Source organism: Lygodium microphyllum, chromosome 13, assembly GCF_053477565.2.
Source record: "Lygodium microphyllum isolate KBCC chromosome 13, Lygodium_microphyllum_v1.1.10, whole genome shotgun sequence".
Taxonomy (NCBI): Eukaryota; Viridiplantae; Streptophyta; class Polypodiopsida; order Schizaeales; family Lygodiaceae; genus Lygodium; species Lygodium microphyllum.
The window spans coordinates 121,059,472-121,131,560 of NC_141147.1; the positions used below are offsets into that span (position 1 = coordinate 121,059,472).

Sequence of the window (72,089 nt, forward strand, 5' to 3'; positions counted from 1 at the left end):
TGTGGAGCTGATACATATCTCTCTTGTCCCCCTTGGATGATGATTAGGTTGTGCCCATCTTCCTCTACAAGGCTGATTCAACTTGAACCATTGTCCCAAGCTTCTCTATGTTTTCTGAAGTTGTTTCTAAGAAATGAGAATGTATCAAAGAGTAACTTGTCAAAACATAGCTCCAACCTTGGCATGGTATTTTGGCTCAAGTCTTGATAAAAAGGAAGCATGCCATTAATTCAAATTGTCTAGATATGAACTATCAAGTTCCAAGTATTAACTAGTCTATTTTGGGTAATGAGCTTAAAACTCTTAATTAAGGGTAATTGACAACTTAAAAGCTTCTCCATAAATATATACATGTTAGAAAAAGAGAAAATTTTAATTAAATTATGAGGTGGAATTTCTTACAAGGCCCAAACTTGACTCCTAGTTTTCCCTAATGGTAGCCTCTCATATAATGTTCCAAATGTGCACAACAATTGCAATACACTGTGAAAAAGGACACATAATGTGTAGATAAGGAATTGTGCACTATTTAAGAAAGGAACAACATCGAGGCACATCTCTCAACCCTGCCTTTGTGATATTGCATATCTAAGGGTTCAACACCACAATGACATGGAGGTCACACTTAGATTAACTCACTTGAGCTCAATACTACCTCTGTATTAGTCCATCAAGAACAAATGGAGTACAAAGCCCTAACTACAGAGGGGGTCCTCACACTTACCTCTACATAATGCATCGATACAAGGTTTCCTATCTTTAAAATCATCAAAGGGTCTCAATAGATGAATGCGGTCAATCTCTTGCTACTATGAATTGACACCACATATCCTCTCAATCTAGCGCAATGCTCATCTATACTCTTTATTTCATCACAATCCACCCTTAACTTTGTACATTTTAGAAATAGAGGCTTCACACTCTAGCATATTTAGCATGGGTTGAAGATGTTGATTCATTCTAAGCTTTGTTAGTATGATCTTGAAATTGACATGCCACTAGGAGCAAGGTGTAGTGGGATATTTGCAATCCTATGATCCACCTTAGAGGGATGTAGTCCATTATTTCTCTCCTTGCATGGTTTCCTATAGCCTTCATGTTCTTGACTTGTAATTGTTTGGATGACTATTCCATGGCATAGTTTCCATGTCTCTTCATTATCGTTGCTTGGTCAAGTATTAGCATTGTTTTCCTTTCCCTTCTAATAGATCATATTTGTCACCATTGCCTTAAATAAATTATTTGGAGAAACTTCCCTCTTTGCATGCAAGGTGTGTTCCCATTGTAGGGCATCTTTTGTTGGGTTCTTTGTAACTTCCTTGGAGGATGGACTCCTTGGAGAGGAGTAAACATAGTCATCACACTTAGACTACATTATTGACATAAAAAATAGAGGCACTATTTTGATAGTTGGGGTGATATTCATTCCTATCGTGTCTTCAGTGTCAAAGATCTGTTAGATGGAGGTGACATTACTTTGGCATGGTTGACTACATGAATACACAGATGTCAATCATTTACAATATTTAGAATGGTCCCAATGGGTTCCAAATCCCATACGAGTTGAAGAGTGCTCCATGGCTCAACAAGTTTAGTTTTATTCCATGAGATGAATTCACTTTGGTGAGATTGACTTATGGGCATGCTTTCATCCTTCATTTGATTTGTGGAGGCATCTTATCTCTCTTGCTTCATCTTGGTTTGCCCTTGCCATTTCTTCATCTTTCTTTTCATTATGTTTGGCCTTCCTTTCCTAATTTTACATTGTGTTCTTGTTTTATTCTTTAATTCTATGTTTTCATCATCCTTATGTTTAATAATCTCACTATCTTCATCTTCTTTTCATCTCTTATTATTTCCTCTATACTAGCAACGGCACCATATACCAAGGCTTTTTCTTTTTCTTCTTATCATTTTTCTTTATGTATTTTCATATTCAAAGGATCCTACTCTTAAAATTTTTCATTCTACCTTTTGCAGTCAATTTTCTTGGGTAGCATGGTTGGTTGTTGAGGGAGCATTTATTATCAATTGTCTTCTTTCTTCACTTCTAAGTCTACTTTGGGTTCATTATGTTTTAGTTGTGCCTCTACTTTGGTTTCTTCTTCTAGCAAATATTCTACCTTGATTTCATCCACTAATTGTATTTCCTTATTAGGTTCCAAACCTATTCTCATATTTAGCTCCCACTCAAGGATTCCCAATGCCTTAAAGAAGGACTTCCTTACCATCTATCACTTCCTTCATGGCCACACCATTTAAGGCATCCCCTAACTTAAAGTAGGGTACCATCGTTGCCTCAATGCTTAACTCTTCATCTCTGGTCCTGGGCGCAAACCATGCCTATTATTGCATTCACAAGCAACCATCCCTACCCAAGGTTGCCTCTAGTTCCTCTATCTTCACTTGATGCATTCTTGGGTCTTCTTCTAGTTTGGGAAAGGGCTCACTCTTCATACTTGTCCATTGGCATATCTTGTCTTCGATTCCTTCATCTTCAAGTACCCTACATCTTCATGATTGATTCTTCTTGTGGGAATATCTCCTCCTATCGGTAGTGGTTGATCTTGTTTTAAGATCATTTTTTCATATTGCTAGTAATAACCTTTAGGTTGGTAGGTTGGTGTTTTATTCTCCTTCACGGGTGTTGAGATTCTAGTCAATGGCATCCATGCTTCCCTTACTTGCCATACTTTGCTTTCTCTTGCACTATGTTCAATTTATTGTCAATGTCATCCAAATTTCTTCTAATTCTTTGATCCTTATCTTCAATTCCTTGAAGATTTTTAGTACTTCAATACCTTTGTCTTGCATTTTCTGATCCTTCAATATCTTCTTTGCTTTTTTTCTTTGGTTGAGTAGTTACTTTCTTCTTGTTGACATTTTCCATTGAGTGATATAAATCACCCTCCACTTCAAGTGGTGTATCCTTCCACAAGCCTAGGTCCCTCCAAGTGGTTGGCATTTTTTGGTTTAGCTTGGCTCCCCTATCAAGCATTAAATTATTGACGTCTTTGGTACTCTAGGGTCAACATGCATTCTTCAAGAGCTCCTTTGCTACTATGAGCTTCTATACTCTTATTGAGGTTACATTTTTGAGATTGTGTTGCTCTTGGACCAAGTGCTATGCTACCAGGCCAAGTTCATAATATTATCTCTCCCTTTGCACATTATGTTTTGTGATACATGTTATGAACTTGCACAATGATCACAAAACATAATGTGCAAAGGAGAGAGAATATTTCAATAGAGAACCTTGCATTATTCAAAGAATGGTATAGCATTGAGTCGATCTTTGGACTACATTATCATGACATTACATATATGAGGGTCCACCATGGAGCATCAAGATGACACTAAGAATGATGTGCTTAAGCTCACCATATTGCCTCCATGTTAGTCCTTTTGCACCCTACAAGGACCCACCATTGTTAGATACTAATGTAGCTTACAAAACAAGGATGGACTGAATGATGGATAGCTTGTCTATTTATATATATAGGAGTATCTACCCAAATTAGGGTTTTACTTATGTGAACAAAAACTCTCTACGAACACATTCTTTTAAAATGAAAGTTTGGTACCATTTGAGGTTTTGGGCTGTTTAATAGAGCTAATCAGTTTGTGCTACATTTTTAGCTTAACACCCTTAATGATATTTATTTAACTTGCATTGCGATTGGATGAAGTACAGTAAGATTGGTTCAATCTCCTTTGCTTTCCAATGCCTCCTACTATCAAAAATAAGCATCAAGTATTAAAATCAATTCGCCCCTTGGTTTGCTTGGCAATTGGATTTTAATTTGCTCTTTGGAAGACAAGATTTGCCCAATTTTAATGTGCAAATGCACTCGTACTTTCATACTTGTGAGGTAGGTACCCCCTTAAGGAGAACACTATTTTGATTATAGATACCAATGACATTGCCACACCACCAACTCTCGCATGTATCCTGCTCTCCAATGAACGAGCTCCTTGAAGACCCATTCAACTCTTCAATGGGTGCCAACAAACTAGCACAATCTAGAAAGGGAGTAATGTTACCCCTTTAATCCTTCCACCAGTGGTGTTGGGGGATCGGTACAATCTAGCAAGGGGGGTAATGTTACCATGATTATTGGAAATGGCACACACTAAGCAAGAAAATAGGAAAGGAGTATAAATACCAAAGATAAAGAAGATAAAAGCTAGCAAAGTGGTGGAAGCACTAATGGTAATATGTTCAAAAAAAGATATAAGGCCATGCTTGAGAAAAGAGCTAAAAAATATGGTGAGCATTGTTTGAAAACTTAGAATTTCAAAAGCATGTATATGCAACCAAAATCCATAGTAAAATCTAAGCACTCTATTCAATATCCACCATTGAGTACATTATGAAGTCCTACGGGCACAGGAGAATGGATAGGATTGGTAAGAAGGGTTCAATGTGGATGGTCAAAAAACACTCTGTATTGAATAGTATAAGTCATTCATATAGGTGCAATCTAAGCTTCTCTCTATTCTCTTCTCCTTTATTCTCTACCATTGCTTGAGCTTGGAAGTGAGAGTATGTGAGTGAGAGCAAGGGATGAGCATTAGAGATGAGAGAGTATCATCTTCCATCTTCTTAGCTTGAGCTTGTTTCCAACAAATGGTATCTTTTTTATGTCTTAAACTTTCTTGATTTGCATCTTATGCTCAAACTAGATGGAGTGGGATGGTTGGGAGAGATTGAGTGAAATGTATGCATCTATTTGCATTAACTCGGTGTATATCAGCAATGTAGATGGGATTGGTCTTTAAGATTTAACATGGATATTCTACAAGGACTAGGGTACACTTCAGCCATAGTAACTAACAAATAACTCACTAATGACTATAGCCTTGCATAGATGAGTATTTGCATTGTATGTGCTAATGATGCATGTCTAGGTCTCGTTATTGTACATTAGAGATACTTTGAATCCAAGTATCCTTGTTCCTCCCATTGACAAGCTCTAAAATGGTTGAAACACATGATATTTCTAATTAGAGAAAGAACAAGAGTGATATATTATACTTCTCACCCTTTTCTTAGGAGTTCTTAGCTTGATGTATATAAATAAGCCTTGGGAAAACACCACTCAATCAAGGTTGAGAGAGATTAGCTTGTGTTTTGAGAGGGTTGTCACTCATTCTGGGTTGTTTTCACCACTTTGTCAACATTTTAATATAGTAATTTCATTAGCAACATTGCATATATCCAAATAAAACCTTGTCAATCTTATTAGTGGAGATGTGTGTGTACCTACGTTCAAACCTTTGATATTGTTTGCTCATAAAAATTCCATCCTCGAATATTTATGTATATATGCAAAATCAATAGATTTTTTTCTAGAATAGTGGAAGATATATTTTGGAAAATGAAAATCTTTAATAAAATATTTTAAAGGGTGAGATGGTGCACAATGATCAAGGGTCTATCATTAAGACTAATCAAAGGTACCAAAGACATTTGGTATACCATTAAAAAAATATATAGCCTTGGATGTTTTGGATATTTTATTCAACTCCTAAACTCAATACATATTGAATAGAGGGTTCATAACAAGTAACAAAGTAGACTAACAATGTACCAAAAGCTTAGCCACTCAATATGTAGTGAAAACCTACTAAAAGCTTAGTTACATAAGTACAAAGAACACTACAACACGAGCTTGTCATGATTGTGAATGTTAAGTGATTGGTGCCCATAGATTAAGAATTAGAAAAAGGATAAGATATCCTTTCACATCACACATACAATGGGAAAACCCGATGGAAAAAGATGATCTACAAGTAGCACTACATAGCACCCACAAGATGCAAAGACCAATGATGAAACTTACAATAGTGCTACCTTAGGTTACACATGTATAATCCATAAGAAACACCGCTCCCTAGGAGGATTTGCTTTGCAAATATGATAATAATGTTATAACTACATCTCACTTAAAACATTATTTATGTATATGATATCCACTCATTATATCCTTTGAGGTGTCACAAGATCTCTCTATCTATATGTTTTTAAAATGACAAACATCAAACACAAATTATGCAAGTCACTCAATGGCAATCTTCCAAGAAAGAGGAATATTGATTGGCGCATTGTGAAATTTCAAATGCTAGTGGAGTTAAAAAGAGAGCTAAAATGTAACATTCATTGAATGGCATTCTTCACCATTATCATTCTCTACAAAGATTATCAACAAGTCGATATTTTGTACACGATAATATTGTCTTGTCTATACCTTGATGTGAGAAGGAAGAATGAAAGAGACTTATCATTTGAGAAAAAATAATCTTTAGTAGTATATATCTATTAGAGCCACAACATGTCAAATTAAATAGATAAAATTGCCCTCTCCATGATTTGTTGCACGATTGTGCACATCCTATCCTTTAATTCACTCGTATATTGACACCTTTTATGTAGCAATGCATTGACACGCACAAAAAGCTTGAGAGGTCTACTTTTCAACACAAGCCTATGGGAATGAGACTTTTTCTCACCTCAAAATTATGAGAAGTATAAGTGAGCACACATTTGCATCGATTGTAGAAGTGGATCCTCCTACCTTGAATGTTGGTCTTAGTCTCAATCAAGGATAAGCATTCAATAAAATCTCACATCGATTTCTAATCTACGAGGCAAGAAACAAATCCAACTCCTAGCAAGAGCAATCATCAGTGTTCCTTCAATTGAGATGGACCTCTATAAATTGAGTGAAATAAAGAACTTACAACTATGGAAGAGAGATGGCACTACTTAGATGCCAAAATAATGATTATATCCGATGGTGTGGCCATGAGACTCGACAATAAACACAATGTTGAATCCTCCTTGTCCATCAAAGAGAGGTAACAATGAGTTGATAAAAATGGCCTTTTAGCCGTAATCTCCTTGGACTCTATCAATAATCTACACAAAATTGTCATAAAGACGAGTGCTTTCCCTAGTGGGCAAGTGAGTATACAAAGAAAAGGTTCCACAACCACCATCAAAACATAAATGACATTTTGGAATCCACATTGATACCACAATAAGACTCATTGAGATGTTACATTCGTTAAGTAAATCAAAGTGCTTATCACCACTGCATAACTTGCTATAAGTCCAAGTAATCTCATGAAGCCAATGGTGATGCTTGTACATGTACCATGCAACATTGATGTACACCCCCATTCATCCTCTATAAAGTGTGGATGCTCCATAGACCTAGTATAACATTGCCCTTTCAACGAGTGGGTAATAAAAGGCTGCGTCTGAATCAAGCTTGATGATCCTAAGAAAGGCATGTTATATAGAGATGTGTAAACCTCGGCCTAATAGCCAACAATATCGTTACCATCTGCAAGTAGCAATCTCAGTAGTCTCCAACCACAATAATTGCACAAGGGTCCCCCTCTACACTACTGGTGGTGGTAGGTGCCCACACCTCCATTACTGACATTGAATGCATCCCTAACATCTCTCATTGTGTACAATACCCACCTTTTTAATATAGTACACTACTTTCAACATTTGGTAGTCTTGACATCTCTCATCGTGTAATATAACTGCCTTTTTAATATAGTGCACTACTTTCAACCTTCAGTTGTACTATTAAAATTTCAAAGGTTTCAGACACAAAATAATCGAGTCCTATTAATGTATCCATAAAAAACGTTAAGCGTGTGGAACCTCCTTATGACATCTGTACACATCACCACGTGTCATGCTAAAATGATGAGCAATAATTGAAGCATGGATGCGCATGCAAAATCCCCTTTTAACCACCTTTGAATCATATCTCTACAAGGGTGCATGGAAACCCCTCCTTAAAAAGGATTTTAACCAGACTTTTGTTGGTAAGGGAGAGGATACAAAATATTAAATCTCTCTCTTTCTATCTTCATGATTGCACAGGTAATTAAAGTACTTCCCAATCAGTACTATTGATTCCTATGAAAGATGTTACACACCATGGTCAAAAAGGAAAGCAAATTCCTGCTGTTTCTAAACACTTACTAGATACTCTAATCTGCAATACTTGTTACAGCACATATCCCAGCAGATAATGCTATGGCAAAAATTGACATAGATAAAATAGGAACCTGAAGCACCATACAGATCAAGTCCTAGAATGAACAGAAACAAAAATATTATCCAAACAAAAGCAGACCTGACATGCAGATTCTTGAAATAACATGTAAACAAATTTTTAGTTGATATAAAAAACCAACACATGCATTTAATATACAAGAGGTCTTACATTTGTGAATTGACTTTTAGCCATAACAGTAGCATCAAATCCCATGCCACCTTCACCAATTGGTCAACGCAAGTACAGAGATGACAGCCACAGAGAGACTAGCACAAACTCACTAACCACAATTGCTGGTGAGCTGATTCCAAGAACAGGGATTAGGTCTACTCGCAACCATGACTCCACACCTCCACCAAAGACTGCTCCAACTACCAGGCTAGCGACCGTCAAGGCAGCAGCTTTTCCTGCAAACATCGTAAGCAATGCATATAACATCAGATGAAAGCCTTCACTGGAAAAAGGTCTTAAAATGCTTTTTGCTAATTTAGAAAACCTAGCGTACATGAAGCAAGCTTCATAGATAAAGTAATACTTGCCTAATTGCACATTTTGTTTTCTTAGAAAATATAATGAAGCACCAAAACCAATGGCCATGATCAACCCTGGCACATCTGCATTTGCATTCGGAGATGTCTGAGACGATACTCCACTTGCAAAGGTCCAAACCATTAAACCTGCATAGACAGCGGTTTGAGTTCCAAGGCTCGTGGTTGATGGAGTCTCAAGAGCAACAGGAGATTTGCTTAGGGCATCTCTGAACCACTGTGGTCCTCCTGTATTAGAGATATTCTTGGCCTTTTGCACATCAGCATATAGAACACTGTTGTCCACAACCTTTCCCGCTCTGCGCTGCATCAAACTTTGCATAAGTAGCACATCATAAGCAGCCTCCACCTGCACTCAAGCAAAAAGATCACCATGAGGTATTAATCCTCAAGGAAGAAAAACTTTGTAGACTTGAAGCTAGAAAGCTGTAAACTACCAAAAAACAAGCAATCTGTAGAACATGTGACCCAATAAACTTATCAATATGGCAAGGTGACGCTTGACACACTCTTTAATTTAATAAAAATCAAAGAAATCCAGAGCTAACAAACTCAAGCGATTGTAATGGTGAGACTGAAGAGTGAAATAAAATGGCAGCCTTGAAACAGAGACTGAACTGTGTTATTTTAGAAATTCGCCAATGGGCAATAGTGACAATCTATACTCTCAGATTGAAGAAATGGGAAATCTCCAAACACTGAACTTGAATCTAATGAACAACGAAACTGAAATGAACAACAAAGAACTAAGAAAGAGAATGAATACTGGCACTGGAGTAAAAAACTGTGAACAAACTCTAGAATTCCTACCTAATGTAATGTCCCCATCCTCCATCCTTTGCAATATCATTCTCATTCAAAATTTTTATCCGATCCCGGAAAATTGCCAGCTTCAAAAAGATTGCATTCACCTTAGTTTAATGTTCCCACTCTAGTTTCAGAAAGTGCTATGAACTGTTGAACACAAGACAAAAGAGAGAAAGAGAGAACACAGAAGAACACTGCAAAAGAAGATAATTCAAAAGAATGCTAGGGAAATGGAATCCATATACTAAACACGAGATAGTTATGTATAACAATGAGTCAATGGCTGTGTGGGAATTGGCACCAGCTCCTCACAGAAGAACACTGCAAAAGAAGAGAATTCAAAAGAATGCTCGGGAAATGGAATTCATATACTAAACACGAGATAGTTGTGTATATAACAATGAGTCAATGGCTGTGTGGGAATTGGCACCAGCTCCTCCCTCCACCAAGTCATGCACTGGATCTGCAAGTGATGAATAACTAAATGTGGAGGAGAAGCCCAAATAAATAGGCTAAAAGAATGCAAATAATGCATCAGGTCGACCAGCAATAAACGCCCAAATATGCATCATACAAGCCACAATAAAATGCCTAAAATAGCTAGTAATACTAGGCAACAGCAACAAACATAGATCGAGAGAGTCTAGATCAGTGCCAAACAAAGCTGGACAGCTCAAAAGAGTGGGCAAAAGATTGGAAACAATCAGAATGATGAAGCTGACAGCTGTTGCAGTCAAAACAGAGTTATCTTGATGATGTGGCAAGCTGTGTGGACTGTCTGGTCAGTAAGCGCAGCAGTAAATACTGACATCAGCAGCACGTGACAGCAGCTGATGATCAAACACAGGCAAGTGCCAAATGGTGGACAGCAGCTCGAACTGAGATATCCTCTAGAAGACAGGTGTGCACAGCCAAGACAAGGCACTAACAATCTACAAAACAAGATGGGCTAGCTGGTGGGCAGCCTATCTATTCATAGATGCATACATCTTTCACAAATAAAGGGTTTGGCTTGTGCGACACGAACACTTTCTAGGAAGGTGCACCATTTACTACAACTTCAGTAATGACTGTTAATCAATGTATAATGCATTTTTTAGCTCAACACCCCCTCTCAAGCCCAAAATTGGAACCAAGAAGGGACTATCAAGATAGCTCAAGCCCATCATTTCCCTAAGGTGTCCCATCCCAAAGCAGCCAGGGTATCGAGCAAAGGGTACACATTGGCCATCCAATGACCTACCAAGACTAGAGAGACAATGGTTATCCTACCAAGGGAGCCAAAAGGGTCAACCCAAAGAAGCAACATATCAGACAACGAGTTGTGTCCTATCAAGTATCAAAGTTGCCAAAAACATTGCCTAGGGGGGGGTTGCCATGTGAGCTGCCACAATACGGTGGATCCAAAGGGGCGACTACTCTCTAATAGAAAAATGATAAATGCGCACATATGCATAGCAACCAAAAAAGTTTAGAAACGAAATGTCAAAAACGTGTTTCGTAAGTTTCTTTCAAGAGGGATGAGTCTTATCTATAAATGCATCCTTAGCTGATACATATGGATAGATGGCTTGATGAGAAGAGGGATAGGTGGGTGGCATAGGATAGAAAGGGGGTTAACTAGGTACTACATGACATATCAAAGTGTCTAGCATGATGACTCTAAAGGTGTGCCCCAAAGGAGGTAACTAACTTATGGATGGTCCACATGCCGAAAAGGTGTAGGAAATTCCAATAGATATTGTTATGTTGGCAAACTCTATGGCCACCTGGGACATGGGAGAATAGAGTGGGGTTTGAGACACATGGATGGGATACCCGTTCATATAAGCCCCTATGGATGGTTGGGTTGGGGGATGAACTCCCACCAACAATACACCTCCACCACTCGGATGTGCAAAAGCAGAGGAGTTAAAAGGATAGGATGCATCTATGTTTGACGATTTCCCAATGTGGTGTGTGTTTAGATGGATGGAATGGTAAAGAGTACTCTAGAAAATAGTGAAAATGGGATGTAAGTGGAGCAAAAGATAATGTTGAGATAGGTGGGATTTGAAATTGTAAGATAAAGATGAAAAGAAAGTGAATGGAAATTCATTTTTAGAAAACTGAAAATTAGATTATGTATGAAATGATGATGCATCAACTTCATCCTGACTATGAGATCCAAAATTTAAAAAAGGAAAGCTAGAATAAGAAATACTTGACTGTTTCTTAAAGCCACCTCTATGTGTGTTTACATACAGATATCGGTTCTCTTCAAGGCTTATTCCAAGGTCAACAAAGTCTATATTTCTCATAGTCTCTTCCAGAAACTTGAATGGGTATAGAAGCAAAAGAAGAAGGGTTAGAAGTAGAAACTTGTGTACCTTGCACCAGAGTAGATGTATTAGGTTGAAAGAATGCAACATACTTAAGATCTCTTTCTCCAATAAGATGGCCCATCCCTAATGGAGGCTCCGGCAATCATGCAACATCTTCAAATTTATGGGTAACATCTGAAGGAGAAGAATCATCTTTATCTTCAATGGCTTGTTGGGCTCGATACATGAGAATTAAGTTGTGCTCAACCCATGAAATCTCAAAGGATATGTGAACTCCATGATAATTAGAAGTCTCTCCACCACTGTCAATACCTTCGTTGGTTAAGCTGTGAAGCCCACTCCTACTCTGGTCTTGGCATAGGGCATTCTGGAGACGAAAGTGGTGTTGAAGTGTTCAAAGTCATTTTCCCTCGTATAGTTTCTATTTCTAATCATGAGCTTCCTAATCGAAGACCTACGTTTCTTCAAAGAGTGCCTGGCTCTGATACCATGTAAAGAAATATTCGGCTACAAATAACAAATACAATCATACAACAAAGCACAAACTGTTAAAACTAACTCAAAGATAACAAACACTAAAGATAAATGAATGAATAATAAATAAATAATGCTCAATGCAACAAACACACTATGCAAAGTGAATACTAAACCACAAACTCTCGTGTCTCTAGGACCACACAAAGAGTATGAGCTAGAGAGGTATGTCATACACTAGCAAATCTCAAAACGCAACAAACACCCTCTAGATGTGCACACCAGCAGCAAATATAAAACTGGAGAGTCCAGATCAATGCTGCAAACAAAACTACACAGCTCGGAAGAGTCGAACAAAAGACTCGAAACAATCGGAATGATGAAGGCAACAACTGCTGAAGCAAAACACAGCTGTCCTGATGATGTGGCAAGCTGTACTGGCTGTCTGATCAATAAACACAACAGTAGATGCTGACATCAGCAGCAGACGCAACAGCCAATGATCAAACACATGCAACAAGTGATGGAAAGCAGCAAAACGCAGCCTATAGATAATGCCTAACATTGTAAACTGGTTGGAAGCAATCGCCAACAATAGGAGGGCTAGAAGCAGGCGCGAGCTAGTGGACAGCAACTCAAACTGAGATATCCTCTAGAAGATGGGGTGTGGACAACAGAGACATGGCACCAACAATCTACAAAACAAGATGGGCCGAGTGGTGGATAGAAAGTCTATTTATAGATAAGTGGATCCTCCCAAATTAGGGTTTGGCTTATGGGACACAAACACTCTCTAGGAACACGCACTATTTAATGGAACTTTGGTAATAATTGAGTTTTGGAGCTGTAATAAAGAGCTGATTAGTGTATAATGCATTTTTTAGCTCAACTCACCCCTCCCCCCAAATTAACTATAAGCATCCCTCTAAATTGAATTATAATCCCCCCTCCCTTTTTTTTCCGTGCAACTATAAAAGGGTGCTCTCAATTAAAACCCCTCTCAAAAAAGAAAGTATATCTAGTACGCGGGGGGGGGGGGGGGAGAGAGAGAGGACCTTCTAGCCTTTGGACCGAGGAACCCCCAATATCTATCTAGCCCAAAAGGCCCACCCTATGATGACGGTCTCGGGATCTCTCACACAAGACAATAGACTCCAACCAATGAAGGTGCATATTCCACTTTGCCATGGGTGCCGATCGAGTACTCCCACTATGTAAAGAAGCCTTCTAGGAGAACCTTCCCAACTTTGTTGGCTTGAGAGAAGAGCTTAAGCTCAATACCGATGCATTCAACAAGGGCTGGTTGTAGCTCCTACCAAGCAATCAATTCACATTTCAATATGCTAGATGTATACTTGTAAGGAACTCTTGTTAGCACTGTATATCTCCTAGGTGACAAGGCTCATAGCCAAGGCACATTGTAGTTCTGAGAGGGTGCATTTAATATTGCCCGCAACCAGAATTTATGGCCACATTTAATGTAGATTGACCTGCTACTTTTGGTGTATTTACACAACCTATTTATCGGCTACCACTCCTTCATTGAGCATTCATTCATTCATACATACAAGCACATTGCATCCTACTGGAGAGAGGGAGACCGAGTGTGCCCTATTGGTTACCCACAGCCCGTGCCTTTGTACACACTCTTGAGCCTTTGCATATGGATTGCATTTCCTAAGTTCCAAGTGTTCTTGTTCTTATTTTCAATTCTTTGTGTTTACAGCAGTAATATCAGTTGTATCTCTTTTGCTTTCATTGTGCCACATTATTTTGGCAACTCTAGGGTAGGATCAAGTGCCATGAAGTGACACTTGGTGGTTGGTCTAGAAGCCAAGCTCCACTCCCACATACTAGCCCGTGGGCATAGTAGGGGTGTGACATCTACCACCTAAGCTATAGAGCGAGTCTCCATTAGCCAAGTTATCAGCCAAGCCTCCATCAACATGTAATAGCGAGCTGTCTAAGCAAGAAGCCATTGGATCTTATCTTTGATCTTCCTAAGAGACTTATAGGAATGCTAGGATTCAAACTACCAAATGCAAGTTTAACAAGCAAGTCCATTTTATTCTGGTGAGAAGGAAGATAAAAGCAGACCATATAGCAAAGTTGTTTTTGTACAACATCTTCAAGTATCATGGATCTCACAATCTATCATCAGTGATAGAGATCCAAGAATAACCAATTTGTTTTGGAGGGGTATATTTGTGAATATGGATACTTCTTTTGAAATTTTCAACTTCATCTCATCTTGACAGATGGATAGTCAAAAGACAAAAACTCTATTGCTCTAGATCTGCTAAAGTCTTGTGTCTCAGAGCATAAACCCATGTGGAAACAATAGCTTCCATTGGTGAAGTTTACATATAACAATACCATTCATAGTTCCACTAGCAAGGCTCTATATGAGATAGTTGAAGGTGGTAAGAAGGTTCCACCTATTCGTATACAAAGAGAACAACTTAGAGGCAAATGAGTATGTTGAAAGTATAAATAAAGTATACAAAAAGTTATAGTTGACTCTTCAAGATTCATAAGAAAAGAAAATGAAGGGAAATGAGTGCTTGTTCCCTAAGTCATGTATGAGATACTACAAGCCTTTTCAAGTGAAAGAAACATATAATGTGGTTTACAAGTTAAAGCCATCAAATCATTGAAACATTCAGAATGGATTTCATGTGAGCCTTCTTTGAGCTTTTCATGGGAGATATGCCAAAGGATATGCTTAATGAGATTCAGCCAAAGGTTGCGGAACTTAATTAGGTCTTGTTTCTTAACAAATTAGGCACATAAGGAAAGAAAAGAGAGAAAAGTTTCATATTGCTATCTGGTGAAGTTTTAGAATTATTCACTGGGCCAAACCAATGGATGCAATGTGGATGAAGGTGACTTAGCATATTTACCTCATTTGTTGCAATTTTACCTAGAGCATTCCACCTAGAGCCAACCTTGGTCGGGGCTAAGACAAGTCTAGTGTTAGAGGGGTTTTTGTCGAAAGGTCGAATCCACCGGGGATCTGAGGTAGAAGGAAGTAGAGATAGGAGATAGAAGAGAAGAAAAAGAATAGACAAGAGATAAACACAACAAAGACAAAGCACAATGAATTGAATCAATATGTATTGATAGAACCTGAAATCCTTTGTCTGGCACTACTCAGAAGCAATCTCCAGGCATTAGATCTCCTAAAGCTCATTCATAGACCAAAAACGTGCATCAAAATTACCGCTTCTTTTCTGCTGCTTGAAACCCAAATCTGATGGCTCCGTTGGCTTCGGAAGGGGAGTAAAACGCCAGGACACCTGCTCAGGGATCTCCCAAATCACTTCTTCTTCTTCTTCCAATTCAAAGTGCAGTTTTCAGCCTATCAACAGCAATCGCGACGCGCGTGATTTCGCCAATCTGTCTCTTTTATGAAAAATCCCATAACTAGCTGAAAAAACAACTTGCTTTTTGCATGCCATCCTAATCTAGAAGCTTTTTCTAACTTTTTCGGATTTTTACAATAAATAATATCAAAATTCAACTAAAATTATCCAAAAATCTAGTATTTTTGGACCATTCATGCCACTCACACTAGTACTAATGACTGAGATCACATTGACTCTCTTGATCAATAAGAAAGTTGGATAATGATGCATTTCATGCTTTTTCACACTGTGTCCGCATAGCATCACGACATCCACCCCCTCTGAACTTGCACATCCTCCGGTATGTGCCAAAAAACCTAATTGTCACTAGATTCTGAGTCCTCCTCATCCTCTACAACCATATCCTTTGCTTCTTCATCTTTCATATCTTCCTGGCTAGCCCCTATATCATGGCCACTATTTTCTTCCAATTCTCACAACTCTTAGGCATTAGATTCCCACCTCTTGAATAATTTGATTCTTTTCCCTGCTACCGAAAGTTTTATGGCTATTTCATCCAGCTCATTTAATGCATAAGTAGCATTATCAAACACCTATCTTATCACATAGGGTCCAAACCATCTTTTGAAAACTTTACACATGGCACTATGCTGGTTGTCTAAACTGCTATCATAAACCAATACCCAATCCCCATCTTGTATGGTTCTTGGCCTCAATCTATGTCTTTTATCAAACCATTTCTTGTTTTGTATCCTTGCTGCCCTTAACTTTGCAATTGCTGCCTCTATGTCTTCTGACTTTCTTTCCAACTGTCTAATGTGTAAGACCAACAACTCCTCTCGATTCAACTCTTCTTCCCAAGGTAGCACACTCCATGTGACTGTCATCTCTTCTATCGACATGATAGGTTTTTGACCATACATCAATTCTACAGGCATATATCCTGTAATAGCACTAGGAGTTGTTCTGTCAGCCCACAAGGCATAAGGGAGCAATCGTTGCCACTCTTTTACCTTCTCTCAATATGCTGTTGTCAATGTCTTCACAATAGGTGAATGACCTCTTTCACTTTTTCCATTTCCTTCAGGGCTATAGGCTAAAGTTAAAGCAAGCTTTATCCCCAACCGTGAAAAGAAATCATGAGCCTCGTCTGCATCTAGCTCATCCCTATCTGCTGTAATTTTTCCCATGCAACCATACTGACAAAATATCTCTTCTAAGATAAAAGTACACACTGAATTTGTTGTCTTAGTATAAAGAGCTCTCCCTTCTAATTGATTAGTCAAGTCTTCACGACCAAGTATAAGATATCTCATTTGCCAAAGACCTGTAGACATTGTGACCAAATCCACCACCAACTTAAAATGAAGAGACAATGGATATGTGGACTGCAATCCATCCCGATGTCTCACAAATGAATACATTTGACATATCGTACATGTTTCCACAAAGTGAGCAACATCCTTATACATACCCTACCACCACCAATATCTTTCTTTAATCTTTACAAAAGTACCCCAAACACCTTTATGACCAGTCCATAACCTTTCATGAAATTCTTGTATGACATTTACTTGTGAAGCTTCTATCACCCAAAACTCGCAATGGCATGCCCTGTTTCTTTTTGGCATGTTTCCATAAGTATCCATCTTTTAAGAAAGATCAATTTTCCTCTTGATCTTTTTAAACTCCTCATCTGACCATTCATCTCTCTTTGTTAATGTATTGAGGTATTGACTGATTCTCAGCCACTCTCCTACATATTTGTCTTCCAAAAACACTTCTACACAAGATGCGAAACATCTAAAGTGTCTTCTCTTTGTCGTCCAAGCTTCTGTTAATGCTGTAGCAACACCTTGCATTGCTAAATTCACTCTTACAACATCATTTTCAGCCGCAAGTCATCTTCTTCCTCCTCGTCCATCATCCCTTCTTCATTCTCATAGCGTACTCGAGATAACATGTTTGCCACTAGGTTATCTCTTCTTGCAATATGCTAAAATTCAGGGTTCAAAGATTTGATGTATGCAATCCACCGGAGCATAGCATGTCCGGGGTAGAACAACTAGTAATCATACCCAATACCGGTAAACAATTGGTCTCAATGACTACGCAAGCACCCATAAAATACTCCTTATCACATTTAAGGGCTGTCACAATTCCCCATAATTCTATTTTTACCTGTGGATACCTTCTCTACCGTTCAGTCAATACTTTAGCACCAAAGTGTCTTGCATATCTTTGTCCTTCCTCATCATCTTGCCCAATTGCCCATCCAATCCCTATTGGACTTGTATCAACAGTAATAATGATAGGCTTTCCATGTGTATAATCAGCCTTTCTCAATGTAGGAGCTAATTTCAAGAGTTGCTTCAATTTCTTCATTGCTTTTTTATGCTTCCTTTCCCAATGTGAAATCTCTGACCTTTCCTCAGAAGTTGATATAAAGCATCAGCTACATGTGCAAAGTGAGGAATCCATACCAAATAGAACACACATGCACCCAAGAATCTACGCACCTCTGATACATTCGTGCATACATCTTGCATTCTATCAATCCCATCTATTTTTACTGGTGATGGTCTTTGCCCATAGGGCCCACACATATGCCCAACAATCAAAACCTCTTCAACTCCAAAGACAGACTTTTGTCCAAAAAGAGTTAAATGCACCTCTTCTAGACGCGTCAAAATCCTCTCACAATCCAAAATATGGTCTACAACAAACTATCTGCACCCATGAGCATCCATCTCTTTATTCTTTTTATCCATTGCACACCCTTTGATTGGAACATCATCCAAGAATGGCATAGTTAATTGTGGTATAAAATCCCGAAGTACCCTATTCATAGCATTTGTCATATGTGCCACTGAGTTTGTTGCACCCTGCGAGAGAGTACACATCCGTACTAACCCCAAGGGAGTCTTCATGGTTGTGATATCCCTGCTTTCAACTGCAAGCTAAAACTGATCATACCCCGAGTAAAGATCACCCAAAGAATAGATCGCTCTACCTACAAAAGCCTCTACAAATTCATCAACCACAAGACTTGCACCCACATTTCTTATGGTCACTTTATTGACCGGTTACATGTCTTGAATAAATCTCAAAGCCCCATTCTTTTTGGGCACAATAAACCAACAATTTGAGTACGGGACTGAAGAGGGCTTCAAGATCTTCATGTGAATCTTTTCATTTAGCAAATCCATTAGCTTTGGCAAGTAAGATTTAGGCACTGGAATAGGCCTCAAGTTCCATGGTACATGTGGCACAGTAAATATTACCATAGGAGAGAGAACATTTGGATCCACACAACCTATTTCAGTTGGCTAAAATGCAAATGCCTTTCCATGCCTAGCCAACATCCGCATAAAACAGTCTCTTTTAGCAAGCAAAAGAAACCATTCTGCTTCAACTTTCAATTCCTGTAATGTTTCAGATGTAAACTGATGACCTATATCTTTAGGATCCCATAAGCTTGGCTGCCTTGACACTTTTTTATACAAACCCTCACTTTCTGGTGAAAGTGGCAAAGCAATTAGTTTCACCTTTTTGTTAATTGTCTTATACTTTGTCTCCACAAGTGCTTGGACCCATTGTAATCCTTCCTGCTGAGTAAACAATACTATGACATCATACATGTCCAAAGAATATATTGACAACACTTTGTTTTCAGCCTCATTTTCTACATGTATATTTGCTGAAATTTCAACCATAGTGTCGTTAATATTCAGCCCATAAAAGATGCATGAAATGCCTTCATTTTCAGCTAACAGTCCCAATACTTTCAGTTCCTTAGTAACCCGTTTCGTAGATATGCATTCAACCTTGCACATAGCTTCCATACACTTAAAACAACATGAACTGTTTGCTGTAAACTGAGAATAACCAATAGTAAATGCATGCTTCATTCCATCAAGAGGCAAGTACATCCTTTGAACAACACTACTATAACCCCGGATTTTGAATTCCCTTGCATTTGGGGCCAAAGGAGACTCTCGAAACGTATCACGATTTCTAGGATGATTAACAAAAACAGTAAGAAATTGGATTGTTTTCCTCTCATCCTTGCTTCTGACTCTTGCATAAGCAGAACCATCATCAAGCACCTTTGTTTTCATATGTACTCCTGTAATATAGGGCTGTCCCAAAATCACTGCATATGAGGAATTATCTTGTACAAAGAAGTGTTGCTCTTCTTGTGCATCACCAATTGACACTTTTACATTAGGACATGCAGCATAAAGCTCTCCCAAAGAATTATTTGCAGCCCTCATACACCAACCACAATCAATGTCCACAGGCCATGCACCATTTTCATACAATCCACGCTCAATGACATTTATCTCAGACCCATGGTCAAGTAAAGCAACACAAGGAGTTTCATGTTCTCCTATTTTCACTACCGTTTCAGTGGTAGCTCTGGCCCAATGATTTCTTGTATAATGACTTCGAGGAATAAATCCTAGAGTCTCTTCCCCATATTGTTGCATCTGCCTTACTCCACCATGCATATTGCTACAAGACAATGCATTTTCAGTCACTTTCTTCTCTTTTTCACATGTTGTCCACTGATTAGTAGCATCCTGCATAGATAATCCAGTACTTCTTCATGCTCATATTCAGTCCGAATACCCAACAAACCAGTTTCCTCTTCAAATTGTAGCAATGCACTAGTGGTATCACCAAGAAACTGACGCTTCCTCTTAATTATGTCAATGATCTCATCATGAAATTCTCGCTTGGCAATGCCAAGCACCTCTCCCAAGGTGAATTCCACCCGACTGTTTAACATCCATTCTTCAAGAACCTTCTTAAGATCTATGGCTGTCTCAATGTCAGACTGCAACTTATATCCTGGTTGCTTGCCCTTCTTTTTACCCTCTTGTTTGTTATCCTATTTTTGCTCCTGGCTGACCTCTTCTATAACATGCTCGGGAGGTGGCTTATTTGTAACTTTAGGCTGATCCACATCTCTTCCTGTCACTCTTTTAGATGTCCTTGATATCTTCATCTCTCTTTCGTTTCTTTTCCAGAAGTACATCCATGTTTTGTACTTTTGCTAAATATGCATACACTGAATATGCATCTACTGGTGATTCCCAACCAGTAATGTCACGAATGTCTTGCCCTGCATGAGACATTTCACTATCAATGACCTTTCTCTTTTCAACTGCATATAAAGCATGTATCCATATTTCAGCCTTTGGACCAACCATCACTTGGCCATGCAAACTATCGAACTGTAGACTAAAAGTAGAAGCATGTACCGCCGCATAAGCATTTTGAACAACCAAGTCTTTCAACAACTTCAACATACCTCCCTTTCCAAAATTCAAAGCAAGAGGCAATCCCGTTTCTCATGCATGGATCTTGCCATCTTTCCAAAAGATGAGATGTCGTGCCAAGGCCTCCTGATAGACAGCACAATTCTTTCTCTCATGCTGCAAACTATCACACCACATACATCTTCTTCCTAGCTTAGGGGCTATTGCCCGTCCCCTTTCCTCATGTCCTTTTTCATCCAATTTTGCAACCTTCAATTGAAGATCCCGCATGCCTTTGACCAATTCATCTAAGACATCTTTTCTAACAGAGGGAACAATAGCAGGTACAGTCATAGAGTTAGCCACAGAAGTGGGTGGCTTACTAGATACTTCAACTATTTTGCATGTAACAATGAGTAAGCTAGAGACATGCAATCTTTCTCTTCTTCTATGCTTTTTCACAAGTGCAATTACAACTTTCTTGATATATCTCCACTCTGTTTTCAAACCTATCTCTGTAGTCTGATCCTCCAGCAAATCATCAAGCTTCTCTTGAAGCTCAAGATCAGCTACCTGTAGAAACAATTCAATTTTCTGACTTGCAAGAGCTTGCTATTCTGCAAGATCCAATTGCTCAAATTGACTTTCAAATTCTCTTAGCAATTCTGTAGCCACAAGATCCTTATTGGGTTATAAAATCCACTCCTGAAAAGTCTTGTACGTAATCAAACTCGTATCTTCAATGTAAAATTATTCCCTGAGTGTCTTCTTGAAAGCTACCCAATCAGCATCCTACATGTATAATTGAGTAATTCGTGTTTTCAGTTCATGTACAATAACACGCACAAAATACCGGCTCCATGCAAGTTGAGCCACCCCAAAGAATTCCATCTTTTGAGCATAGGTATATACATATACAGATACATTCTTGCCATTGAATAACTTCATCTCACGCTCAACTTGCAGAGCATTCATCACAACACTTTCTATTTGAGCAGAAGTCTGTATCACCTGTTGTTGTTGTTGTACCTACATAAGCATATTCATATTTTGCACCAACTGTTGCAAAACATCACTGAAAATTGTGTTCGAAGGTTCTGCCATCTTGTCTTTCCTTCTTCTAATGACCTTTCACATCGGGTTTACCAATGTCGAAGGGGTTTTTGTCGAAAGGTCAAATCCACCGGGGATCAGAGGTAGAAGGAAATAGAGATAGGACTTGAAAGAGAGAATAGACAAGAGGTAAACATGACAAAGACAAAGCATAATGAATTGAATCAATATATATTGACAGAACCTGAAATCCTTTGTTTGGCACTACTCAGAAGTAATCTCTAGACATTAGATCTCCTAAAGCTCCTTCGTAGACCAAAAACGTGCATCAAAATTACCGCTCCTCTGCTGTTCGAAACCCAAATCTGATGGCTCTGTTAGCTTTGGAAGGGGGTAAAACCTCAGGGTACCTCCTCAAGGGTCTCCCAGATCACTTTTTCTTCTTCCACTTCAAAGTGTAGTTTTTAGCCTGTCAACAACGATCCCAATGCGTGCGATTTCACCAATCTATCTTTTTTATAAAAAATCTCATAACTGGCTGAAAAAGCAACTTGCTTTTGGCATGCCATCCTAATCTAGAAGCTTTTTCTAACTTTTTTGAATTTTTACAATTAATAATATCAAAAATAAGCTGAAATTATCCAAAAATCTAATATTTTTAAACCATTCATGCCACTCACACTAGTACTAATGACTCAAATCACATTGACTCTCTTGATCAATAAGAAAGTCGGATGATGATGCATTCCATGCTTTTTCACACTGTGTCCGCATAGCATCACAACACCGGTAAAGTATAGATCTAGACCATTGCTTAGTCCTCCAAAGGAGGACACCACTTCTACTCCCTCATAAGTAGATAGGCAAGTAATACCATTGTCGTGTGTCTGATTGAAAATATTCCTCATTTGCAATAACGTCCAATAAAAAGAATCAAGCTAACAAAACTCCACTACAATTATCTAGACCATTGCTTGGTGCTCAAGAGGGGGAAACCACTTCCACTCCTTGTTAGCCAATATGTCAATTCATGTCTGAGTATGTGCATATTACAGCAGGCTCAGCACACTAGAGTATTTTAGGCATTTTTCTAGTTGCTTCATTTACGACATTTTGGCCATTTTATGTTGGCCAACCTAAACATTAGTATTATTTTATTGAGCTGGCCAACATTATGTATATTTGGTATTATTTTATGCCTACATAGTACGCTCCCTCCTCCTTAATTTGTGTCACTCTGCATACTTCCATAACAACTACTAGTGGAGAGAGGGAGAGAGTGCTAGTGCCCACACAATTGGTTATTGTGCATACTTCCATAGCAGCTATTGGTGGAGAGGAAGCCAGTGCTAGTGCCCACACAACCAGTGACTCACATTGTTTCTACATTGTCTTTTGTCTTGGTATATGGATTCCATTTCCTGAGCATCTCTTTCTTTCTGAGTTCTTGTGTAGTGTTCCTTTTCTTTGCAGTGTTTCTCTTTTCTCTTTTCTCTTTTCTTATGTTCCATAGTCCATTACGGCAGTTTTCTACACTTCCATTACTAGATCCACTTTTGACATGGTATCAGATTTTAGGTTTGGGGCTTCCTCTTGCTTGGTTATTGGCCATCTAAAGTGTGCTGATGCTGATTTATTCTGTTGCAAATTGGTGTTCTGAGTTTTTTGCTACTAATTGGACCTTCTTCACTGCTGCAACAACCTGTCTACTGGTGGGCAACCATTGTTGAGCCAAATTAGCCTGTTTTCAAGTGTTTCAATCAATGTTTTGCAGCCTTCTTTCAATATTCACTATTTTTGGGACAATTTCAGGACCAGGGACATGTTACTAACTCTTTAAGATCTGCATGTTCCTATGCTGCATTTGCATTTTGTGCTCCAAGCTGAGGCACTTAATGATGTCCCCGTTTGCATTTTATTGATCAGCATCTCCATTTTGCTGTTTCGCTTCTGAGTAGGGTTGGGCAACACTGTTTTCAAGCTGCACAAGGGTGGTATTTTCTGCGTTTTGATATTTCTTGGATGTGTTTGGTCTGTTTTTGCAGCAAGTGTCTTGTTTTCTGATCAGCCTGTGTGATACACTGCTCAACTTTAGAGAGAGTTCTTGTGTGTCCCCTTGTCATCTTCTTTTCACTACACTTTGGTTATCATTGATCCTTTCTCTATGTGCTTTCTTTACTACTTGAACTCTCGAAACTGTTGTGAGTATCTTTCTATTGGCACAACTCTATCCTTCGAAATCCCTTGCCTCTACTCATTTTCTCCATTTCTCCCTCATCACAACTCCTCTAGCTTCTCTAACTGATGTTGTACAGACATTGTTTACTCATCTACAATTGTTATGTGGGAGCCTTCTTGTGTTCAAATCCAGGTTTTGGAGCGGATGCTCTCCCTTGGTGCTCTAAATGTGATGCTCTCACTTGTTGCTCTAGATATTCCAATTTCAAAGAGGGGTGATATACAAAAGAAAAAGAAGAAGTCTCAATGTTATTATGGTGGCAAGAAGAGACATCTCCGAAAGGACTACAGGACATTAGAAACTTTGCAAAAGGAGGAGGGGACATGATGAAGGGTGATAGCTCTCTCAGCAAGTCTTCATTAGCTACAAGTCCAGATTTAGGCTCTAGCCATGCAACCTTGACAATGGTTGCAAGGGCCTCTCTCTTGAGGACATGTATTTTTGAAACCTCACTTAACATGTGGATTAATTTTTAATCACACGGTTAAGTAAATATTGCACATGTGAGGTGTAACTGGGGTTAGAGTAAATTTACGAGCCCGGGATCCAAGAAAATCATGGGATGTCAATGGCAAAAGTTGCCATAAGTTATGCCGCACAGGTATTTTGTGGTATCTAGTGCCAATTGTTGGCCTAGGTTATTCATTTGGCCATAAGTGTCAATTGGTCATACTAGAGAAGTGGCGTTTAATGGTACCGAACCCCAATCTGATGGCCAAAGATGGCACAGAGACACTCGGGAGTGAAAGTTGCCTAGCCAGTTTAATTATTGGCCAATTTGAGTATTTTTTAGGGCACCAAAATAATTATAAGATTAATTTTCAGTATTTAAAGACTAAAAATTCATATTTAATTATGGATAATGTTGGAAAAACCATTTGGGAAGGCTGACACTTGTCAAAAATGCCCATGCAAGACTGAAAATCGTCTTTAGAGACTGGAGAGAGGCATTTTAGTATATTCAACTGCAAGAGAGAGGAAGGAGATGTTACTAGTCTGATTTGCAACCATTGGAGGACCTTTTGAGGCAGCCAAGAGTAGGAGAAGACCAATCAACAGTAGGTGACATCATCTACAGCCTGTTGAGACAAGGAGGCAACAGTAAATGACTGATTTTCTTCAATTATTCGCATCTACAAGCTGTTGAGACAAGGCAACAGTACTAAATGACACATTTTCTATAGTTCTTTGCAAAGAAAGTCTGAACTTTCTCTCTCCTCAACATTCTCTCTCATCTCCCAAGAGCACCAGCAGCTGAGAATTTCAGATTTCTCTACTGTAAACCCTAAATTGTAGTAGAAATTAGGGTTTAGCAACAATCTTGGGAAGCGTGCCAAAAATTTAAAGCTCCAAGACTTGGATTCAATAGGGTTGAAGCTGTTTTTAGTCAAATTCAAGTGGAGGAACCAGCAAATCGATGAATTTGGGGTATTTTCCATCTCCATCAAAGTGGATGAATGCCAATTGATTGCCCAAATCAAAAGCAAATCAAATGGAAGATTTGCTGGTAATTTTGGACAGCAAGGGGAGTTGGAATACCAAAAGGGATTGGAGGAATCCCATTGTACATCAACTTCTTCAATTAAGTTAAATAAATGCCAAAAGGGGCGTCAGTTTTGAGACCAACAGGGTGTCCATTGTCCAAGATTGTAAGTTAATTTCCATTTCTCAGTTTTGTAATAAATATTAATGTTGTAACTAATTTATAATTAGGGAATCACCACCCATCCACGGAAGGAAGACTGGTTTCATGGTTCCACCGCCAGGATTACCACTCAATCTCTTGATTTGGTGGGCTCAAGGCACCTAATTGCAAGCCAAAGCTTTGTGCTAGTGCTGATTTTTACTCTCAGCTGAGAAATTTCAGTAATATATCTTCATACAATGAGATGAACTCAAGCAGTGATGATGCCTCTATGTATGAACATTCACATGGGAATGAAGGAAATGCAATGCCTAACCTTGGACAAGGCTCAGACCACGAACAACAAGCTGAAAATGTTGTTGTTGGACGAGATGCACGGCCTTCAGGGCATAAGGAGAATGATGACCAGCAAAGTGAAGAGAAATTTGATAACTAGTTCAAGAATCGGATAAGGACAGCAGCAAATCTCTTTGCTGAATTGGCAAAGGTGTAAAGAAATACTATGACACAGAAACACAAATAACAATCATACGACAAAGCATAGACTGATAAAAGAACACAGTTAGGGTTAGGGTAACTCAAAGACAATGAACACAGAAAAATAACTGAAGTAATATAACTGCTAAATATACAATGCTCATGTAGCGAACACACTATACAATGAATGAATACTGAACCTCGAACTCCTGTATCTCAAGGATCAGGGCAGGAGTAATGAGCTGGAGAGTGTGTCGTACTCTGAACGAATCCCGAATCGCAGCAAGGCAACCTCTGGATGTCAAACACCAGCAAATGCAACAGTAAGAAGCTAGATCTGATACAGACGGCAATGAGGAGAGAGAAAGACTAAAAACGCAAGCAAGACAGCTAGGCGACAGCTTGTAGGAAGCAAACACAATGCTGTGATGACGTGGCAGGCTGTACGGCAGCACGTCTCTATAGGAACAACAATCGCCTAGCTAGGATTAACTCCAAACTGCATGAAGAGGGCTGAAAATCAAGCGCCAAAGGATGTAGACAGAGATGGACAGCTTCACCTGAGATGTCCTCCGCAAACGGGATATGGGCAGCAAGCTGAAACACCTGAAATTTGCAAAAACGGGATTGTTGACTGAAGGGAGGACAGCATGCGTATTTATAGAAAGTTTGGGCCCTCCCAAGTGGATTTGTACTTATGGGACACAGAAACTCTCTAGGATCACGTTTCTTTTAAATAAACTAGGTTTCTTCATTAATTAATCAAGTTTTGGGGCTGTTTAAGTAAAGCTAATGCATTTGTAGCTCAACACCCCCTCTCAAACCCAACATCGGTGCCACGAGAAAGATCTTTTACCCCAAGGCATCCCACCCCAAAGCAACCAAAGCATCAGACAAAGGATGCGCATCGGTTGCCTAGTGGCCTACTAAGACTACAGAGGCGATGGTTATTTTACCAAGGGAGCCTAAGTGATCAACCTAGAGAGGACAGGGCATCGAACAAAGGGTGCACGTCGACTGCCCAGTGGCCTACCAAGCCCTACAAAGGCGGATGGAATCAGCTATAGACTGTTTTTTTTTTTTTTTTTGAATTTGGGAATTTGATAGGTTTAGCATTAAGTGTGGGTTCAAATTAGTTTTCAACCTATTGAGTATCAGTGCCCCAAACAGGAGAATAATAAAGGATGGTCAAGCCCAAGACCTTCACAAAACAAGCACACTATCCCTACCATTACTGGGTGTCGGTGAAGAAGGAAAATGGATGTGGGTATATCAAATATGTTAAGCAGGACAAGCAAAACAAGCAAGCAAGCTAAGAAAAAAAAAACTGTCTTGGAGACTGCCATGGGCAATGCCACGAATATGGTGAATCTAGAGTCAACCACTCCAAAAGACCGAAAAGGGATAAATGCACACAGATGCATGCTTACGTGAACAAAATGCCAATGCATAGGGTAATGCAAATGGTAATACAAGATGTCATGCCACACAAGATGCAATGCAACGGTGCCACTTGAACAATGCCCTCGCAAGGAAATTGTTCACTTGTCCAAGTGCATTTTTACAATCATATCATCCTGACAGAGCGGATGAAGTTACAAATGTTCATAATACAATAAATGAATGAATGTCTAAAAAAACTGTAAGCATCATCACGGTCACTATCAAGAGTAGAAGCCATCATCACGGTCACTATCAAGAGTAGAAGCCACCCTCTCTCAAACTAGAAGGAAAAGCAAAAGGGAAGCACCCTCTCCCCATCGAGCTGAAGAAGTAGGGGAGAATATACCCAAACCGATCCTTGGTAACAGGTATTGAAGAACCGGCCGGTTGACTGCTTTGGTCAAAATATCTGCAAAACTATCGGATGTAGGCACAAACTCTAGGCGGATGGTGTCTAGCTCAACCTGCTCTCTGGAAAAATGGAAATGGACCCCCACATGCCGCGTCCGTGGTGTAATGATCGGATTGCCCGCAAGGGCAATGGCACTCTAGTTGTCGCAGTAGACAACGGTAGGAGAGTCGCATGGAAAATGAAATGCTACCAATAAACTCCTCAAGTAGATGGCCTCAGTGGTGCTATCGAAGAGAGCCCAATACTTGGCATCGGCCGTGGAAGCCGCCACTATCTCTTACTTACAATTTGACCAAGAAATGGGAGTCGTACCCAAGGTATAAAGGTAGCCACCATGAGAACGTTGGGTGTCGGTATCTCCTACCCAATCAGAATTAATGTACCCCTGTAAACATAAACCAGAACCATATGTCAAGCCATAAGAATAAGTACACCGTAAATAATGCGACACATGAAGACATGCAATCCAATGTGACATCCTAGGTGCTGTGAAATACTGACTGAGTATGCTAACTGAGTAAGCTAAATCTAGCCTAGTATGAATTAACCAAAGAAGTTTTCCTACAACAAAGCGATAGGTATGGGTATCAAAGGGCTGTCCTAAGGTATCCTTCATGGCCACTGGCCGTGTCTGATCCGAAGTGTGTTGCTCCACTAACGAAAGTGCGTACTTTTGCTGTGACAAAAAAATGCATCCCCCAGAACGAACTACCTCCATCCCCAAAAAATAAGACAACAAACCAAGGACTGTCATCTCAAAAGTAGCACTAAGCTTTGCCTTGATGTTTGCTAGGGCAGTAGAATCTGAGCCTGTGATGAGCAAGTCGTCAACGTATAGTAAGATATAGCTGACCCCCTCTGCAGTAGATCGAACATATAAGTTCGGGTCATAAGGGTTAGAATGGTATCCATGAGCCCGTAAGAACTCATCCATCCTATGGAACCAAGATCGTGGTACTTGCTTTAACCAATAAAGAGCTTTTTGCAAGCAAAATACCTTATCCCTTGGGTTCCCTGAAGGAAAGCCCGGTGGCTGCTCCACATAGACTTCCTCCTCCAAATAACCATTCAAAAATGTACTCTTGGCATCCATCAGATATGTCAACCAACCGTGATGAGCGGCTAGCCCGAGAAGCAATCGAAAAGATATCAACCGCGCCGTAGAAGCAAAAGTCTGTACATAATCAATGCCATGCTTCCATTGAAACCCTTGCACAACAAGGCGAGCCTTGTACTTATCTAAAGTCCCATCAACTTTTAGCTTGGTCTTAAAAATCCACTTTGTCCCAATAACTTTCCTGTGGCTTGGACAATCCACCGATGTCCAAGTCTCATTTTAGTCAATACTCTCTAACTCCTTCTCCATGGCCTCTCGCCATTGAGGGTGCTGAAAAGCATCCTGCCATGTATTCAGCTCAGAATGCACTATATAATCAGCCGTAAACAGCGACGCAAATGAAGCCTGAGGAGCAAACCAGCAGATCTTCTAGGTTCCTCTAGAGTAGAATCCGGTGGTAGGATCCCTGAATCCTGCATGGTCTACTAGTACGAACGACGTAATGGGTCTCGCGGAGGGGACCTGGGAGATGAAGTATCTACAAGAATGTCAGGAGCGAGAAGTAGATCAAGCTCACTAGGCACGATCTTCGATGATGTGGAAAGTGGAATAGGATCAACATCCTGTGCAAAGGATTACATGATATCCCTCTCATCAAAAACGACGTCCCTCCTAACGATCACCTGGTTTGTCAGAGGATCGAACAAACGATAGGCTTTCGCTTCACAGGAATATCCGACAAAAATAAGGAGATCAGCTCGGGGAGTGAGCTTTCCTATCTTATCATTAGGTATGTGTGTGTGTGTGTGTAGACACGACATCCAAAGACTCTGAAGTGAAAAATGACAGGCCGAGAGCCAAAAAATGCCTCATACGGGGTCTTCTGAAGAAGAGCCATAGTCGAGCACCGGTTGAGGATATACACTGGAGTGTTAACAGCATTGACTCAAAGGCGCTCATGAAGCTCTGTTGCAAACAGCATAGAGCGTGCCATTTCCATGACTGTCCGGTTCCTACGCTCTACAACTCTATTCTGAGAGGGAGAGTTAGTAGAGGTGAGCTAGCGAGAGATGCCATGCTTCAATAGAAACTCAGAAAACTCATGGAAGATAAACTCACCACCGCTATCACTCCTCATGCAACCAACACAACAACCAGTTTGGTTATAAACCAGCAGCACCCAAGCAAAAAAATAGGTAAAAGCATCGGGCTTATGCTTGAGGAAGCACACCCACATGTATCTAGAATAATCATCCACTATCAAAAAGAAGTACAGTGCGTCATTTAAGGCAGCAATGGATGTCAGTCCACAAAGATCAACATGAATCAATCTAAGAGACTCCTCACCACAATGTGTGGACTGCTGAGGAAATGGGGTACAGTGCTGCTTTCCGAGCTGACAATCTTTATAGACATCGCATGCTAGTTTAAGTTGGGGAAGGCCTTCAATCAGCTAACCACGGGACAACTCATAAAGAGAGTCATAACCAATAGGCCCTAAGCGAAAGTGCCAAAGACGCTCATTGTTCGTAGACTTCCGAGATGTGGTTAATGCCTAGAAGCTGTGAAACACGGAGCCCTCGGCTGTCGGCTCAGTCAGAAAGTGTTTCATGTAGTAAAGGCCATTAGGCTGTGCCTCACCGTGAGCAATCACTAAACCAACCTGAGAGTCAAGGATCTCGATTGTGGTCATGGTAAAGAAAACCACTCGCCCCAACCGGCAAAGTTGCTTAACAAATAACAAGTTCACCCCAAGCTGGGAGACATGGTATACATTGTCCAGCGAAGCCAGATCCGGACCCTTGTCAGTGGCAAAACTGAAGCTACCTTAAACCTGAAAATTGACCGAGGAGTTGTTTCCTATACCCACCCGACTGCAGGGGTTCGGGTACGGAAAATGTCATTTATAGAAGTCGCATGATGTGTAGCTCCACTATCCACAATCCAAACAGGAGCTAAAGTGCTCGGCTGTGACGAGTGGGCCTCTGTAGTAACCTCGTTGGGAGGCAACTCACAGAAGTGGACGAGACTCGCATCTAATCTCTCTATGGAGATGATGTGGGTTTTTGCATACCAGTCAGAAAATCCCTCTGGAGTTGAGAATGTTGTTAACTGAGATGGCTGAGCAGTGGCAGTATGAGTCTGACCTTTAAACTACCCCTTGTCATCACCCTGCCTCCCCTGTTAGGGGTTTCCCGACTGAGGGGCGGGGGTCTCAGACTTAGATTTGGGTGCTATGCCTCTAGTCTTTGAGCGACACTAGTCGTCAAAATGACCAACCTTTTAACAATGTTGACAATACATATTCTTTTTAGATACATTCTGCCACCCTTGTTTGAGTTGTGACTGGGAGTTATTTTGTGATTCCCCGAGTTGATTTTATTTTTTATTTTGAGTGGAGATTTGATTTTATTTGCCCTTCCCTTGTTGCCCCTTCTGAGAATGAGCAACAAGAGCCACCTATGAGGAAGAGTTCATATGAAATTGATCGAACAACCGTGCAGAACACAACAGCTGACACTCAAATTAATAGAAAGTAGGCATGGTAGGCTTTGAAACCATACCTTCCAAAAAATTGAAGTATTTCTTGGGAAGTTTGTTCAGAAACAATGTGACTTGATCATCACAGGACTTGGGAGTCCCCGTAGTCGAGAATTCGTCAAGAAGTCGCTGATACTCAACCAACCTGACTTTCAAGTCATCCCGGTCAGTGATTTTAAAGAGTTGCAGCTCATGGTCAAGATTTATACGATGATTCCTATCCCGAGACGCATAGCGGTCAGTCAAGTGTGCCCATCACTCTGATGCTAAGTCAAAATGTTGAAGCTGAGAATGAAACTCAAGCAATAAGTCCTGCATCAGCTCGACAATAGCGGAGGCATTCCTAGCCTTCCATGAGCGAACAACCTCGCATGGAACAAGTGCGAGATCGGATTGGGGTTCCAACCCCTGCACAAAATCCCATAGGTTTTGGGAGTCAAGGACATGTCTCATCAAGTTCGACCAAGTGGTAAAGTTTAACACGTTAAAATAAGTCTTATCATTGAAAGCATGCTTGGCAAAAGATGAGGTGGAACCATGAGGTGTTAGGAAAGTGGGATAGGATGGAGGTGAAGAGTAAGATGGTGGTGGTGGTGGGTGTGTCAGATAGGAAGAATGAGGGGGAAAAGGCAAGTAGGCAGAAATAGGCTCGGAGTGTCCATTGAGTGCCAATTGATGCAGAGGCACTGGAACATGAATGTTTCCATAAGGTGCCGATGGAGGTGGAGGGACTAGGACACAAAAGCCCTGTCCAAAGCTTGGCTGGGGCACAGTAGAATGACTTGGAGATCCACTAGGTAATGCTATAGAGGCAAGCTTGTTAGAGATCATAGCCTGTTTGGTGGGCATGCAGGCCTGCACAGTCGGACCAGCAGGCTGCTGCACAGTCGGACTGTGCAGTCGGACTGCCACGTGGCAGTCCGACTGCCTGCAGCCGACTTACTCCAGGCTGCGCCCTATTTCTGGCGCCCCATTTCAGGCAGTTTTTCGGCTATATATTGCCGACGTTTCCAGCAGTCTGCCCATTCTTCTCTGTCGCAGATTACAGACCGGTGCCGTGCAGATTTCTGTCTCTGTTCACAGATTTCAGACAGCTGACAGTGCAGACTGCAACAGACTTCGAGGTGGACAGCAGGTCGCATCGTCGAGGTGGAGACACGCAGTCCAGCGCACTGCGCCCGTGTATATCTTTGTATTCAGCATTCTTTATACAGCAGATCTTCATTGTACACTGTCTCTTTCTCTCCCTTTTCTCTCTGTGTTCTCTCTCTCTCAGTCCTACGCTTCCGCACCGCTGCACTCTGACATGGTATCAGAGCAGTGTTTGAGGGCTGACTGAGCGCAGAATCAACCTGAAGAGGAGTTTCCATCGCGACACAAATTTGCGTTTTTTGCGTTTAAGGGCAGACAGGAGGGCTGCGCCTTGGAACAAGGCTGAAACGAGTGTGGGCGCACAGGAAAGGAGTACAGGTGGTGGATTTGCTGCTGTTTACTGCTGTTTGACGCGGAGAAAGTTTGAATTTTCAACCTAAAAGTGCAGGTTTTGCTTTTTCATCGCCTCCGGCGGGTGAAGAAGCTTCGGGACGTGGAAGAGCCTTAGCAGGCTGAGTTTACTCAGTCAGAGGGGGCTGCTTTTGCGTTTGAGAAGGCATTGCAGGTGAAGATGTCTACAGAGATGGACTTGGAGTTCCAGGCGATTATGGACCGGAAGGTGCCTGTCTTACCAGCTCTTCCTACAGATCAGAAGCTCGACGGCGACAACTACCGCATTTGGCGCGTTATGATGTTGGCCATTCTTGAGTCCTATGATTTGGCGGAGTTGGTACAGGAAGATATTGACCGGCCTTCGGTAAGAGATGAGTCCAAACTCTCTTCCGATGCTCGTGCGGAGTTGGCCAGGGCCCAGTCTCATTGGGACAAACTGAATGCCAGGATTCGATCCTTTCTCTTTCTATCATGCACTACAGCCGTGATCGCTCACATCGAGCACTTGACGGTGGCTCGTGAGATATGGCTGGAGCTTGATCAAATGTACAATCGGATGACCCTGATGAAGAGGGTTTCTTTGGAGGTCCAGATGCGGACTTTGTCCGTCAATAAGTCTTCTTCGCTAAGGGAACACATTAACAAGCTAAGGCAGCTACAGATGCAGGTTCAGAATGCAGGGAAGCCGATTTCCTCCGAAGACATGGCGATCACACTATTGTCCCAGTTGCCGCCACGATTCGGTACATTTTACTCTGCCCTTATTGCTTCGGGGCGAGAGTCTACTCTTCGGTGGGAAGAGTTGGTTCCTATGGTCTTGGACCAAGAGGAACAGTTAAAGGGACAGAATGCTTCCAAGACGGAGGCGTTGACAGGTCAAGCCTCTCAGAAGAAGGGGAAGGACCAAAAGAAGAAGAAGGGGGATAACAAGTCCAAGAAGGACAAGGACAAAGACTCCACATGTCATATTTGTGGAAAGACTGGCCATTGGAAGAAGGATTGCCCTGAAAAAGACTCGAAGGACACCAAGAAGAAGGAAACCAAGGATTCTGGAGCAGTGGCTGCACCCTCATCAGCTGCATTTCTACATCTAGTTGTCATTGAGGACGCTTCACCGAATGCTTCTGATGCTGCGATGACAGCTCCCCAAGCTCGAGAGTGGATTGTTGACAGTGGTGCCTCACGGCACATGACTCCTTTATCAGATGGTGTTGCCCAGCTGCGACCTTCGCGTGGGCAGGTTCTCATTGGAGACAGCTCTTCAGTTTCTATTGCAGGTCGGGGTAAGATGCAGCTTATTCCGGATGGACGAGGTGGCACCCATACCTCAGAGGTTTTACATGTACCAGGATTAGGGTACCATCTCCTTTCAGTTCATAAGATTTGCTCCCTTGGTCTTTTGGTGGAGTTTGACAGTTCTACTGTGCGAGTCCTTGATCGTGAATCGAGGAAGGTTCTATCATCTGGATATGAGAAGAACGGCATTTACAAACTGAAGTCTTCCACTGCCCTCTCTACTCTTCTTCTTACCTCACAGTCACAGTCTGAATTATGGCATGCTCGGTTTGGTCACCTGAACTATGACTATCTTCGGAGGGCGTCACGTGGACAGCTTGTTCGAGGGTTGCCGGATATAGTGGTGAGCCAGCAGCCATGTGTCTCCTGCATACAGGGGAAGCAGCATCGGAATGCCATTCCCCACACAGCTTCGCGGCGGTCTACTTCACCGATGGAGCTAGTATCTACGAATCTATGTGGCCCTATGAGGAATGAGTCCCTGCGTGGGAGCTCGTACTTCATGCTGATCGTGGATGACTACAGCAGGATGACATGGGCCTATTTTTTGGCACTAAAGTCAGAAGCTTTCTCGCACTTCAAGGACTGGCTTCCCTTTGAGGAGAACCGATCAGGCCGGAAGTTGAAGACCTTGCGATCCGACAAGGGAGGTGAATTTGTGTCTAATGAATTTGCTCGGTTTTGTGCAGATAGAGGAATTCACCAGGAGTTTGCCAATACCAATACTCCTCAAGAAAATGGTATTCTAGAACGGAAGAACCGCAGTGTGATCGAGATGGCGCGCACCATGATGGAGCACCGACAGACCCCTCAGGTTCTGTGGGCCGAGGCTGTGGCCACTGCAGTCCACATCCTTAATCAATCCCCTACTTCGGCCGTGGAAGGGATGACTCCATTTGAGGCTTATTTTGGGACGAAGCCCGATGTTTCTTACTTTCGGGTCTTTGGGTGTGATGCCTATGTTCACATTCCCAAGGCTCACCGTGACAAATTTGAAGCGGCTTCCCGAAAACACGTATTTGTTGGCTACAGCTCCCAGTCCCAAGGCTACCGACTGTATGATCCCGTCAAGCGGGATGTATATACTAGCCGTGATGTGCGGTTTGTGGAGGTTCCGGCTTCTTCAACGGGTGAGGAGCACCCCGTTCTTGGAGATCCAGGGGAGAGTTTGGCTCCTTCTACAATTCCACTGGAGCCTGTGCCGTTTGATTATGATTCTGTTTCTGACACAGAGTCTATTATTCCACCGGATCCTTCTGCGGAGTTACCACCGGTGGACATTCCAGAGTCTTCTACTGATGGAGAACGACGAGGGGAGGTTCGGCCTCCTCCTCGCTGGGCCTGTGACACACTCCGTGATTCAGGGATCGAGGGGGTTCCTGAGGAGTGGGGACCGCAGGATGGTCCGCGGCGGTCACGGAGGCACCAGGCGCATTCTTCGGAGCTTGTTTGCTCCAATTATTGTTTGATGTCCCGTGTTATGCAGGATCGAGAGCCCACCTCCGTGAAGGAGGCTTTACAGTCCGCCCCATGGAAGAAAGCTATGGAAGCTGAGTTGGAGGCTATTGAGAGGAATGGCACTTGGTCACTTGTGCCACGCCCCCCGAAGAAGAAGGTGATTGGAGTCAAGTGGGTCTTCAAGACCAAATATCTCAGTGATGGTACTTTGGATAAGCACAAGGCTCGCCTTGTTGCTAAGGGTTTTGCCCAGCGCCCAGGGATTGACTGTCATGACACCTTTGCCCCTACAGCTCGTATGGCAACCATTAGAGCTGTTCTTGCTTTGGCTGGCCATAGGAGATGGCCTGTTTATCAGTTGGATGTGAAGTCGGCCTTCCTGAATGGTGATCTGAAGGAGGAGATCTACGTTGAGCAGCCTCCTGGCTTTGGTTCTTCAGATGGGAAAGTCTATAGGTTGAAGAAGGCCCTGTATGGTCTCAAGCAGGCCCCGCGAGCTTGGAACGAGAAGATTGATTCGTTCCTCCAGACTCAGTTGGGATATCGGCGCTCCAAGGCCGATCCGCAGCTGTATGTTCACACTTCCGAGGATGGTTGTGTGCTGTTTGTATTATACGTTGATGATTTGATTGTCACAGGTGATGATGCACAGCAGGTCCAGGAGACAAAGTCAGCTTTACATCGGACGTTCGAGATGACGGATTTGGGGCTACTCCATTTTTTTTTAGGACATGAGATTTATCAGTCTCAGAGGGGGATTTTTCTCTCCCAACAGAGATATGTACAGGAGCTCTTGGTGTCTTTTGAGATGGAAGATTGTCGGGCCCTCTCTACTCCTATGGATCCGAACTGGAAGGCCACTTCCCACTCAGCTTCTCCTTTGGCGGATGCTTCCCGCTATCGACAGTTGATAGGGTCTTTGATTTGGCTTCTCAACACCAGGGTTGATCTATGTTTTGCTGTTGGGCTCTTGGCAGGGTTCATGAGTGAACCTAAGACGGTGCATTGGCAGGCTGCTCAGAGGATACTTCGGTATCTGAGGGGGACGTCTGATTTGGGGATTCATTACCCCGCAGGGATAGATGGGTCAGATCTTGTACTTGCAGGTTGGAGCAACTCGGATTGGGCCGGTGACATGGACCACAGGCGGTCTACAACAGGTTACTGCTTTACTTTGGGTGCAGGTGTTATTTCATGGAGTAGCAAGAAGCAGCCCGCGGTAGCCCTTTCGTCTACTGAGGCGGAGTATCGGGCCGCGTCTTCCACCACATGCGAGGTTGTGTGGCTTCGGAGATTGTTGGAGGAGCTTGGGTGCCCCCAGACTCGTCCTACATTGCTGCGATGTGACAATGAGAGTTGCATTGCCTTGGCGAGGAACCCTGTTTTTCATGCCCGGACGAAGCACATTGAGATTCAGTACCATTTCATCCGAGAAAAGCTTTTGGATGAGACCATCACTGTGGAGTATTGCAAGACGGAGGATAATCTTGCGGATTTGTTTACGAAGGCGCTTCCTCAGGCTCTCCTTCGGCAACATTCCAGATCCCTCAGGCTTCTGCCCTGCCCAGGCTCTGAGAGGGGGTGTTAGAGATCATAGCCTGTTTGGTGGGCAGGCAGGCCTGCACAGTTGGACCAGCAGGCTGCTGCACAGTCGGACTGTGCAGTCGGACTGCCACGTGGCAGTCCGACTGCCTGCAGCCGACTTACTCCAGGCTGCGCCCTATTTCTGGCGCCCCATTTCAGGCAGTTTTTCGGCTATATATTGCCGACGTTTCCAGCAGTCTGCCCATTCTTCTCTGTCGCAGATTACAGACTGGTGCCGTGCAGATTTCTGTCTCTGTTCACAGATTTCAGACAGCAGACAGTGCAGACTGCAGGAGACTTCGAGGTGGACAGCAGGTCGCATCGTCGAGGTGGAGACACGCAGTCCAGCGCACTACGCCCGTGTATATCTTTGTATTCAGCATTCTTTATACAGCAGATCTTCATTGTACACTGTCTCTTTCTCTCCCTTTTCTCTCTGCGTTCTCTCTCTCTCAGTCCTACGCTTCCGCACCGCTGCACTCTGACAAAGCTGTGGTACCGACTGATCCACACTCGGGAGAGACTGAGGGGGATACCCAGGCTGCAATGATCCCGAAAGTGTGTGAGAAGTAAGTGGAACACCACCCGATGGAGGAAATGATGAGGTCTTTAAGGCAGTGCCTATGTTTCCATAACCCCCCATTGCGGAGTGATGTGCAACATGAGGTGTTTGATAGGGGAATGTAAATGGTGTAAAAGGAAGTGGAGAAGTAGCGGAGAAATATGCAAAACCCTATGTATGCCAATATTGGCTTGATGCCTGGGGCACAAAGTAGCATGTTTGGTACTGCATCTGCATCTCCCAATGCTTATCGGGCTCAAGGAATGAATGCTGGTCATGTAAATGCTCCAATTGGAGTTGGTTTTGATGTAAATTCGGCAAAGCTACCCTTTTTGCAACAGCCAGTGTATGACAACTTGACACCCAAAGGGGCAGCAAAAGACTATGATGAGGGTGGAAAAGCAGTGAAGTTTGAGTCCTTCAATGGTGTACAAGATAGACTGAAAGCTTTGACTTTCATTCAACAATTGCAGCCTATTCGGGGGGAGCTTTATGAAGTTCTCGAAGATTCGAAAGGCAGTCACTTTCTTGAAAGGGAATGCATTACAATGGCGGTCCACACTTTTGATGCAAGGTAGAGCACCATCAACATGGATACAATTCAAGCAAATGTTTACATCGAATTGGTTGATGCAATGGACTTTATTTTTTAGCTTCCTAAGACACCTACAAGGAATGATGGAATATCGACTATCATTTGCAGGTTTAGCAAACAAGCCCATTTCATTTTGGCAAGGAAGAAAATAAAGGCTGATCATATGGCACGATTGTTTTTGCAGCACATCTTTAAGTATCACGGTATGCCAAAGTCGATCATTAGTGATCGAGTTCCCCGGATGACCAATTTATTTTGGAAGGGGTTGTTTGAGAATATAGTACCACACTGAAATTCTCATCCTCCTTCCATCCACAGACAGATGGTCAGTCTGAGGAAGCAAATTCCACAATGTTAGATCTTTTGAGGTGCTATGTTTTAGACCACAAGACACAGTGGGAGTAGTATTTGCCCTTGGTTGAGTTTGCTAACAACGCAGGTCATAGTTCTACGGACAAAGCTCCATTTGAGGCGGTTGAGGGTGGCAAGAAGGTATCACCTATTCTGCAAACTAAGGATAAGATCTTTGAAGCTAATTGTTATGTGAAAAACTTGGATGTAGCCTATGCAAAGATAAAATATGCACTTCAGAGATCGCAAGAAAAGCAAAAGAGGGCAATTGATCACCACAGACATGCTTTGCAATTTGCAAAGGGTGATTATGTATTACTGCGTTTTGAAAGACAAGGCTGAAAAATATGAAAGGAAGAGAAAGATTGTATCCGAAGTTGAGTACGAGATACTATGGGCCCTTCCAAGTATTGGAGAAGATCAGCAATGTGGTATATCAGCTGAAATTACCTCCACATTGGCGGATACACAATGCCTTTCATGTCAATTTGTTGAGGCCTTTTCATGGTGATGTGCCTAAGGATATATCTACTGAAGTTCAGTCTAAGGTTAAGGAGCTGGATAAGATTTTGGTACCCGAGCAGATTTTGGCACATAAGGAAAGAAAGGTCAAAAGTAAAGTTTTGAGGAGATACTTGGTGAAATTTCAGAATTATTCACTAATGGATGCCAAATGGATAGAAGAGGATGACTTGGCAGACCATCCTCAGTTGTTGCAGCTTCACCTAGATGCCTTTCAGTTAGAGGCGACTTTAGTTCATGCTCCGTTAGGTTCAACAAAGCAAGGATCCGGAGTATTGCTTGATGCTCAAGGAGGAGATAGCACTTCCATTTCCAATTATGAACAACTCTCATATATAGTGGATCTAGGATGTATTCAGCATGCATCCAAGCTAGTATGCTGACAATATATTTGCTAGGTCACTACTTAGTGTACTAGTCACTATGAGATGTATGCAAATGAATATGAGTTTCATCCGAGCATTGGAACTATACTTTTGCATCAACTTATGATCAATTTGGCATGAATTTTGCCTCAATTTTGAGACAAAAAATTTGATCAATTTCAGCTTTGTTTTTTATCAACTTGAGAACCATTTATGGTCACATTTGGAATTAGTTTTTGCATTGATTGTTGGTCAGTTTTTACAATGAGTTTATGATCAATTTGGGGTCACATTTGCAACAGTTTGTGATTGGTTCTCAGCTCTACAATTGATCAAATTATGCTCAATTTTCAATGGTTTACATCTGGTTCCATTGACAACAGCATATGTTATGATGCCATTGACGTTTTGGCCATGGTTTATGCTTGGTTATGCTATGCTATATTTTGGTTTTGCCAAATGAGTTGAGCTCATGAGAAATAGACATGTCACATGATAATCTAGTAATGTTTTTAAGATTCTTTGTGAGTCTTATATTATGTTCTAATAAGCTGGTAATTTTCAGCATATGTTGGACATATGAAATGGTTGAGCAACAATGTGCAATGTTGTATTAACTATGATGCCTTGTGAAAATTCCACTCCACCATTTTGCTTTTGATGCATCTAGCAATGCAATTAAGGACGATTGCAAGGATTTAAAGCAAGAGGGCTCATGAGGACATGTATTTTTAAAACCTCACTTAACATGTGGATTAATTTTTAATCACATGGTTTAAATAAATGTTACACACGTGAGGTGTAATTGGGGTTAGAGTAAATTTACGAGCCTGGGACCCGAGGAAATCACGGGATGTCAAAGGCAAAAGTTGCCATAAGTTATGCCGCACAGGTACTTGGCAGTATCGAGTGCCAATTGTTGGCCTAGGTCATTCATTTGGCCATAAGTGTCAGTTGGTGATACTAGACAAGAGCTGTTTAATGATACCTAACGCCAATCTAATGGCCAAAGATAGCGCAAAGAAACTCAGGAATGGAAGTTGCCTAGCTAATTTAATTATTGGCCAATCTCATTCTTTTTAAGGCACCAAAATAATTATTAGATTGGTTTTCAGTACTTAAAGATTGAATATTAATATTTAATTACGAATAATGCTGAAAAAACCATTTAAGAAGGCTGTCACTTGTCAAAAATGCCCATGCAAGACTGAAAAACGTCTTTAGAGGTTGGAGAGGCATTTTAATGTATTCAGTCTACAAGAGAGAGGGAGAAGATGTTGCTAATCTGATTTGCAGCCATTGGAGGACCTTCTGAGGCAGCCAGGGGTAGAAGAAGATCAATCAACAACACATGACAGCATCTATAGGCTATTGAGACAAGGCAACAACAATAGATGACTGATTTTCTTCAATTTTTCGCATCTACAAGCTGTTGAGACAAGGCAATAGTAGTAAATGACAAATTTTCTTCAGTTCTTTGCGAAGAAAGTCTAAACTTTCTCTCTCATCTCCTAGACTTTCTATAGCCTTGCTCCGAAGATTGCAGCATTGAGATCACCAAAGGCTGAGAAATTTCAGATTTCTTTGTTGTAAACCCTAATCTATAGCAAAAATTTGAGGTTAGCAACAGTCTCAAGAAATGTGTCAAAAATTGGAAGCTCCAAGACTTGGATTCAACAGGGCTAAAGTTGTTTTTAGTCTAATTCAAGTGGAGGGACCAGCAAATCAATGAATTTAGGGCATTTTCCATCTCCATCAAAGCAGGCGAATGCAAATTGACTGCCCGAATCAAGGAGCAAATCAAATTGAAGACTTGTTGGTCATTTTAGACAGCAAGGGGAGTTGGAATACCGAAAGGAATTGGGAGAATTCCATTGTACATCAACTTCTTTTTCAATTAAGTTAAATAAATACCAAAAGGTTTTGGAGCCAACAAGGTGTCCATTGACCAAGATTGTAAGTTTGTTTGCATTTCTCAGTTTTGTAATAAATGTTATTGATGTAACTAAGTTGTACTTAGGGAATTACCACCCATCCATGAAAGAAAGGCTGGTTTCAGCCTCCCTTCTAGCTCACTAGTACAGGTGATGCACGATATCCCTCACAACTCTCCAATGCCAAAGGAGTGCAAGAGGGTGGTGAGGTGGAGTGGTTTGACCTCATCTATAAGTTTATACAAGTGCACAAGATCCAAAGAGGGGTTTCCTTAATGCATCGATTGCAATCCGGCAATTTGAAATCTTGGAGCTCCAATTGATATCCAAGTCCATAATGAGTTGTTCAACAAAAAGTGTGATTGGTTCCTAGTCCGAGTTCATATGAGGAGACACTTTGGCAATCTAATCAAAGGCGAAGCATCCATGGTCATTTATGCGTTGCGGCACTGGTGACAAGATGGTTGGTCACATATGCTACTTTAGAGGCATTGTTCACAAAAATCGAGAGGTACTATGACTCTTCTCTATTTTCTAGAGTCAGTATAGTCAACCAAGGCATCAAGTTCTCTCTGTGATGGGCTCGCCACCCACTACTTGGATATCCATGGTCCTATATGATAGTCATTCTTATATGTATTATGATGAGTATTATACCAAATCACCCATGATCTAACAAAGACTACGAGCAAATATGACAGTTTACGTGCGAGCCTGTGCATGTTCTAGTGGGCTAGGCACACTAGAGTATTTTAGGCATTTTTCTAGTGCTTTGTTTATGAGGTTTTGGCCATTTTATGCTGGCCAACCTCATTATTATTATTTTATTCAATGGACCAACATGATGCATATTTGGCATTATTTTATGCTTGTATATTCAAGTTCCCTCATCCTTAATTTGTGTCACTCAACATACTTCCACAGCATGTACCAATGAAGAGAGGGAGCGAGTGGCAATGCCCACATAACCAATGACCCACCTTGTTTCTATACTATCTAGTCTTAGTATATGGATTCCATTTCCCAAGCATCTCTTTCTTTCTAAGTTATTTTGCAATGTTTCTCTTTTCTCTTTTATCTTGTGTTCCACAATCTATTACGGCAATTTTCTATGCTTCCATTGTTGCATCCACTTCTAACACTCCCTAATAAATAGATAGACAAGTAATACCAATACCAATGGGCTTACAATTACCATCATGTGGCTGATTGAAAACATTCCTGATTTGCAATAATGTCCAATAAAAAGAATCCATCCATAGTAACATGGAACAAGGTTTGGGAACGGGGATGGGGTTAGGAATTGGCATCCCCTATCACCATGAGAGGGGACTCTAACATGGGGACGAGGCTAGGATGGTACTAGGGCGGGAAGCTAGAAATGGCCATCCCCTAGTTTAATGGATCCAACTAACAAAACTCCATTACAATTACTTATTAAACAATTGAGTTCATAGCTACACATTGAGGCCCTAAGAAGTATTAAATGCTCCCACCCTTCTCAATGATCAGCTAGGTAATGTAGTGTTCATTTACTTGTTTGGTTTTTTTTGCACTCATTATTATGACTCTCACGTGGCTATTGACTCATCACTTATTGTATTTGATCGGTTACATTACCTATAGGTAGCATAGTTATAGCACCAATCAATTAGTATAGTCAATTATACGCAGCATTCAAAATAATGTCTACAAGAATAAAGAATAAAACAGATGGGACAACTTAGCATGTCTCATTTTTACATTATTTGAAGAGGTGCACCAAATTGATTTCAGAAAACATTCTTGTGAACCAAAAAACATGCAAGTATCATTATTTTCCTTTTATTGTCATGAGTAGATTATATCTTTTCAGAAGTGATAAACCAAAAGTGTCAATTTTCCATGAGTGGAATCATTCCAAGTACAAGTTTTCTGATTATGAAGTTGTCCAGTAAGGCCTTGAAATTACACTCTTTAGCCACATTGCCTCAATTTTTAATTTGAATGAATCATTCCTCTCTCCCTCCCCACCTCCTCCCCACCCCTTTTTCTGTTGTCTGCACGTGTATTTGGTAAAATAAATCCAACCTTCTGCTCATTTTTTTCATCACAAATAGCAATACTAGGTTTGGCATAATCAATGCCAATTAATATGCTCTTAAAGAAGCCTGAAAAAGGAGGATAAACTTAAGTAAGCTTGTTTTCTGGAAAGTAAGTGGCTAACATAGAATCCACTGGTGTTCTTAGCTGCTCACAATCGAGCAATAAACTGCCACATGTTGCTCTGTTCCTCTGCGGTGTTATCAACCACATCTATAGGCTCTCAAACATACAAGATCAAATACAGATTTACTATGGTTAAGTATAACACCAGATGAGTAACTGGTTTGACTCATCAGGCAAAACTCTTAAGATCAAATCCAGATTTAGAATGATGTGGATTTACTATGATTAAGTATAACACCAGATGAGTAACTGGTTTAACTCATCAGGCAAAACTCTTACGTTCAACACCCTGGCAAAGTTGACTGGGGTGATTAGTTGCTACATAAGCTAATACGCAGTTTCGGTTGGTTTTTTTCAGCCAGAGCTCTAAAAGCGTACCTGTATGGCAATTTCTTGGTCTCCACGGTGTTTTCCCAGTATGGCATTCTTAGCCCTCAAAATCTCCTCAAAAGATGCCCCCTCTGCCACACCTAAGATTTGCAGAGCATTCTCTAAAGACATTTCTGAAGGAAGAGAGTCATCCGCTTTGGAGCTTGCAGAAACCTGCAGAAATCCTGAAGAACTGATCTCGCCAATCTTTGCCTGTTTCCACGTATTCCATTTCTGCCTTCTCCGATAACTCGCGCAGGGCTTAGAACTGCTGTATGATTTTGCGACCCTGGCGTTCTGCCGTATATGATCCTTGGACGTGGCGAAAACTGGCAGGTGCGAAGAAGAGACTTCTGGAATGGTGTTGAGGTTCATTTTCAGGCCTGGAAGCGCAACAATGGAGGAGGAAGAGTACAAGCGTATGCATCTGCTGCATGGAGCGAGATCAAAAGAAGAAGCCGGAGAAGAAAAATCTATGCAAGGAGGCGCCGAAGTGAGACCCGCCATTAACTAGCTAGGCAGAGATTCTGCGCGCCTGAGCTTCTACTGTCTCCGTGTTGAATTGCCGAATAGATGAAGTATCTCTGTGCTGATAGCGGGAGATGTCTGCAAATCAGGGAGCTTCAGAAACACACCTGATCCTCTTGTGCTGCTGCTTCTTCTTCGGCTCCTCCTTCCCTGATTAGAGGGAGAGGCACAGCCTTTTCTTGGCCGTAGCTTGAGGGACCATTGCAGCAGAAGATTGTAGAAAACGACACTACAGTAGGCTATTCAAGTCTGTCCACCAATTTCATAACTCATTTAATTAGAATCTCTTCCTTAAGATGAATCGTGAGCATGATTGTGGTCTCACTAGGCTCAGTTCACACGCACACGGTCGCATCTCATTTTACAAGCTCACATAATTGAGGCTGTAAGGATTTCCCAACTGTGCAACGCCAAGGTGGTTTTTCATCGGAAAACGAAAATCATCCCTAGTTACCTTGAGTTAAGTGGCCTGCTTTTATCATTAAAAAAAGGCAATGTTCCTACGCACATCATGTGCCCATGTATAATATTCCCATTACAATTTGCTCCCTATTACAAAATGCTCTTTGAACCTCTCAGAATCTCTCATGCAAAGCATCCAAAGTCTCATATTATTATCGATTTATGGTGTTAACTTAGAAGTCTCAACAATTCTTACATTGTGATCCCCTTGTAAATCAAAATACAAACTATTGTTGAGATCGAGGAGGATATAGACCAATCGAGACAAAAGCCATGTAAACAAAGGCTTGCCTTGGTATGAGTATAAGATATAAGAGGATTAATTTTTCCATCTTTCATTCAATAATACAAATCCTCTTCATCTCTTATTATCTTGCTTAGCATCTATGGCTTCCTCTCCTTTCTCTCTCTTCTCCCTATCTTTCACTCTATTTCCAATATTTCTCTCCTCAACTAGACTTTCTCTCTCCATTGCAAACTTTCTTTCTCCTTCTTTACAAGTGCTATCAAAGCTTAGGCTCTTGGTCCATTTGATTTATTCATTTTTCATATATATTTTCCCAATTTTATTCCACAAAATCCAAGGCAACAAGTATAAGAGACACATGGCAGGCACTTGCACGCTATCTACATAAAGTAGAGACCATATTGAAAGCTCTGATAGGAATCTTAGACAAATTTGATAACATTGTGGCTAAAATAGCATGTTGTGATCAAGTTGCTAGCTATTTTGAAGGTAACTTTGTCAAAATGATGGTAACTAGACCTAGTTGAAGCCTAAACCACATCTACTTTTTAGAGAAGAGCTTCTCCTTCTTCATTCTTGAAGCCTCCATGGAACCTTTGACTTGTGATCTTCATTCTATTTTATGAACTCCACTCTTCTCCAGAGAATGGATGGCATAGGAAGCTTTTAGGCATCGTGAACAACAAGTAGCATACCATTGAGTGGAGCATTCATGAGGTAAATGGTAGCAAACACACAAGCAGATTCAATGCAAAATGCATTGTCTAAACAACTCAAATCTTAGCTCTAAATGATCATTTGCCATGCTTAGAACTTGTATTCTATGATTTGGAGCTTTAATCCACCTATCTTGCTACTCATTGATATGACTTTTGTTTCTTTTCATCCACGGAGCTCATCTATAGCAATAATTCTTCAAGATTCTTCAAAGATTTGAAGTATTGAAGCATTTGACTCTATCGAGCTTTTATGGGGGAATAATTTGGGGATTCTTCATCAACCATTATGATTCTTCTATCTATCATTGAAGGGAGCTTAAGGCATTCAATCATTTAAGTTTCTTCAATCTTCAAGTAAGCATTACTTAACATTGACTAACATTGAAGCCTATGGAGCTATGAAGACATTATGGAGCATTATTTTGGGGCTTTTACATCTAATGAAGCAACACCCATTCTTTGATTGTGGGAGACCTATTTGAACTTTTTATTGAGGAGTTTACATCAGCCTATGCATCCAATTGCATTGGTTCTTAAAGGCATACAACATCAAGCTTACTACAATGTATTATCTTGGTTCTTAATCTCTCTTCTTCAATCATATTGTTGCCAAGCTTTCATCCAGTTGTTGGAGAGACTCAAGAATTAAGTTCCATTATGAATTTGAAGCCATCATCTTGCTTAAATAATCTCTTGTTTCAAATCAGCAAGCTCATTTGTCTTCAATCTCTAAATTAGCTTGAACATAGAGGCTCATTAGAGTAGAAATGTTCATTCTAACCTTCACTCTTGATTAGTGGGTGCTTTGATCATTGAAAAATGTATAATCTATTGTAAAGGGTAAATGGTAGCAATGACTCATTGCCTACCTATGGTAAATTCCTATTTCCCATTCCATTCTAAGCTCCATTGTATCTCATTGAAAGGTGAAAGCTTTGTTTTAAATGTATGCATATCATGTTGATTGATTAGCCTAGAATGCTCTTGACATCTTCAAATTCCCACAAGGAAAAAGTGGATATTGAGTGGGATACAAGATAAAAGAGAGGCAACCCTCCATTGTATCTAGGATCTTAAAGGGGTGTACAACCTGGCTTGTGGAGGAAAATTGCACACCCCTTAAGACTCAGAGCTCATGTAGAGAGCCATGAATGTCATTTTATCTCTCACATAGGTACAATGTTGAGGAATTAGGCCTATTTTCAACTCTTACAGAGGTTTACAGGGTGTCCCTCAATTCATTCCAGATTAAATAGGGTCTTCTAAACATGAGCAACTTTGGATACCATGAATCAGACCAAGCCTTCCATTGATAGATTTGTTTATCAAATTTGACAAATGAATGGAATTCCAAGCTAGGGAAAGATATTGAAGTACATGGATCTTGAACATGGATGTAGCTATGGAGGTTGGAATGTAGTAACTAGAACCTTGACAACATAGGCAAATGACACTAACTATTACTTGGTTGAATTAGGTTCCAAGATAGAATGCTTGGACTCATAAACACAATTCCGACTAGGACATGACAGGGACTCACAATGAAGTGCAATAGTATTGCATTGAAAAGTGAACCAAGGACATGTCTTTATAGCTTTCTAGTTTCTCCACTCTCCTCACAGTGCTTATGGAATACAAGTCTCCTCATCATGCAACATACATCATTTGACCTGTTTTCAAACACCCCCCTCAAATGATGAATTCCTACACTTGCTGGCGTTTGCCCCCCCTACATGATGACATGGCTGGAGAGACTAGCTCATGGGCAACTGTAACGTGTCCACCTATCGGTTGTCCATGCACGTTTTTAGCAGTCTATTGAGAGATGAATCTAAGTGACACCACCCGGCACTCCCATGGAATGTTATGGGGTTTCTCACTTAGGTTTTCTTGAGTCCACCTCGCAACAGAATGTTCACGACTGGAACACACTAGGATTGACTTGAAACTTGAGTCCCTAGTGGTCAAGGTCTCTTGACAACTTCTAGCATCAAGTCCTGGACATCCTACTTTAGATAGAGATACCCAAGCCAAAGCAAATTCATGCCGCACTTGGTTCAAATAGAATGGAAAACAAGAGGGATGTGCTAGTCAATCTCTCTACCCGTAGGGCATAGTCCCATTCCGGTCCCCTAAAACGGCATGAATCGGGATTCTAACCTAACAATTTCTGGGGGTCGACATCGCCAAAACCTTGTGAGAAGCCTCCCAATTCTCTAGGGCCACCCTTTCGTAGGACGGACTCGTCAAGGGTTCCACCTACCTGCTTCCCTTGATAGTTTTAGTTTTCTAATTAGGTTCTATCACATTGATGTGTGACATTTAAAACCAGCTTCCTTACTTAAGCCTTTTAGGGAACATGGTTCGTTCGGGTAATTTAAGGCACAAACATGAATACAGAGCAAGCAATCCTTTGACAAACAAGTTCAAATAAATTCCTTAACTTATCTTTACGTTAATCTTTGTCTCCTATCCATGCAGGAGAAATTATGTATCCCTTCTGTCCAACAGAAGTATTCGGTCCAAATCACATGGCACCATAATTTCCATCCATTATCTAGAATAGGATCTTCCAACGCCATAGACGTTGGGCTCATGACAGTCTTCAGCTCCGTTTTGGACTAGGCAAGGGGTGTCTAGAGCTCCATCTGAGCCCAAGCGACCTAGAAGTGAGACACAACTTCTGTGATTGGCCTTTTCACCACTTGACTTTCGGCCTGTGAATTGAGCAATGCCCTCTCGGGTTGAAGCGTTGTGTGACCTTGGAGATGATCCACTCGCACAAAATATAATTCCTTAATTAATCCAATTAAGAATCAAGCACAATCAAGGCAATCAACCTAATATCATCTTCCAAGAAAACATTCTTTTATTCCCTGTGGCAACTTGTCGTCACTAACCCTTGCCATGTATTTGCCATCAAACACAAGCACTTGAAATAATCATCCAAATCACATCCCAACAATCAATTTAATGCAAAAGCATTTAGGATGTTATTTGATCAATCAACAAAAACAATGGTATCCTTTTCCAAACATTGCAGGAATAGCTGCGATAACCTTTCCATCGCATATTTGCTCTTCCCCTTGGGATCAGGAGTGGTTCTATGTAAAATTTACTTAACACACCCTTCTTTTGGCTAAGGCATATGTTAGGGGGTTTTAACACTGTACATGACGCGAGTTCTATAGGTCACTTACATTGTTCGATAACCTAGCCTTATTCTCAACAAGTACAAAAGCATTGCTCTTTTCTTTGCCTCAGGTTTTCCTAACCCCTTGAGCTCTCTACTTGCCTTTGAGGCCCGAAGTTGTTTGTATCTATCCCAATCCCCGAATTTGGATTGATAAATGTAGTGGTTATCGGACAGATCCCAAGGCATCTTAGTCTTTAATCATTATGATCATTGTTTGTACTAGTTAAGTACAACATCAAGATTCCCAATCTATCAAACATGAGCTATTAGCGAGAGCTTGGGCAAAGGTCTAGAGCTTCGAAAATGACTCTCTTCTAGACTAAGTTGCTTGCCATGCAATCCTTCAGGCATGCAAGTTGCAACATATACCTTCAAAGTGACAAAAACGCACTTACTATTGCGAGGACGGGAAGTTGACAATGCTTGAAGCCTTAAATGTTGTTTATGAATTCATCGCATAGCCTCTAAATACAATTAACTTCTCTTGATACATGCATTTGGGGAATTCAATCCTTCGAATACTTGCGATGGACTTTATCTTTTTCAATGTCCTATTCTCGTGCAGCATAATACGGGTCTAATGCTCCTCATGAGGGAATCAAAGCAAGCATCTATTAATTTGGAAGTACATTACTTACGACTGGTATTACAGTTGGATTGGTAGTGATGCCCTCGCCCGATGCTTCATTGCTTGTTGTGGAGTTGCCATCTGTGTGTGGCATTTTCTGCTTAGGGGGCATTCTCGATCTTCATCTCCCTTATATGAAAATTGCACAAGACGCCCACGCCTTGTACTCGATTAGCACGGGGCCAATTGGGGAGAGAAATTACAATGCGGATAATCCAAGCGGAACAAGGGGGAGAAGAATAGCATGTGAGATCACCTTCTGAGGAGGGGAAGAGAAGGAGAACCTTCTGGGGGATTCTCTCTCTCTCTCTCTCTCTCTCTCTCTCTCTCTCTTTGTCACACACACACACACTCTCTCTCTCTCCCTCTTCTCTCTCTTCTCACCTCTCTTTCTTATTGTTCTTCTTCTCTCTCTCTCTCTCTCTCTCTCTCTCTCTCTCTCTCTCTCTCTCTCTCTCTCTCTCTCTCTCTCTCTCTCTCTCTCTCTCTCTCTCTCTCTCTCTCTCTCTCTCTCTCTCTCTCTCTCTCCGACAATAGGGGAAAGAAGAAGTGGCTATCCCCTTTGCTTAAAGGGGGGATGGGGGGTTTTTATAAAGGGGGGGGGGGGGGGAACACTGTGATAAGGAGTCCTTAACTTCACAAGAACCCCAGATTGCCCGCCACCATGTGACTTGTTAAGGGAAGGGAAAGAGTAGTGGGGGGGTTGGAGGTGGCACACGTGTGCCCCTCCCCCCATCAAAATCATCGTCCTTGTCATCTTCATGGATGCCATCGTGATCCTCGGCAGCTCTATCGCCCGCCACATCATCTCCCCCTTGACTCCCCGATATGCTATCACAATCTTTTCCTTCACTTATGTCGATTACGCGTACAATTCCCCCTCCCTCTTCCAGTTGGTGGCGCTGATAGGGGGGAGGGAACGTAAAAAATTTTAAACTAATTTATTAAAATTGTAGGGGGGGAGTTCGTATGCGGGGATATTACAGTAGCCTAGTCAAGTCAAGCTTGAAGTTTTACATTTTTGGCAAGGGTTTTTCAATACAAATCCACTAAGGAAAAGAAAACATCCACTATGGGAAAGATACAATTAAAATTTCTTTAGAATAATCTGTCTGAGTTTTTGATGGTAGTAGAAGCATCTTCTTCTTCTTCTTTTTTCATAAACTAACCTTGATGGTGATCATCTTGCACCTGTTGTGCTCTCTTCTTGTGGAAACCTTCACTGGCTACATGGCCAGTCTTGCCACAGTAATGACAAATAATTCAGTCCTTGTTGTTGGTGGTGGTGAATCCTCGACCAGGTCCTTTTGTTGCATAAGTACCCTTGGTGTACAAGAGGTTATCCCTTGAGCTGGTTTCTTTTACATCCTTGCTTTTAAATCTGCTTTCTCCATCAAGCAATGAGTGCTCAATGTCTTTGAGTGAGAGACTGGGAATATTACTTAGTGTTGAAACAAGGTTCTCATATGGTTCATGATTAACACTGGGAAGTAGCACTGCTATTGCCTCATCCTCGTCAATGTTGTTTTTAAGAGTTGCTAGTTGAGTTTCAAGGCTCTTGAACTTATTGATGTGTATAGTCGTAGACGAATTGTCTTTAACATCCAACTTATAAAACTGCATGAGTAATTTTACCTTCGAGTTCTTTGCTTCTGTACCAAAGATCCTATCAAGCTCTTCCCATGCCTTCTTTACATCCCTAATGCCAAAGATGTGGTGTAATACATCATTTCATAGACCCCATGCAATAATACCTAGAGCTTTGTTGTTCATCTTCTTCCATGCCTTTGTTTTAGGCTGGTCTTCTGCAGCATCTTCCTCTTTAGCATCTTCTTTCTTGTCATTTGCATCATCTTCCTCAAAGAGATCCCAGAGGTCTTTCCTCATGAGATGGTACATGGTTTTCTCCTTCCAAGCGTGAAAGACTTCACCATTAAACTTTGCTATCTGCTCCAGTTTAGTCATCTTAGAAGGAGGTCTTACCACGAGAACACTTGGGTAGTGTCCATCCTTTTACAAAGAAATTGAGACTTACAAATGGATTTGATCAATAGGGCTTTAAATCATTACAAGTACTGAGAATGTGCTTTTGAGAAACAGAGGTAAAATAAGTGAATAGCTTGTTCATGAGTGAGCTAAATTCACAAGTGCCAAAAGACACTGATCGAGTATCAATAGATACTATGTCTTGAAGATCTTGATATATGGGCTTGATGTTGCTAGGTAATTTTTGAGCTTCCTTGGGCACTTCTAGATCTGCAATAGACTTCAAAGATAATATTAGAGTGATCAAAATCACTATTGATGATGGCAATACGAAGAAGAACAAGGATGCCAAGCTTTTAAGTTTCTGGCTATGGCCTCCAGCACAGTACATAGTTAGGGTTTGTGTAATATCTCTTTGTAGAGACAAAATTTTGTCAAGCTACATTAGCTAGAGATAGCTCATATGTAGAGCTATCAAAGTCCTATGGCAGTCATTGAGATTGCATCATGTGTTGTGTGCGTAAAGTGTACAAATTGTTGCCATCAAAATTTGTGCCAAATTTGGGTGTTTTCGCAATGCCAAGTCCTATAGGCCACAATGTCGACCTCTAATGCTATGGGGAGAAGCACCTCAAGCTGGAGAACAACTCTCTTGAAGGAAGAGAGAGCTAAGATGGTCTAGCTTATTCACATTGACTCCTCCAAGGTCAGTAGGTATGGCAAACAGCCATGGTAGTTCAAAGGTAGAGTGTGGATTGAGTAAAGTAGAGTAAAAGATTGAAGACTTTCTATGACTATGAACTGAGCTGAGATTCAAGAGAGTTGAAGGAGCATAAAATAGGACTAAGCCATGTTCACCATGGCTTGGATACCATGTTGAAGGACATGGATCTTGAACATGGTTGTAGCTATGGAGGTTGGAATGTAGTAACTAGAACCATGACAACACAGACAAATGACACTAACTGTTACTCGATTGAATTAGGTTTTAAGATAGAATGCTTGGACTCATAAACACAATCATGAGTAGGACATGACAGGGACTCACAGTGAAGTACAATAGTATTGCATTGAAAAGTGAACCAAGTACATGTCTTTATAGCTTTCCATCTTCTCCACTCTCCTCACAGTGCTTATGGGATACAAGTCTCCTCATCATGTAGCATACATAATTTGACCTATTTTCCAACAAAAGAGAAATTCAATTGAAAGAAAGAGAACTTCTAATGAAGGAGAAAGAAAAGAAAAAATTGCAGTCCCATGCAGAACAAGTGCCATTTCAACTAGCAAATGTCAATGCACATGGCATTCTTAGGAAAACATGGGTTCATACTACTACTTTTGAGGTAGGAGAGCCTTCTTGTATGGATTAGGACCCTACTAGAAACATTGATGGGGGGAAATCTTTATTCTCAAAGACCACCTATATTTGTAGCAAGACCTTAGCTCTCTTATGCAAGCAACAATGGCTTTACAAGAGCAATTAAAATGATCAGGTCCATAATGGATAGTCTACATACAATGAGCAAATATAATGGCCAATCTTCATCCCTATTAAAACTTGAAGAGTGGGTAACCAAATTGGAATCTTACTTTGATATTGTCTCCAGGATGGATGATCAAAAGATTCACTTTGCAACTTTGCATCTAGAGGGCTTCTCACATACATGATGGCACTATATGAGGAAATAAAATTAGCTTGTAGACACTTGGGAGGATTTTAAGGCACTCTTGGCACAAGTCTTTGTCTCCTTGATTGAAAAGGAAAGGCTTGCTCAAAGGTGGCACAACTTAGAGACACAAAGACTTACTATATAGGAGTATACAAATCAATTTCTTAACCTTACCACGTGGAAAGCATTAGTGGATGATGCCAAGCTACACAAGTATAGGTATAGGTTAGATATCCTAATTTGTTTGTTGATGTAATGGCCTAATCTCCTTCCAATCTATTCAAAGCTATTGAGTTAGTTGAAAGGTACTCAATGAATTATCCGAGAGTGCCACCATTTTATCCGTCTTATGGATAACAAAGGATTGCCATGAGCCAAGGACTATTTGGGAGAAATTATGGTGGAAATAATGTGCCCAATAGTATCCCTAGAGTGCCTACTTACCCAGCACCATTTAATGCATCAAGGTCGTAGGGCAATTTTAGACTAAGAAACAACCCTACAGAGGACAATAAATAAGTTGAAAATAGATCCAATAATTTTATAGCTCAAGTGCACAAAAAGTCATCCCCATAGACCTCTTTAAAGCACACAAAAAAATATTTATGTTTTAGGTGTGGGAAAAAATATTTATGTTTCAGTTGATCATGCTTCAAAGTGTAAATATAAGAATTAAAAGGCCAAGAATTATAATATGATTGTTTTAGAGGATGACGAATAAGATTTTGAGGATCTCACTACTGTCGTGCATTCTGAAAATGAAGATTTTGAAGAAGGTTTTGATCAAGAGCAATTTTATGACCCTCTGTATGGTTTTCACTTTGACCCTAGCAGTAGGCATGTCTCTTTAGATCTGGGTGGTATTGAGCCACATACTACTACCATCACACTTTGTTCTATCTTTATGGATACATGGACATGTTCTATGAGCCCATGCACACTTTGAATACAAGGAAGTATCCATGGGAAGAATGTCTTTATTTTAGTAGACAGTGGTAGAACCCATAGTTTCATCAATAGACTTGGACAGATTGAAATGTTTATCCATTGAATTATACCATCCAATCAAGGTATGAATAGCCAATGAGGATGAGGAAATTAGAACTCAAATGTGCTCATAGGTTCACCTATGTCTTGCTAAAATTATGAAGCATAGGTGGACTTGATTGCACTGGAAATGGGTCATATCAACATTGTTCTAGGATGTGATTGGCTTAAGCAATTGGGAAAGATCACAATGGACTTCTCTCAATTGTACATGGAATTTATGAGCAATAGACTATTAGTACACTTGGAGGGGGTTCAACATATAACAAATGTTTAAATGAACACTTCTAATCAACTCAAAAAAGAGTTCAAGAAGTGTTCCTAGATCTATGTATTGCATCTCAACAAGGAAACCACATATTAGCCTGAGAATTCAACAAGTGATACAACCCTAAAAGCTCTATTTGAGGAGTACAATGATTTTTTTCAGGTGCCCACTACTCTCCCTCTAAAAAGAATAGCTGATCATCCTAATGATTTAGAGCCAAGCTCAAAGGTTGTCAACAAATTGTTTATAGGCTTTCAAAGTGTGAATGAGAAGAAACAAGCAAGCAGATGAAGGACTTATTAGAGATGGGATTCATAGAACCTAGTTCATCTCCATATGTTTCTTTAGTGTTATTATTTAAGAAAAAAGATGGCACTTCTTGTGTGTGTATAAACTATAGGGATTTAAATAAGATTACTATCAAGAATAGGTACCCTACCCCACACGTTGATGATCTCTTGGATGAGCTTAAGGGGGCTAAGTTCTTCACAAATATAGGCTTGAGGTCACCAGATTAGGATGACAGAGGATGATGAGCTGAAGATAGCTTTTAAAACTAATAGAGGGCTTTATCACGTGTGATGCCATTTGGATTAACGAACAAGCCAACCACCTTTCAAAGTCTTATGAATAGGATTCTTCAGCACTTTCTTATCATATTTATATTAGTCTTCTTCAATGATATTCTCATTTATAGTAAATCATTGGAGAGCCATTTATCCCACATGAGAAAGGTGTTTGATGTGGCAATGTGTTGGAGATTTGGCCAACACCTACTAATACCACTTTCCTTCATGGATTCTTAGGACTATCCTTTTTCTATCAAAAATTTATCAAGCACTATGTGACTATAGCAATACCACAAATAGGAAAGGGAGATCCTACAAGTACAACTTTTTATACATAAACTTTACCTTCAACAACTTAGCTTATAAGGTTAAGTAATTCTATTTATCATCTTTGTGAGTGTACTAACATCAACAAGAATATGCTCCTCTATACAAAAATCCTCTTGACAATTAGTTTTGAATGGTTCATGACATTCTTGGGTAAGGGATCCCATGAGGGATTCTTATCTAAGATGGTGAAGGATTTTAATTAATTTATAAGTTCAAATTATACTTGTCTAACCATTGAAAATAAGGGTGGCACTTGGACATGGGTTGGGTTTGGAGGAACCTTGCTTACTCGTGTAACCTCATGTCCCACTTTAGCCATGTTCCGCTTTGTTGCCATATTGATTCTTTTTCTTTGATACTCCGCCTATCTTATGTTCATCATGCGTGGTCTTTCATCCAAGCTTACTCTGTGAGTTGATAACATCATGGTTGCTTGAGGGTAGAATGATGTAAACAAGGAGATTGAGAGGAGAGAGAAAGTATAGTTAAGGAGAGAGAAATATTGGAAATAGAGAGAGAAAGATAGGGAGAAGAGAGTGAAACGAGAGGAAGCCATATATGTTGAGTAAGAAGGTTAGAGATGAACGAGGATTTGTATTACTGAATGTCAAACGATGGAAAATTTAATCCTCTTACATCTTATACTCGTGCCAAGGTGGTTAAGTATTATTATCTCTCTAAAATAAATGTCTATTTTCCCTTCATTACAATTTATCCTCACCTAAGAGGTTCTGCCCTAAAAGACAAAAGAAGAGCTTATTACAAACTATTGTTTAATGAGGATGATAGAGTATTCCTTTGGTTACAATGAATACAAGAATGGGAACAAACTAAAGGGATCCCCATAAAATTGGTTGGAATCAAAGCAGAAGACTAAGTAGACCATATAGAAACCCATGATAGGCCATAAAAATGCATTCTTCATCACAATATCTTCATGAACAATCCATCTACAAATAATGAACATTATGATGTCTACAATAGTCCACATTGTAGTAAAAGTAAAATGAGTTTTGATGGACTTATCTGTTTTGAAGGTGCCATATGTCAAAAGAATGCTCAAGACATCTATTGTCAACTCATATATGAAAATTGGTCTGGATAAAAACTATTCTAAAATTGTGAGTTGTCTGAGAATTGTCTATAGCGAAGCAAGGGCCACATATGTCTATTCTTTAGCTAAAAGTGCCTCTTTGAGATAGAGAAACTCCTCCACTATAGATGCTGGTCTCCAAGAAGCCTCTTCTAAAGGTAATCCTTTCCATTTGATTAGATATTCCACTATGGATCTAGTATGGAGCATTTTATCTCTTTCTCTGCCATGAGGCAATCCTTTCCTACCACTAAGTATGTGCACACATATATGCACATGCATGATAGGGGGCCCATCCAACTAGTATACCTTTTGAACTTGACATATGCATGCCATGAGGACTAATGAGACAATACTCTCTTAGCACTCACCTATGTGTATGCATGCACAATTCACAAAGTGTGGCAAGGGCAAGCTTGCCGATTGACATGTAGTATGCATGTCATGAGGTGGTTTTACCTTGTCACTAATTTTTTGTATGTTAGAGAGAGAGAGAGAGAGAGAGAGAGAGAGAGAGAGAGAGAGAGAGAGAGAGAGAGAGAGAGAGAGAGAGAGAGAGAGAGAGAGAGAGAGAGTGTGTGTGTGTGGAACATGTGGATTGGCATTTTTCATGTGTTTGATATATATTGTCATGATACTTATATTTTGTGATGGGTGTGTATGTGTTGTGTTGCCAAATGCTTGTCAAATAATAGGCACTCAATCTTGAATTTGACAAGTGAGTATCTTTTGATAAGTATGTCCATAATCTACTTGACACTATGTCATGATGTGCACTATGCATGTTGTAGCACATGTCATGACACTATGTCATGACATGCACTATGTATGTCATGAGTGGTTTTACTTATCACTCATTTTCTATATGTTGGCGTGTTAGCTAATGTCTTGACAAGCTATGCTAGAATAAATGTGAGGGCATTTGGTTGTGTATTTGGCCAAACAAGACTTGATGCACTAATTGTCTTATTGTTCAATGGGATGGGTATTCACATCATATATTTGGCCATAAAAGGCCTTAAGGCTTGCATTACCACCTTAGGATCTTAGTCTTTATGCTCATGTATGCTATGATGTAAAACAACCCATAAAATTTAGCCAAAAGGTAGTTGTCTTGATGTACCAGTCACGATGTATGTTTTTTGGGTCCCTTGATAATGCTAATATTTAAGGAAGCAACTATTCTTAGTTGTTTATGATGTGACATTAACTTTTGTGTCTTTTCCTGAAAACCAAGTGTTGTTTTTTGACAATTCCTTATTCAATAAATATGTAGATTGTAATGTGTATTTGTCGCGTATTCAGGTTGTGTCTTTGTATTGGATGATATTATGGTTAATAATGTCTGAGAGAATAGACCAATGCACTTTGGCCATCCTATGTAGATCATGGTACTATATACCCAGTGGGAGTGAGGGATCAACATGGTGAAGCTCTTCACCATCTCCTCTTCTCTTCTTCTCTTCTCTTCTCTTTTCTCGTGCGCGTACGACTATGGTGAATGGAGCTTGATGGAGGAGGCTTGAGGATGCTTGAGTTAGCATCTAGGATCGTGGAGCTACCGGTGTGTACAAAGGAGGCAACTCATTTTGGCATCGAGGTAAGCTCACTATATTCATAGGTTCAAAGGCGCGTCGGCTATGTGAGAGGTACCCATTAGAGCTCTCTTGGAACGCTTAAAACAATAAGCGGTCGGTGGGTCTTGGCGGTTGAGCGAGAGCTCCCACGTTTTGGGTATGTTGCCGGAATCAATGGATTCAATCTTGAGCACTTGCGTGCCTCATATCGAGCATTGAAGTAAGGGATTCATCCCTGACGCGAGTGATTGGGCCTGTGTGAGTGGCTTGGTTTTGGGCCGAGTCCCATAATCAGACCATTCGGCCCTTGGACCACTCAATCCATTCGGCCTTTGGATAACTCGGACCACTCGACTCAGACATGTATCACTCAGCCCGTCTGAGTCAACCACTCGGATAACTCGGATCACTCCACCTCGATTGACTCGGCCCACTAATGTGACTCGGCTAACTTGACTCGGCCCACTAATGTGACTCCCACTTAGCCCACTCAGCCCTCAGCCACATTTGTTCGGTAGTTCGAGTTGCAAGTTTGGCCGGTGTTCCTATTCGGCCCTCGACCCATCCGAGTCTACCACTCTATGGGAGCTTTCGCTCAACCGCCAAGACCCATGGACCGCTTATTGTTTCAAGCATTCCAAGCCGAGCACTAATGGCTACCTCTCACATAGCCGACGCGCCATCCATATCTACGGGTGTAGTGAGCTTACCTCCATGCCGATCGAGTTACCTCCTCTCCCGTGCACTCCGGTAGCTCCATGATCCAAGTGCAAGCTTCAAGCAAGCTCCATCCTCAAACTCCACGCTCCAAGCTCCATTGCCGCGAGCAAGAGAAGAGAAGAGAAGATGGAGAGATTCTCCTCCACGGGTCCCTCACCCTCACACACTCACTCCCTCACACTCTCACACTCCCTCTCTCAAGCACAAGCTTCAAGCAAGCAAGAAGAAGAAGAAGAAGAAGAAGAGGAGAGCCACTTTTGGCCACACATAAAAATGAGCTTCTCATTCACTTTTCAACTTTATATACAAAACCCTAAATCCCTTTTGGGCGGTCATCCCCTTATCCCCTTTTTTACATGGCCGGCCGTAGCCTAGGCCCTTTTTCCCATTGTCCTTCTATCTTCCTAGCTTCCTTTCCACTGCCCGTCTACATTTACAAATTGCACGGGCGAGAGCCCGGCGCTCCTTGAATTAAACCATGATGTGCTTGTGCTCTTTTACAAAAGTATTGACTTGTGCTTTTCCTTGCGCGCCTTTCTCCCTTATTTAGGACTTTTCTCCTTGTGCGTCTTTGTCTTCCGTTTCTTCTGCTTTAGCTTTTCCGAATTTTCCACCTTCGTTCATTTGAGGGTTAACACACTTAGCCACCACTGCAATTTGGTGGCTGAGTGGCCAACGCTAGGATTTCTTATGCTTATGTTTCTCCTAAGGCTTTGTCATTGCCTCATGGTTCTCCTTGGATGTGACTGGTTTAAAATTGTCATCCTGTTGTGACAGCATCGTATCCACTCTTGATTGATCAATGCGAGTTCCATTGTTGGTGGATTGAGTATTGCAAGCAGCCCATTGGTGGTAACGACTGCTTTGATTTTTCAGAGCACATGGATGTGTCTGAGGTTTCACCGCTATTAGGAGAGGCATCAATGGGATCATTGGTGGATGGACTCGATGCTTTATTCTTGAGCTCTCCAGCGCTCTTGGTATCAATGTTCTCGGGATCCCCAACCACCTGTGACTGCTGTTGTCTTTGTTGTTTTCTCCTCTTTTTCTTGGTTAGTGAAGGTGCATCTCTCAATGACTCAGGACCCTCGACTAGGTCAACCATTGATGTGCTATGTTGGGCCTCAGCATTCTCTCTCTCTAGTGTGTCCTCACGGGACATAGCCGCGGCCTACTAAATAGCCTCGCTAGGTTGTGAGGGTACAACTGCCTCCCTTTTTGGAGAGTCTAGCTCTTCAGCCAATTCCCTTGTGTTTAACTCCTCCAGCCTAGGCTTTAGGCACTTTGGAAGTGTTGGAGTTGTCAAGGAAGTTGGTTGCGACGTCTTCTCCACAAGTAAACTACTAAGGATATGTTCCGGGCTGATGTGATGCCTGATTGGAAGTAGTAGTGGCTAGTCTAGTGGGTTGGCTATCCTTGGTGGATTGCGGTGTCAAGTCCCTAGGGCGATCGGCAGTGGTCGTGTCTTTTGTTGCCCTTTGAGCATTCATCTATGTAGATCGAGAATGAGTTAATCTAGTCGCATTAGGTTGCTCAGGCATATCCTTGGGCTGAGAGCTACAAATGGTACCAGGTCCCAGCTCTTGGACATTTGGAAGCTTAGATGGAGATAGAGATTGGGAGTGAGCAGCCGCCCTTAACGACCGTTGTTGTGCTTCCTGTGTCCGTTTGGAAAAAGAGGGTGCAAGGGGTCTAGGACTCTTAGGTGGGCTGGGCATTGGCTAAATGATTTGCTTGAGGCTATTAGACGATTGTGCCATTTGCTTTGTTGAGCGATCAAACTTGCCATGAGCAATGTTGTGCCTATGATACCTATTATCCTCTTGGGAAATTAAAGGCTCTTTGGGCACTAATGGCTTCTGTGCATGCTCAATGGCTACATATGACATCTGCTTATTAAGCATGCTAGGCTGAGGCTCTTTCTTTCGAACACTCATGTCTGGTTTCTTGCCTTGAGACCTAGAGTTTCTCTTAGATTTCCTCCTATGCTTCAATGCTTCTGATGCAATCTGGCCTTCAATTGATAGAGGTGGTTTAGCAAGGGATGTTGGTACCCAAATCCATCGGTTACCTGCGTAATACCCTTGAGCACATAGCAACGCTTTAGATATCCATCACGGCGTTGTGCTGACCCTCCATCGATGCCTTCGTCTATAAGGTTTGGGCTTCTTTTGGGGTCTTCTACGATATTTGTAAGTCCAAAGCCCGTCCTTGGCATTGTCTCTTGACCTTCATGTTTCAGGCATGGCCTCACTCACTGGTTCTCGTTGTTCCTCTTCCAACAAGTCCTTGCTCTCGTTAGTAGGCTTGATTGTTATGTCAGCACCTTCCTTGCCTTTCCCTCGAGGTTCGATGAGGTAACCCTTGCTAAAGGTTGTGACTATCCTCACACCCAGTAGTGTCAGGTGTATCCTCTGTGCTACATAGTCAGCCTCACACTTGGTCGCCCTTTTGAAGGGTCTTCCTAGGAGGGTTTCCTTCCCGTAACCAATACTATTTGGAGGAACATGAAATAGGATAGGCAAGCTTTCAGTTTCAATTATCGCAAGGATTTTGCACTTCCCTATGAGTGCTTGTGGGTGTCCCCCATAAGGGCTAAGAGTTGCATTAGTTGGTGTGAGCTTTGGTTGGCCTAGTATGGTCCATGATTCATAGGTCAAGATATTAAAATTTGCTCCTTCATCAATCAGAGCATCGACAGTATGCTCTCTTTTCACAGTGAGTTTGACCCTAAGATAAGCAGGTGGTACTATGTCTTCGTCTTACGGGTCTTGTATTGTAAATTTAAGCCTTCTAGCAAATGCCCTTGAGTTCTCAACTGCACGACCGGATGTGGATTCTCCACTGATGTCTTGGATCGTTAGTGCAGTGCTATTCAAGGTACATCTTTCGTCAAGAGTGTCATGTCTAGTCATCTTCGCATTTGTAGCTTGCTGAAGTTGCATTTTGCTTTGACTCGACATGGTCTGAACACAATGTCTTTGTGTTCTTGTGGTGTGGCCTTTTTGCCCTTGATGGCTAGATTGGCCTGTTGAGGTTCTAGGGTCTCTCTTTGTCTTTGTTTGGGTGTGGGCTTCTGGTTGCTGCTTTGTAAGTGAAGATCTATGCTTGTGTAGAGCCATCATACACTAGGGCCTAATTCGGAGGACCTGTCACGACATGCATTTTCCCTCCAACCTACTTGGGGGAGGTGCGGAGGGGGGCAGAGCCCCCTCTACGGGGGTCCCAGGGGGGGGCAGTCCCCCCCGACTCGCAGGGCCGTTACGGTAAACACCATGCGCAATTTGGAGGACCGTTTATAGCCAAATTTTGAACTACTTGCTCTAAGTTTCAGCCCAATGACGGATCTGTGATGTGCCTTTAGCTCTATGTAGCCTTTGGGGTCAATTTCAGGGTTTAGATGCATCAAAATTTGTGTTCTACACACCTGTCCGATTTTTACAATTTTCTATCCGATTCTCAGATATCCAATTTTTAGGAGTTCGATTATCAAAGTCGGACGTCCAATTTTGGGTTGGTCCGATCGGCCCAGTGGTTTGATTTTGGCCACGTCCGATTTTGACAGGTGTCCGATTTTGAGTGGTCCGATTCTAGGAATCGGATTGGACAGGGTGGTCCGATTCTAGTAGTCGGACGAGGGTGGTCCGATCTTCAAAGTGGTCCGATTTTCGGAGGAGTCCGATTCTGGTGGTCCAATTTTGGGACTGGTCCAATTCCGGGACTCAGATCGGAAGGGTGGTTCGATTTTCGGAGTCAGGCAGTTTTCAGAGAGGTCCGATTTTCAAAGTCGGACGGTCCGATTTTCCAGAGATAGGGCAATCCTATTCTAGGACTCAGACGAATTGGTCTGCGCGCGGCCGACGGCCCGCGAGTTGCACGCGATGCCTCTAAGCTGACGTCTACTTCATCGAATCATGCCGTGCCACCTAATCAGATGCAAAGCCACAGAGGGAAACACCTGGCGTACCTGCAAATGGTATGGCACTCGAATCGATCAGCACGTTGATGATCTCCCCGTAGCTCTCTCTCTCTCTCTCTCTCTCTCTCTCTCTCCCCCTGGCTCTCAAGCTCACTCTCTTCTCATAGGGCAAGATGTCAAATGTGGCCTTTCCTGGTTCCCTGGGCCTCTCATTACCCCATCCCAGCCTGTTGTGACCTTAGAGGTTAGTTCCTCACACTCTTCTAGCCAGAATTCTGAATCTGTGACCCTATTTTCCTATTTCAGCCTGTTATACACCAACAAAAAACCCTACTGTTTTCCTTCTTTTTTCCTATCCTAACCTTAACCTAATGCAACAAAAATCAAAACTAGAGAAGGAGATGGATTGTCCTACTCTAACATTAAACAACAAATAAAAAACCTACTTGCTAAGGAGATCGAATACCTCTTCAAACTCCCTCGCTTCCTATCTATCTACCTCAAGCACCAATTCGGGGAAAACCCTACTCCAATGCTCGATTCGAAGTGTGCAAGCGCTCAAGGCTTGAATCTGTTGGTCTCGGCAACGGAACCAAAATGTGGGAGCTTTCGCTCAACTGCCAAGACCCATGGACCGCTTATTGTTTCAAGCGTTCCAAGCCGAGCACTAATGGTTAGCTCTCACATAGCCGACGCGCCATCCATATCTATGGGTGTAGTGAGCTTACCTCCATGCCGATCGAGTTACCTCCTCTCCCATGCACTCCGGTAGCTCCACGATCCAAGTGCAAGCTTCAAGCAAGCTCCATCCTCAAACTCCACGCTCCAAGCTCCATTGCCACGAGTAAGAGAAGAGAAGAGAAGAGAAGAGAAGAAGAGAGGAGAAGATGGAGAGCTTCTCCTCCCCGGGTCCCTCACCCTCACACACTCACTTCCTCACACTCTCACACTCCCTCTCTCAAGCACAAGCTTCAAGCAAGCAAGAACAAGAAGAAGAAGAAGAAGAAGAAGAAGAGGAGAGCCACTTTTGGCCACACACAAGAATGAGCTTCTCGTTCACTTTTCAACTTTATATACAAAACCCTAAATCCCTTTTGGGCGGTCATCCCCTTATCCCCTTTTTTACATGGTCGGCCGTGGCTAGGCCCTTTTTCCCGCTGTTCTTCTATCTTCCTAGCTTCCTTTCCACTGCCCATCTACATTTACAAATTGCACGGGTGAGAGCCTAGCGCTCCATGAATTAAACCATGATGCGCTTGCGCTCTTTTACAAAAGTATTGACTTGTGCTTTTCCTTATGCGCCTTTCTCTCTTATTTAGGACTTTTCTCCTTGTGTGTCTTTGTCTTCCGTTTCACTTTGCCTTGGCCTTTGTCTTCTACTTTAGCTTTTCCGGATTTTCCACCTTCGTTCGTTTGAGGGTTAACACACTCAACCACCACTGCAATTTGGACGAGTTGGGCTGAATCAGACTTTTGCAAATTTTGTGGAAGTATGCACCAGACCTAGCTAGATCTCAACAACACTAACCTTTTTGAGCCATCCTGACACCCATAGCTTGATTCTGGCGCAAGGAATAGGCAAATTTGCAAGACGCAGCTACTTAGTAGCTTGAGTAGATTGTTGAGAGAGTCAGTGCCTTAACGGTAGCTAGTGGAGACCTAGACTCCAAATGAACCTAAATCGAGTAAGACGATGCAACAAGAAACCCTAAAACCTACCAAGATTTCCTAAAATTGATCGAACCAGCCCATTAGGCCTAAGACAAGATGAGAGTGTGCAGGCCACTTAGACACTTGATCTTCGCACTCACCTTGACTTCCAACACTTAGACAAGATGAGAGTGCGCAGGCCACTTAGACACTTGATCTTCGCACTCACCTTGACTTCCAACACTTGAAGCATACCTAAAAACAACCGAAATCTTGATTGAGCACAAGTGCATGGAAAAGAACACACTCACTGAGTGGAGGTAACTTGAGGATTGTATGCAATAATTAAGGAACTCGCTTAGTTAAAAGAACATGAAGGAACCACCAATAGGAGGAGATCCCAAGACATAGATGGGCAAGTGGAGCCTAGTGTAGGACTAAGCAAATAGCAACAGAGATGTGGATCTACACAACCTTCTTAACCTTATCGATAGCTTGGTGGAGCAAGAGAACACAACCATGTTGGAGGAAAGCTCAAACAGTAGGGAAAACGAGGAATTTGACTTAGGAGTTTTTCCAAAAGCGATCTAGCAGTTGGTGAGTAGCTACAACTCTCACATTTGGTATGAGCACCGTGGTAGAGTGGCAAAAGCCATCATGGCTGACCTAGAGGAGGAAAGGAAACTAGCCCATAAAGCACTGCAACGCATAGTGGAATACAACTAAGACTACCAGACTAGGAGCCTAAGGCAGAATGCAGAGATGCGAGAGATACAGTGAGTGCTAAACCTAGCAGGTAGGAATCGATCTGATCATGAGAGAGCACTAGAAGGAGACTTGATGCTAAGCGAGCTTCTCATGAAGCGATTGCTAGACAACACAACAGTAGAGCAGAGTGCTGCAACATTAGCCATGTCACTACTAGAAGGGTTAGGGGTGAACCAAGGCTCCAAGAGCCAGCCTAAGATACCAGTTGTTGCTAAGCAGCTCGATAAGTACCAGCCCCAAGACGATCCGTATAGCTTTAGAGAGCAGTTCGAGCAGGTTTGCAAGGCCAACACCCTCATCGACTTGACTCAACACTCTCAAGCATTCAGGCTTTGCTTAGGTGACAAGGGTTGGACTTGGTACACAAGTCTAGATGCTGCAGAGCGAGTGAACTTCAATGGACTGAAAAACCTCTTCATTAAGAGATTTTTTGAGCCCAGATACATTGAAAACATGCTAATATAACTTATGAACATCAAGCAAAAGGAAAAAGAGGACATCTGCGACTATGTGACCCATGTAAGGAGTCTCTTCAAGAGAATCCCGAGGGCAACCGATCGAAAGAGCAGTGTTGACGGTATTCATCAGTGGAACATGAAATGAGGAGCTTTATGAAGCCTTAGCGAGCAACTTGAGCTTGTAGTGAGACATGCTAGCTAGGGTGTTCGAATAAGAGGCCATTCGAGTCGACAACCAATTGAAGGAGAGTAGCTCTAGGAACTTGAACCAAGAAGAGACTAACTCAAGAAGTTCGGAGAGAGCTTCAGCATCTAGCGATCAGCGCGCAAGTACCCAAGATAAGGGAAAGGCTGCAAACACCAACCATAAATTGGCTGACATGAAAATGAAAATAGCCAAGATGTAGGAAATGCTAAGACGACCAACGGGACCACATGTCCAATGCGTGTACTATGGCGGGAACCACCTGCCAGTTGAGTGTCAAAACCCCAGGTCACGACCTTGTGCTAATTCCAGTACGTTTGGTCACGATGGTGCGCATTGTAGACTGTCTAGGAGACTTCCGTACTCACAACCATACAGTCAACCTTACCTAGTAAATATGCTGCAACAATTCTTCGGAAGGGGAGCGCCATGGGCCCTTCCCATGCCAAACGATGCTAAGTCAGCTATTCCTAGAATGGATATAAATCCTACTAGAATACCAGACCACTGGGTCCCTATGTGACACATCCACCAAGTGACGCTCCAATCCACTACATGGAAGAGCCAAATGAGGGAGAGCCTTACGTATACCCTTACGTCTCGCATGACGATGAGGGCAATACAGTCCTTATGGACTACTGACCAGTGTCGGTGATGGCATTAGGTAAGGGATGAGGTAGAGGCCTAGGGAGGTAGACCCAAGATCCAATCATGTGTTGGACTTGCGGTCACCCGGGACACATCTCATCATGCTGTCCCGAAAGGGAGCAACAAAATAGAGACAAGGCTGACCTAAGGTGTCTTGAGTGTGGAATCACTCATCTCTTCATTGAATGTCCAAAGCGAAAACCATCCTCGAGCTCAGCTAACATGCCATCCGTCCCATTGGGGTTGTTCAATGTCGAGAATCTGGACGGGGAGGCTACACCTATCCCATTGCATATCATGTCCCGTGCACAAACGAAGCAGGCCAGCATATCCTTGCCAGGTCCTAGCAATCTTGACGCAGCCCGATAGGGAGGAAGAGCCATAGGCGAAGGAAGAAGAGACCCAAAGCTAAAGTCGTGCTTAAAACTAAGAGTGCCACAACGCTACCTGCTAGAAAGGAAGTCATTGACATTGAGGCAAAGATATCAGCTCCAAAGACGGCTGAAAAGGGAAGTGCTAGGGTAGGGGAGTACCCCAACTTGAAGCGCCAACTACAGGCCATTGAGAAGGTGAAGGAGTGGGTAAAGGAGGCTCAAGGACACCTAAAAGATGCTGAGCCCATCTTAGAGGATGAGATCGAGGATCTCTCCAGCATCGGCACGTCACTCTCATCCCCTCCACCGAAACTGAGAGATGCAACTGTGCCACAAGCAGTACCACTTAGGAAAAGCCTTAACTCTGAGGGCTTCCTTACCACTCTAATGACCACCTCGGTGACATTAAGTCTTGGAGATCTGCTTAGGCAACATCCGATCCTATGGCAAGACTTGAAGCAATGGGTTGAAGGGTCACAAGAGCAAGTTGCTGCAGGCCTACAAGAACATGATACAGAGACGCGGATACCGAGTTTGACGTTGCACTCCATACCGAAATCCTTGCACGTTAAATGCTTTTTGGGAAGGCACCAAGATGCACGCGGTCTTATCGGTCTTAGCCCTAGGTGACACAACAAGGAAAGGGATTATAGACACAAGGGTGGGAGTTAGTGTACTGAGCCATGCAATGCTCCAAACTTGGGGCAACCCACCTGTCGAGACTGCTAGGTTCAATGTCACATTAGCTAACAGAATGAAAGTGAAGCCATTTGGGGTGCTAAAAAGCTGGCCGGTGAAAATTGTTGGAGTCCAATTCTCAGTTGACTTTATAGTCATGAAGGGAGTGGACTACGATGTCCTATTGGGCCGCCTTGGATGTGCAATGCCAAAGTGATCGAAGATTGGGGGAATGGTCTCATCTTCCTAGGCAATAGAGCATAAGCTGTGAGGGTAGAGATGGACTCCTGAAAAACTACACCAGTTGATCTCGACGCCATATCCGCGATGCTCAAGAGTGATACCTAGATCAAGAAATCCTATGGGCCCCTAACTAAGTATATGCCATGTCCTCAAGACGAGCGAGACTGGATGCATGCCCTTGCTACTGTCGACCTGCCATTCTCAGACGACAAGGAGTACGAATAGGCCATTAAGATGATTGGTGAGCCCAAGGGTGCACCCTCATTACCAATCTCCATGATGGTAGGAAACCTCCACAGAAGACCCAACCCTGTCACCTTCCAAGTGCCAACCAATTGGAGGGAGCTCCAGGGGGTTTTAGAGTATTCGATCGGCGAGCTAGTAGGCAATCTAGTAGCAAACTTCAAGCCGCTCCAAGATCTCTTAAATGAACCAAGGTGGCAATGGGCCAGGGTGCATGACCTAAACCTCAGATACAATTGGGCCCTGGTCCCCAATCAAATACATGAGACATACCAAGACCTAGGAGACGACGAGCGGTCAGACAAAGATGCTTCCAATGATGAATACAAGGACTATTGCTTCTATAGTGATGAGAGAAAGGACGAGATAGATACCATAGAATACGATAGCGAAGGACGAGTGATAGAACATATACAGGCAGATTCTAAGTCGAAGAGAAATAACACCTTCAGGATAGAGCAAATGGTCATGCGCGTGGATTGTGACCGTGCTTGGTTGGAATGTGTAAGAACCATAGATGTAAATACTCTTAATTAACCCTTAACTTCTACTAATACTTCAAGACAACCATTAATATTCACTAATCATTACTTTTGTCTTGAATAACATTTTACAAAGGAAGTAAAAGCAAATGAACTCAATTACCCATGAAATTAAAAAAAAAAAACTCTAAACATAAAATAAACTAAAGTCTCTTTTCATTTCTCCCACCAAATCCTTCATTGTCAAAAGTTATTAAATTTTCTCTATTACTACTTAAAAAAATAAAAATATTCATAATAATTATATCTTAGCATAAATCATAAAGCCCTATTAATAAATTTTTTTTCCATAATGAATGTATTTTGTGTACCGTTCTTTATCAATAAATTCTTCCATTTGTCATTAATATTCACTAATTACTTCCTAAAAACATAAAAAACTACCATTTTTACCCTTAAAAATTATACAATTAGGATTCCAAAGATCCATTTGAGCTAATAATTGATAATAGAATCCATCATGGTCTAATTCAACTCTTTTTTGAGGTTTCATCCTTAATCACTCATTAATGTTCTTAATTTTCACTAATTGTTGTAAAAACTACATTTTTAAATACTAAAATGCATAAATCTCTAAATAGATTCATCCACAGAGGGTGAAATTTCATTCCTAGGCTCATTTGAATGTTTTTAAACTATTTTTCAATTCATTTCTCATTAATGTTATCCATAACTCTTAATTTTTCCTAATTATGGTCTAAAAATGCACCTTTCAACCTATTTCTTATCATTTCGATGCATCCAATGCAAGGACTCAAATTCTTTCCATTAAATTGAAACAAATATCAGAAACTTAATACATTCAACCATAAATCATTTATTCTATACATCATTCATTCAAATTTTGATGGAAATAGACATACCCAATTATGGAGATAACAAAAGATATTCAATAGTATTTGGGGTGCTGGTGCTTGCTCCCCCTCTTCCTTCATGCTCCAAAATCTTCAAGGCTTCTAATCTCCCATATCTTTCACTAATATGTACTAATCTTCCCTTAATCTTGCTGAATTTTTTTCTATCTATACCTCATCTACACTCAAGAATGCTCTCCAAGAATGGTATGAGGATGGAGGAGATGAAAGAGATGATCATTTGTAGCCAAAGCATGTTGAAAATTGTGACCAAAATCTGTAGCAAACTCATCAACATCCTCATGAATGTTGGCGCCTTGTTTTCTTGCTGTTCTCTCTCTTTCTTCAACTCTCTCCTCATTCACATGACACCCCCCCCAACCAAACTTTTTAAATAACCCCATTTCAAATTTGAAGGTTTTCCCACTTGAATCGGATTTTTCTGACACCTTTCTATATCTATGGACTTATTTTTTCCCTACCCACGGCTTCTTGACCCAAACTCCATGTATGCATGCTAAATTATACTCACATTTCTTCTTGTCTCCAAGATGTCTACGGTTTTTTTTACTAAAAATCCTTCATCGCATCTGCCTTCTATTACTTATTATTTTTATGCTCCCTAAATTCTTAGTATAAATTATCTTGACTCTCTACTTCTAATTCCACCTTAGCACAGCCCAAATACGGCTTTATGATGTTATTTTTACTAAATTTTTATGAAAACTAGAAGGTAATACAGAGCTAAAGCCCTTCAGTTTGCATGAAAAATAGTGTAAAAATAGCTAAAAATAAGTGGTTATCATTCCTCCCTCACTTGCTTTAGTGAGCGAACTAGCAAATAGAGAATCGCTCCAATCATCAAGAATGACGGCAACAATTTCAGCATCAATCCAACCAATTGAGTTGAAAAAAAATAATTACTCTCCCCCGGTATTATTACACCTCTATCTTCTTTTATCAGAGGTTTTTTTGTTTGTTTTTTTTTTTAAAGACTTGTTTTCAGTCATGCTCAAAAGGTCCCACCCCAAAGAGATGCAATGCATAGGACACAGGGCACCCATTAAGGAAATCCCTACAGCCTACTAGGACCTCGGAGGTGATGAATATCTTCTTTTGAGAGTTTTTTCTTTCTTTTCATGGCTTTGTTTTTGTTTTTGTTTTTCTTTCAAGTCTTGAGTTTGTTGGGTTAAATATATTTTGAGTTTTTTTTTAAAAAAGTACTTAAGCGGTCAGTATTTAGCATTGAGCCTACAAACGTTTTAGTTCAACAATCCTCCCCACGAAACTTAATCAAAAGAGCTATACTAACCAATCAGCTAACATCTAGGCTAATCTCACAAGGCTCAACAGAAGTAGCTTCATCACATAGACCAACCAGTCAAAATTTCATTCATAGATGGTTTGTTACTCAACAAATCCAAGCAAGAATGAAACAAATCCATAGGAAATATACTCTAGCGAGTTCTAAAGTTCAAACTGGAAAAGACGCAATCATGCATGAGTTAGGAACACCCTCTCTTTAGAACTCAACACTTAGAAGTACAACATTCTTATCATAACAAAACAAAACTAATAAAAGGAGAAAATGCAGTAACAAAAAATTCAAAACAAAATAAGGTAAGGAAACACTTGGTAATAGTGCATCGTAACTTCGTGGTTCCCAAAGCCAATTGAAAGAAAACCTGCATTGAAAGGTAAACCCAATTGTGGATGCATCTAACTACTTAACTTAGTGAAAGTTTAACTAAGCTAACGTATGAAAAACAGAAAAACAGAGGAATCCTTACATTAAAAGTGAATCATTTTTAAATATTTTGTTTTGGTTTTTGTTGTTATTAAATTCATGTAAATCAGAACACAAACTAAGAAAACTAAGAAAAAAAAATCTAAACAAAAATCATGATAGTCCCATAAACCCTCTAAAACAAACAACAAACTTAACCCAAAATCATAATCTAAATTGTCAGCATCAAATCCATCAAGCAAATCA

At 41.4% G+C, this 72,089-nt stretch overlaps 1 protein-coding gene across 1 annotated transcript; it reads right to left on the reverse strand.

Annotated features, from left to right (window-relative positions):
• Positions 1 to 8,193: 8,193 nt before the first annotated feature.
• Positions 8,194 to 45,267, reverse strand: LOC148027136 (chaperone (DUF3353)). The gene is made up of 3 exons (XM_087691675.1): positions 44,481 to 45,267; positions 8,627 to 8,984; positions 8,194 to 8,494 (listed from the first exon to the last, which is right to left on the reverse strand). The coding sequence occupies exons 1-3, from the start codon at positions 44,976 to 44,978 to the stop codon at positions 8,319 to 8,321; spliced, it is 1,032 nt and encodes a 343-aa protein (XP_087547801.1). The 5' UTR covers positions 44,979 to 45,267; the 3' UTR covers positions 8,194 to 8,318.
• Between the last annotated feature and the right edge of the window lie 26,822 nt (positions 45,268 to 72,089).

Bases quoted from the DNA above. Each gene is read 5' to 3' on its own strand.
- LOC148027136 (XM_087691675.1), bottom strand. From the start codon at position 44,978: ATGGCGGGTCTCACTTCGGCGCCTCCTTGCATAGATTTTTCTTCTCCG. The intron at 8,985-44,480 runs GTACGCTTTTAG...GCTTGAGTGCAG, and splicing joins ACCAAGAAATTGCCATACAG to GTGGAGGCTGCTTATGATGT. The intron at 8,495-8,626 runs GCAAGTATTACT...CGATGTTTGCAG, and splicing joins AAAACAAAATGTGCAATTAG to GAAAAGCTGCTGCCTTGACG.